Source organism: Castanea sativa, chromosome 11 (assembly GCF_040712315.1).
Source record: "Castanea sativa cultivar Marrone di Chiusa Pesio chromosome 11, ASM4071231v1".
NCBI lineage: Eukaryota > Viridiplantae > Streptophyta > Magnoliopsida > Fagales > Fagaceae > Castanea > Castanea sativa.
Window position 1 is genome coordinate 63,880,699 of NC_134023.1, and position 60,220 is coordinate 63,940,918.

Consider the following 60,220-nt stretch of genomic DNA (forward strand, 5'->3'; position numbering starts at 1 on the left):
GAGACAAATTGCCAAATCCCCTTTTGTGACAAGGATAAACAGAGCAAAGCTACCTCGTAGGTTTTCCCAACCCCTTTTTACTGTCTATAACGGGAGGACTGACCCTGTAGAGCACGTTAGTTATTTTTGTCAGAAGATGGCCGTTCATTCGAATAATGAGGCATTGATGTGTAGAGTTTTTCCCTCCAGTTTGGGGCCCGTGGCTATGAGGTGGTTTGATGCTTTGGCAGAGGGTTCCCTGAGGTCCTTTGAGGAATTGACTAGGGCATTTGGAGCAAGGTTCATAACTTGTACTAGGATTCCAAAACCTTTGGATGCTCTCTTGTCTATGTCTATGAGGGAAGGTGAAACACTCAAAACCTATTCGACCGATGCGGGAAACGTATAATGAAATCGATGGGGATGTGGAGGGTGTAGCTGTGAGAACTTTCAAGGTGGGTCTTCCCACGGAACATGGGTTAAGGAAGTCTTTGACAATGAAGGCCGCGGTAGACATGCGTCAGCTTATGGATCGGATAGATAAATATAAGCGGGTGGAAGAGGATCAGATGCAAAGCAAAGGCAAAATGAAAGGGTATCTAGAGAGGAAAGATCTTCGGGTGGAAGGGTTTCAAGGTATTCGGCCCAAACGCGACTTTACAAGCCATCCGAGGACCGCCGAGGCTCCTCTAGTTAACTCACTATTTAAGGAACCTGTGCATCACATACTGGAGAAAATTCGGCATGAGCCATATTTTAGGCCACCAAACAAAATGAGTGGAGATGCATCTACGAGGAACCAAAACCTCCACTGCCATTACCACCAGGACAAGGGACACACCACGGAGAAATGTCGGACGTTGCGTGACCATTTAAATCAATTGATTAGGGCCGGGAAGATCAATCACTTGTTGGCAAAGCCGAATGGGAATCAGGAACAACTAGATACTCGGAAATATTGGGGTCAGGCCCCTCAACCATCTTTAGGCACTATTAACGTTATCTTGACCCAGCCAAGAGGAGACTTTGGGAAATTTCCTCGGGTTATGACCGTTCAAAACAAATGTGGGACTGAAGACGTGGAAGAGAATCATCAAACAAACAAAAGACTCAGATCCTCGGTGGCGCTTACTTTGGGTTTTTCTGATAAGGATAAAGAGGGAACATTTCAACCCCATGATGATGCCTTGGTGGTCATGGTTCGTATTGGGGGATATGATGTGAAACGTGTATTGGTGGATGATGGAAGTGGTGCCGAGATTATGTATCCGGACCTATTCAATGGGTTAAAGTTGAAAGATGAGGACTTGGAAAAATACGACCATCCCTTGGTTGGTTTTGATGGAAACCAGGTGATCCCACGAGGAATGATTAGGCTGCCCGTGCAGGTGGAGGGTTCCGAGGTACAGGTAAACTTCATAGTTGTTATGGCATATTCTCCATACACGGCCATTTTGGCTAGACCCTGGTTGCATGCAATGGAGGCAGTTTCATCAACTTTACATGTGATGGTGAAGTACCCTACAGGGGGAAGCGTGGGAGTGTTACATGGCAGTCAAACGGTGGCTAGGCAATGTCTAATGTCTGCCACTATTCGCACAGGCCGGGGTTCGGTGGAGGCGGAAGTTCCTGAGACATCATAGCAATTAAAGGAGGCTGCTCGGGAAGTCGGCCCAGTTGAAGATGAAGGGTCTGCCGAGGAGCTAACCAAGGTAATTATTGGGGAAGATAAAGAGAAGTATTTTCAAGTCGGATCCAAGTTGCCAATACAGGAAAGAGAAGAGTTGATTCAATTCTTGCGAGATAACATTGATGTTTTTGCATGGACGACTTATGATGTGCCAGGAATTAATCCAGAAGTTATCTGCCACCATTTGAATGTTAACCCTCATGCGACGCCTAGACAGCAGCCTCCTCGGCGAGCATCTCTCGAGCACGCCGAGGCAGTTAAAGAGGAGGTTGGTAAGCTAAAGCAAGCTGGTGCGATCAAGGAGATCTTCTATCCTGAATGGCTGGCCAACACTGTCGTAGTGAAAAAGAAGAATGGAAAATGGAGAGTCTGTATTGACTTTACGGATCTAAATAGGGCATGTCCCAAGGATCCCTTTCCTATTCCTAGAATTGACCAATTGGTGGATGCAACTGTGGGACACCCCCGAATGAGCTTCTTGGACGCATTTCAAGGGTATCATCAAATCCCGTTGTCACTGAATGATCAGGAGAAGACAGCTTTTCGTGCCCCGAATGGTAATTACCATTACCGAGTAATGCCCTTCGGTCTAAAGAATGCAGGGTCCACTTATCAACGAATGGTGACCAGAATGTTCGATGCGTAGTTAGGACGTAACATGGAAGCTTATATCGATGATATGGTAATCAAAAGTAAGAAGACAGAAGACCATTTGACAGATTTGCAGGAGACCTTCTCGGTGTTAAGAAAGTATAAATTACGTTTGAATGCATCAAAGTGTTCTTTCGGAGTGGGCTCGGGAAAATTTTTGGGGTACATGATTACTCATCGGGGAATTGAAGTTAATCCTGACCAAATTAAGGCTGTCTTAGGGTTGTATCCTCCTCGGAGCCCTAAAGAGGTGCAGAGGTTAGCTGGCATGATTGCAGCCTTGAACAGGTTCATTTCGCGGTCGGCAGATCGGTGCCGCCCATTTTATCGCCTTTTGCACAGGTGGAAAGATTTCCAGTGGTCTAACGAGTGCAATTTGGCTTTTGAGGATTTAAAGCAATACCTATCTAGACCGCCGATACTATCAACGCCCGAGAAGGAAGAAGTGCTATATGCTTATCTAGCCGTCACAAATCACTCCGTAAGTCTTGTCTTAATACGGAATGATGATGGGGTCCAGAAACCAATATATTATGTCAGCAAGTCCTTGCAAGAAGTTGAACAGCGATACTTACCGCTGGAAAAAGCGCTTCTAGCCGTGGTGCATGCAACAAGGAAATTGCCTCATTACTTCCAAGCTCACACCGTGGTGATACTCACTCAGTTGCCTCTACAAGCTATCACACGGAAATCGGATTATACGGGTCGTGTAGCAAAGTGGGGAACCAAGCTGGGAGCTTATGATATCAAGTATATGCCCCGGACGGCTATCAAAGGGCAAATCCTTGCCGACTTCGTAGCCGAGTTCACGGACGGTCAGGCTTATCCCGAAGATGCCGTGATGTCAATAATGTCCATTGGAACGGAAAACATCACTCCATGGGAAGTCTACACGGATGGGGCATCAAATCGAAAGGGAGCCGGGGTTGGAGTTGTGTTAATATCCCCCGAGAAACTAGTCATTGAAAAGTCATTGAGATTGGGATTCCCAGCAACTAATAATGAGGCCGAGTACGAGGCTCTCTTAGTGGGCTCCCAGATGGTTAGACATTTGGGAGGAAAAGTAGTGAGGTTGTTCTGTGATTCCCGATTGGTGGTCGGGCAAGTTAATGGAGAGTTTGAGGCAAAAGATGAGCGGATGAAAAGCTATCTGAAACGAGTCCAAGGGGTGTTGGGTTTGTTTGACAGTTTCAAGGTACAGCAAGTCCCAAGGGGACATAACTCTCATGCTGATTCATTAGCAATGTTAGCCACTTCGTTGGGATCGAAGTTACCGCGTATGGTTATGGTGGAGGATTTGTTGTCTTCTAGCTCAACCAGCATCCCGGCAGTACGGGTTCACAGCATTCATGTAGGCCCAAGCTGGATGGACCCAATTATAGCTTTCTTACAGCACGGAATACTACCTGAGGATAGAAAGATGGCCGAGTCGATACGAAGAAGCGCACCCCGTTACTGGCTATCGGAGGAGAAAAAACTCTATAGGCGTTCCTATGCAGGTCCATACCTCCTTTGCGTACATCCTGAGGCCGTGGAACCTTTACTGGAAGAATTGCATGAGGGTGTGTGTGGGAGCCACACTGGAGGAAGATCATTAGCTCATAGAGCCATGACCCAAGGGTATTGGTGGCCAAGCATGCAGAGAACCTCTCAAGAGTATGCCAAGAAGTGTGATCAATGTCAAAGGTTTGCACCCAATGTACATCAACCAGGAGGTAACTTAAATCCGTTGTCCAGCCCATGGCCCTTTGCTAAGTGGGGTTTAGATATCGTCGGGCCGTTTCCTCGGGCAACAGGTAATAGGAGATGGCTCATTGTCGGTACGGATTACTTCACGAAATGGGTGGAGGCCGAGGCATTAGCCAACATTAGGGATGTGGATGCAAAAAGATTCATCTGGAAAAATATCATAACTCGCTTCGGGGTCCCACACACCTTGATATCTGATAATGGTCTTCAATTTGATAGTAAAGTTTTCCGGCGGTACTGCGCAGAAATGGGAATAAGAAATGGATATTCCACACCGTACTATCCCCAAGGAAATGGACAGGCCGAAGCAACAAATAAAGTCATCTTGGCAGGTTTGAAGAAACGATTGGATGACGCTAAAGGAAGCTGGGTAGAAGAATTACCTCATGTACTATGGGCTTATCGCACTACACCCCGAAGATCAACAGGCGAGACTCCCTTTTCAATGACGTATGGGATGGAAGCTATAATACCATTAGAGTCAGGTTTTCCCACCCTGAAGTCCGACCAGTATGACGACGCGAACAATCATGATCTGATGAATGATTGTTTGAATACAATTGAGGAGAGTAGAGAAATAGCCAATGTGAAGATGGGCAATTATCAACAAAAGCTCAAGCAGACGTATGACAAGGGAGTTAAGACCAGACCCTTGGTACCAGGAGATTTGGTACTAAGAAAGGTAGTGGGGGTAGCAAAGAACCCTGCCTGGGGAAAGTTGGGTCCTAACTGGGAGGGGCCATATAGAATTACCTCAGTAGCAGGTGTAGGGGCTTATCGTTTAGAGGATCTAGATGGGAGGGTGATTCCTCGTCCGTGGAATGTAAATAACTTACGACGATATTATTATTAAGAGAAGAATTTCCTTTTATATGAAGCTTCTGTTCGTTTCAATTCTGTACCTGCAACAAGCATAAGTGTTAAACTGACCTTAGTTCTTGTTCGGCTCCTCGGGCCACAAGTCTAAGGGAAATTAATCACTTGCAAAAAGCATAAGTGTTAAACTGACCTTAGTTCTTGTTCGGCTCCTCGGGCCACAAGTCTAAGGGAAATTAATCACTTGCAAAAAGCATAAGTGTTAAACTGACCTTAGTTCTTGTTCGGCTCCTCGGGCCACAAGTCTAAGGGAAATTAATCACTTGCAAAAAGCATAAGTGTTAAACTGACCTTAGTTCTTGTTCGGCTCCTCGGGCCACAAGTCTAAGGGAAATTAATCACTTGCAAAAAACATAAGTGTTAAACTGACCTTAGTTCTTGTTCGGCTCCTCGGGCCACAAGTCTAAGGGAAATTAATCACTTGCAAAAAGCATAAGTGTTAAAATTGACCTTAGCGCCTGTTAGGCTCCTCGGACTACAAGTCTAAGAGGAATTAAACGCTTACGAGAGCATAAGTGCTAAACTGATTTTTTGTTCTTTTTCGGGCTAAAGGATCCCAAGCATCTAAAGCGTTAGCACAAATGAATCAGAAAGCCTCGTCGCTCATTATCATGCCTGCTCTTTCAAATGTCAAAAAAGATTAAGTAGTGGAATTATGGTATCCAGGTTAAGTTTTTTTGTGTTTCTTCAAATCACAAGTATGATGAACAATTTAGAGTGGTATTATGATTTCTAAGGTAAGCTTATGAATTCATGAAAAGTGACAATCGGATGGTAGCATATTGTAGTAAGACTCGTATGTGAAACAAAAAGAGAAGAGCCAAATGTTAATTCCTTAATAAGTACTCATTACAAAATTGGGGCAATCATACAGCCCCTTACATCCGTATAAAAAAAAAAACAACAAAACAGCAACAACAAAAGAAGGAGACAACTATGATAGATTGATTATGCGACAGGTTGCTTGTCCTTCCTCTTCTCTGTTTCTTTGTCTTTCTTTTTCTTTTTTGGCTCTTCGGCCACATCACCCATGATTGGTTCTTCCACGGGATGTACTGTGGGAGAAGGGCCCTTTGAGGCTGCAGCATCAGAAGAATCAGGAACAGGAATAGGCTCAGCTGGTTCACTTGGTGGCATGGGGGGAGCAGGAGCAATCCGAAGTGCTGTGGGGTAGTAAACATTGTCTGGGGCTCGAAGTTCAGCGTCGGCAGCTACCCCAGCAGCGTCTAAGGCTTGACCCCATACCTCCAAGCAGAACGCCCTAGCAACCCCTTTGAGTTGGGCAGTCAGGCTATCCGAAGCCTTTTTTATTCCTGCATCGTACGCAGCTTGCTCCGCTACTGCCTGCTCCTGCTCCTTGGCGGCCAATTTCTCTTGCGTTTGCTTAAGCTCAACAACAGTTAGAGCGAGCCTACTTTGGGCTTGTTTTTGAGCTTCAAGAGCAAGGTTTGCTTGAGATTCGTAGCTTTTCAGGGCTGACTCAGCATTCTTGTGAGCCTTTTCTACCTCGGACAGGTGAGTGAGGGTCTCCTTCAAATTCAACTCAGCTTCTTTTTGAGCCCTCAATGCCGCCTCGGCATTCTGATCAGCTTTGCGGGCAAGATCCAATGAATGATCTACCCATTCCTCAGCCATAAATGAAGCTTGGACCGCCTATGATGTATTCAAGTACAAACAAAAGAGTTAGCCATAATAAAGAATTAAACTTATGTATAAATTGTGCAAAGGCTTAAAAATACCTTGGCCAAGTCCTGCTTCAAAGACAAGAAAACCTCCCTTTTACGGAAGGATCGTAACTCTGCCATATCCTCGGGAAGGCACAGAGCCTTCTCTAGACACTCGGCCACCAGGCTCGAGCTTCCCTTCTTCGGGTCCCTCAGGTTCGCGTCATCCATGACAGGGCTGCCCGAACTGAGAGTGAAGTTGGGTCGCCAGGCTGACGCCTTCTTTGTAGGCTCACTACTGAGGTCCTTAGACGAACCAGTAGGAACAACTTTCTTGGAAAGGACTTTTGTAGCCCTGGTATCTTTAACAGAGGGGTCAAGGTTTTCCCCCTCTTCGATATCTATAACGTGTTTGTTACTCTGACCCCTTTTGCGTTTTTTATCTGTTGCCTCCGAGGGGGGTGCCTGAGTGACAGCTGGAGTAACAGGGCGAGGAGGAACCGACACGGCTGGCGAGGAGCTGCCTGCATGTGCCTGTAGTAGGGCCAACAGGTCGGGCTCTTTCTCCTGGAAACCCATTTGACTGGTGGACGGTTGGGAACTGGAAGGAGCGTCTGGGCGATAGAACACCTCAAAGTCTTCCTCTGTCACCTCGAGGGAAGGGAGCTCGGGCGTGGCAGCTTTTTCTTCAACGTCCGGATTAGCAGCTTGTTCCGAAGGAGGATGGATCAGTTGGACGGCGAGTGAAGCAGGGAGTTGGGCGTCCTGAATTCCTGCAGGGGGAGGTACGGCTAATAAAAATCCCGGGGCGGCAACGTCAATTTGAGCTAGTCTTAAATCTCTTGCTCTTATCACGTTCTTCGGGCTTTGGAAGCGTTTAGTAGAGGGGTTGTATCCAAGGATGAGGTGGGCTGCTCGGAGCTGTCCGTCCCTATGAACGAATATCTCTGATCGAAGAATCCTATTCAAGTCAGCACGGTTCACGGCAGAAAGATTCGGGGCAGTATGGTAATCGTCTGCAATAAAAATGAAGTCATTTAAACAAATACGTAGTGTGGTGTAAAGCACAGAAAAGAGTATGGTTAGTCCTAAGTGCTAGGTTAGTCCTCGGGAACCCTACCTGGTACCCCTTCTCGGGTAGGGCAATGCAATCCGTCATGCCAATTGCCCGAGATGACGAGATAATCTTCATCCATCCCTTTGCTTGAATCGGGTAAACAGGAAATCAGCCTAACAGAAGGGATTCTACACTTCATATAGTACTTAGTCCTATCCCCTTTTTGGCAGTTATATACCCAATTTACATCCTGCCAAGTCAAGTTGGTTCTCAGTTTTTGATTAAGGGCATCCGCGCATCCTAAAATTCTAAGGACATTTGGGGAGCATTGCGAAGGGGTAAGTCTATAATTTATTAGAAAATCCCTAGTTACTCTACCCATAGGAATTTCCATACCCCCCTCAATAAATGCAATCATCGGAATCAAAACGGATTCAGGTGGCCGAGACACCAGTGGAATATCTTCTATCTCACAATACGTAATATCTACGTCATTGGGGATCCGATATCGGTCCTTAAAAGCGGCCTTCGCCTCATCCGTATTCACTAACTTAGCGTATCTACCCATTAACCCCCACTGCAAGAGGAGAAAAGTAAGCAAGGAGAGACAAAAGGAAAGGAAAATGAACACACCTCTGAAGATCGCTTAAGGATGGTCCTCGGGAGCTCACTTTTCTTTCAATCCTTCGAAATGGCAAAATGAGCTTTATCCAGCGTAAAAAGTTGCTTTTATAGGGATGGGGGAAGTGGAGGTAATGGGGTAAAAAAAAAAAAATAATAATAATAAGAGCGGTAACTTTCCCGCTCATAATTAAGAGCAGAATCTGAACCGTACATTTCTCATCCAACCGTAGAACGTGCGCGGAAAAAGAAGCGTCAGGCGCCATAAATGCCTCAACGTGGGATACGAGGCGCCAGATGCGGATCATGGGGCAGTGAAGAGACGTATGTACGTGTGAAAGCATAAAATGGGTAAGAAGCGTGTATAAGAAGTTAAAACTTAGTTATGAATACATGATTCATAACTCAAGTATTAAAGGGGCTGTTGTGAGGACCCGAGGACCTAAGCACCCGAAGACCCGAAGAAAGGAAGGCCAAAATTTAGAATGAAAGATGAGGTCTCTCCAGGTGTGCCCGAAGATGAGGTGGCGTGGACGATAACTAAACAAGGGGCATGTTACAAATATCTGGTTGTAATAGGCTGATTTGGAAGGTTGCATTAAATGCTGGGCAACAACCATTCTGGCCGCATTAATTAGCAAGCATCTCCTCTATCCGTCGCATTAATGTGGACATGACCTGAACAGTACGGGATGCAAAGTGGAATCTTGTTCCATTGCCGACGGACAAGTGTCACGGGAAAAGGACCGCAGATTGCAAGGTGTAAGGCTACGATGAAAGCAAAGAATAGTATAAATAGGAATCAAGAGATTACGAGAAGGGGGCTTTTTGTTGTTGAACCCTCTCTACCAAATGTATTGTATGAGGACTCTTAAGTGAATAGAGCAAGAATAACTTTTTAAAGATTGTTTTTATGAGCTTTTGGTCCTTACAAGAAGTACAATGAAATTTTTTTTTAAAATTTTTTTATACGAGATAGAATTTCTACAAGTGTATATGTGTATGAAGCTCCTTCCTAGAAACTTGAACCCCGACCTTTGCTCTCCCCACACCCCACAAACACTTATACTTGTGGAGTGACCACTATACCAAGGGTGCGCGGTGATTAAGTACAACGGAATTGATAATATAGAATAGGAAAACAAAATTTTCCATCTTTTTTTATTTTTTTTTTTTTTGTGAACAAGGAAGAATAGATTTAATTGAATAGAGAAAAAAAATTATTATTATCTATTAACTGTAATAAGGGCTTGAATTTTTTAGGGTAAACTACATATTTAGTCTCTAACCTTTACACCATATTTCAATTTGGTCCTTAATCTTTCAATTGTGTCAATTTGGTCCTTAACCTTTTAATGTCGTGTCAATTTAGTCTTTGCCATTATATATTAAATGAAAGTTGTTTACATAGCAAATAGCCAAAATAAAATTTTATTTTATTATCATATCAACAGAAGTTAATTTTTTATTTTGGTCATTAGACATGTCATTAATTTTCATCCAAAAAATAACTGTAAGGATTAAATTGACACGGTAAAGAAAGGTTAGGGACCAAATTGACACAATTAAAAGGTTAGGATCAAATTGAAATATGGTGTATAGGATAGGGACCAAATACGTAGTTTACCCAATTTTTTATGTAATAATTTTTTATTTTTTTTAATAAAAAGGTAGTGTATTGCAATACAATATGGAAATAATATAATATTTATAATTTCGTATTGATTTCATGTTATACTATAAGGTTTTAGGTGCACAATTAAATAATACTAGCCATGGTCCCGCACGATGCGCGGATAATACTTTAAACTATTATGTGAAAATCTTATATAGAATATCCAAAATATTTTAAAGTAATAACATGAAGTAATGTTACAATAACATGAAGAGATTTTTATTAAATTAATGATGTAATACAAAATTAAGGAGCTGAAGAACTTAAACTATAGAGAAAAAGTTACATAAATTAGAATTAGTTATTATGTGGTATAATATCTTATATATATATATATATATATATATATATATATATATATATATATATATATAAAAGGTGGCGTAATAAGTTGATTGGTTGTTTAATCATTTATTTTTTTGCTGAAATTTTTAATAATAATTTTTGTTTCTACATTGGCTTGGAGTTAGCATAAAAAATTTGTAATTTCATGTAAATGTTTAGTTTAGTTTAATTTTTTTTTTTTTTTTTGTGGAGAAAAATGTAAATTTTTAGTTGGCTTATGGAAATATCATCTAAAATTTATAATGTCATGTTTATGTTATTGAAGTATCATAGTAGTAAGTTAAATATTCAGTGAAAATAGTGACATTCTATTAATGAATTTTGTTATAATCCAAATATGTAAAGAAGTTGAAGTGTAAAGCTAAATGAAAAATTACTCTTACAAAGCGCCACATGACAGAATCGCATAGTCTCTCACGTGATGTGTTTTTCTTTCTTTTATATATATATATATATATATATATATATATATATATATATATATATATATATAATTAGTGCATACTTGTAGATAATTAATGTGTATTCACTTCATTGATACATTTAATGAATTATAAGTTTTACATAAATGAAAACTTTGATGAGGTGGAAGCTTAAATAAGAGAAGATCAATGAATGTGCCACTTGGCAGAACCTTATGCTCTCCCACATGAAGTCTCTGCTTTTATATATATATATATATATATATATATATATATATATATATATATATATTGATTTAATTGTTATATTTATAATTATTTTATGAGTTAAATAAAAGCTGATATAAGTTGTAATTAACATTTATTTAATTCTTTAAAAAAATCATTACTTGAGATATATAGATCGAATTTTGACAATAAAAAATATTACACGGCTTCTCAGTATATAGATAATCCCAATAAATAAACTCAATATAATGGGTATGTTATTTTTTATGAGTTATTTGAAATTCAAATACTAATTGCATAGGGTATCATTTTTTCAATGTACACATTCAAATATGTTTGATATAGTTTGAAATAAAAAAAATTAAAAAAAAAAAAGAACGAGAATTTGACAATTGCATCCGTTCATTTTGTTTTTATGATTTAAGAAAAAAGGGTAAAATGAAATTTTACATCTTTTAATGAACCTGTATTTTTTGGATTTTTTTTTTAAGAATACTAAGTATTTTAACACACACACGGAGAGAGGGAAGAAGATCTTAAAAAAATAACAGTCGTGTATATCCAAATTAGCCTAACTTTTAGATACACAATATAGACTTTAAACCTCTTGAAAAAAATTTTAGAAGTGAATGGAATATTTCTTTCTTTTAAAAGTATCTCCCAAATAATATGCCTCTCCCTTCGTTTCACTTCCAACCCCTCCAATTTTACCCATCCACACAGGTTGTAAGGCCACGGCTTATAAAAGAAAGCAATGGGAAGAAGAAAAAAAAACAATTAAATGTAGAATGGATAGAATAAAAATGATTGTTGATACAAGAAAGTAGACTAGATTATTTCACTTCTTGTTTATGAGACATCTTGAAAATCTAACAGACTGATAACATGGTAGATTGAAATTGGGACTTCTAATTTATGTCACATTCTTCAACAAATTCACCGTAGCATTCCACACTCTCCTTAACTCCTCTCCATTTTACCTCAACTTTCCCTCGTTTAACATAAACAATTAATGGCTATAAAAATACTAATGGATGTGTCCAGTGCACTAATACACTAGATACAAGCTTAACCCATGTTCTAAAACCAAAATCATTTCATTTTGTCCGTTATCAAAACCAAAATGATTGGAAGTCAGATTTTTAATTTTTCTTCTTGTTGTTTTAGAAATTGTGAACGAAAATGACTTCAGACCCGACCAAAATGAAAGCACGATCTATGGTAGTCAAATTCAAAGATACAAAAAGATTTTGTTGACTTTAATGTAATGTAATGGACCATTTGTTTCCGCAATAGGGAAGCTTCTAACAAGAGGGCATAAAGATTAAACACACGTTTGGAACAGTGATTCAAAGGACCAAACGTTACAAACGGGTGTGGTTAATGGGGATCGAGTTCGGTTTTGAACCAGCCAGGAGTCGGATTGAGTTTGGGCCAAATACTTTACTTGGTCTTTGAGGGATCAGGTCAACCCGTCAGACCGAAATTCTACCAAGTCAACACATGAGACAAAAGGCACAACTCCCTGATATGAAGGTAATTTTAAATTTTCTGCTTTATATAACATGGGCTGAATTGTTAGAATGACCCTTCTCTTAGATTGTGGTTATAACATGATAAAATGATGCATGAGACTGTTAATGTGATGAGACTAGAAGATGAACATGCATGGTGAAATTATCAATTATGTTCAATGTGATGATCCATGATTTTAGTATGAAAAGAATGGTCAAGATGAATATGCCAACTTGAATATGATTTTTGCTCATGAATGTTAGGGTTTCTTTAATAATGTTCTGTCGATTGTAGGCTTGTGTGATGATGACATGAAATAGATTGTTTGATCATAACATGATATCGTCATTACTCATTAGTTCCTAGAAGACCGACTTTCGTGTCAAGAAAGATGGATGCTTAACATTTTTCCCATCTCATAACCTGGCCTTGAACCTTATATCTTGGGTTTAAGATTAGTGACTTTTTCAATGTAAATTTCAGTCCTTAGAATGCAATTAGGAAAACAAGTCATGTCATTACTAAAGTAGCATTCCTTAAAATGTTATACCGAAATATTTCATTTCCAGTAGTAAAATATCATTAATGTTTCTAGTGTCCTAGTACCAAGAATAGCAGTAAAGAAACTTTTTGCAGTAGAATTGTAGAAAGGAGTTCCCCAAGAAGCACCAGGGGTCTTTAATTTTCTCTGGGTCTTGCTAGGGTGGCACAAAAACCTTAAGTGGGCATGACTTGCTGGCATATGTGACTTCTAAACATTAGGTCCACCAGTTCCATATTTGCACAAGTTATGAAATAGTTCTCAAACTTCCACCATATGAGCCCTAATATATAGGAGAGATTCAATAAAAGTGCACGACAACAGAAAGATTAATCTACCAAAAATTTAAATCCAAGTTTTAAAATCAAACCTGAAAATGACTGATAGTCAGAACAGCATACTAATTTTCAGACCAACATCGAGATCTGCAAATTAAAAGCAAACGCATGATCAAGATTTTATCATTTTTAAAATTGTACTTGCAGCAATCAGCTAACAGAATGAATAACAAAATGAAAAAGTTAAGGAAAAAAAAAAAAAAAAATCAAGGGCTTTGTTTTCATTTGGTTAGTCCAACTATATCCGCTAGCTCATAATTATACAATGCAGTTGCCACCCTATACCCTCTTATTATTATGTCTCAGCTCAACTAAATATTTCTAAAACTCATGTTTAAACAAATTTCATTGAATGTAGTTGGTGTGGACACAAGATATAGGCCCCCAATTATACACACGTATGGGAGGAAGAGCAAAAAGAAGACGGCCCAACCTGTGGCCTTATGGATGGAGCCTATTAGTTATTGGACTTGAGATTAAGCAAGCCCGAACATTTAATAATTAGGGTTTTGTGTTGTTAGCTATTTAATAATTAGGGTTTTGTGTTGTTAGCTATTTAAACACTTTTTCTGATTATTGTAAGACAGCTTTTGACAATTATAAAAAAACGTTTGTTCTCTTTTACACTGGTGCCGACTCTAGTTTGCTTGGTGCTGACTCCAAGCAGTCCTTAGGTGCTGACTCCTAGAGTTTATCCTATCATTTTTCTGCTCTATTATACTATTGTGGTTGTCCTACGTCAGTTTTTGGTATCAGAGCAGACTTCCGGTCCATTCAACACAACCGTAGACAACCACGTCAAAGCAAAGCCATCAAAAACAAAAGAGCAAGCCAACAATGACAGTACCTTTCAAGTTTTTGCCCCATGAGATTTTAAACAAGCCCAAGCCAGCCCCTGCAATCTGTGTATTCCCCCAAGCCCCACATGAATTTCTCACCCCCAAACCAACAGAGAAGCCAGCAGCGCCTCCCAAGCCGGTGACCACCATCCGTGCCCGCCTCTGATCTCAGAACCCACGGCCCACAAAAAAAAAAAAAAAAGAGAGAGAGAAGAAGAAGCAGAGACCCACGGACCCAACCGCCAACACCCACCAGCCACCGCGAAGCCCAACAGCCACCACAGCCACGAACCGCCGCGAAGTCCAACCGTCACCAGCCACCAGCCGCCGCGAAACCTAGCACTTCACCAATCGCCGCGAAGCCCAACCGTCACCGCTGTTGAGGACTTCGACCACCGCCGATGCCAAGGCCGAGACGAACAGCCTCCAGCTCCGTCGATGACTCCGGCGACTCCAGCTGCTGCCTCCGTCGATGGCTCCAGCCGATGACTCCACCGTTTCTTTTCTTTCTCTTTTAGTTTCTTTTGTTTCTAGTAGCTTCTTTAGTTCAGTGTTATGTTTTGGGAGTTGGGTTAGCAGATTCTTGTTTTAAGCTATAGTCTTTTATTGTATTTCACAAAAAAAAAAAGGACACTGTTGTTATGACAGCCCATTGCTTGTATTGGGCCTTAATTGTTTTCACAGGTTCCTCAATCCAAGTCAATTCACTACTTGAAGAGCAGACCGTGGCTGCCTAATGCAATACGTGGAGCCACTGACTAGGGTACAATTCTGACTCTATATTTTTGGTGGATTCAATTTTATCTCATTAAAAAAAATATTATATTTATGTTTTTTTATGTGTATATCCCACCATACTCTATTATCCTATCCAATTTGTGCTCAAATTAATCGTTTTACTGTTTGTGTCCTCTTTTAGTACCCACTCTAAAATTCCAAAAAAAAAAAAAAACAATTTCTTTGAAATATCTGATTCTTATTATTAATTGTGGAGCTTATTGGAATTTGACGTTTATTTGAGCTATCCCTTAATATTGTGAACACTGTCACTATTTTTCTGCAATTCCTTCCTTTGATTCATCGATCTAGTCTCTACATGCATTTTTGCTTGACCTTTAATTTTACATTGAGAATTGATTACTTGAATTTTTGGGAATCTCAACTACATTTATAAATATTGTGTTGCATGCATCTACGTAGTGGTCGCGTCATGTCAAACCCTGAACATCAATCCACGTCCGAATCTAGGCCCTCTTTAGAGCAAACCATAGGAGACCTAGCTAAGAGTGTCCGTGATTTCCTAGATAGGGTAGAGCGAATTGAAACATCTCAAAGAGAGACCACTAACCATGAAGGAGATAACATGCATGGGCAAAATAACAATGGTCACTTTAATAGGGCTCCACACTTCGAATATGATCACTATAATCACTATGGTCCTAGGGATTATGATGATAGGATGTCTAAGGAAAGGATAGAAGCACCCACCTTTGATGGCTGCCTAGATCCATGGGTTTTCACTGATTGGTTACGTCAAATGGGGAAATTCTTTGACTATTACCATTGGGCTGAGAATAGGAAAGTGAGGTATGCTAGGATGAAGTTAATTGGGAGAGCTGATCTTTTCTGGGAGGACCTTGAGGAAACCCTTAGGCAACGACGTGAGCCCTCCATTATTGATTGGATGGAGATGAAGGACGCCCTCTCGAGGAATTATCTTCCTCCAACTTATAGGAGCTCCCTCCTTGAGGAATGGGATCACCTAAGACAAGGCACTGCTCCTGTGACCGAATACATAGAGAAATTCAAGGAATTCCATAGGCGAATTCGAATAGTTGAGGAAGAGGTTGTCACACTCAATAGGTTCAAGAAAGGTTTAAATGCTAACCTACTAGGCGAGATTATCACCCGATGAGTCACCACCTTAAGAGAAGCCTATGACCTTGCTAGGAATTGTGAGTTAGCATCCAAATCTATCTTTTGGCGACGTTCTGAGCTTCGAAGCATTCCTCCCAACCCTCAACCTTTTGGTAGCAAACCTAAACTTGCCTTACCCCCTAAGGTCAACCCCAATAGCATCCCGATACAAAAAGAGGACAAGGGAAAAGGTGTGATCAATGAGCCCTCAAGATTAGGCTCTCGCCTCCAATGCTTCAAATGCAATGGGATTGGACATGTCGCAGCTAGATGTCCCTCTAGGACCCTTGTCTTTCAAGAGGATGATGAAAAGGTAGAAAATGTTGAAGAGCTAGTGTATGACCCAAATGCTGAAGAAGTCCAAGATGTTGAGGCCGAATGGGAAGATGATCCCAGCTACCTCACGTGCATTAGAGCCATCTCCCCTCAAGTTGATGACTCCCAGGCTATTTTTGGTGTCCCTAGAGTGAATGTGGTAAGGTGTGCTTTGACTGAATAAAGGGAAACTGATGATTGGCGAAGAAGTGCCATCTTCCAGACTTACACTAAGTGTGGAGACAAAACGTGTAAGGTTATTATAGATAATGGGAGTTGCATTAATGCGGTGTCCTCTAACGTTGTTTCCCGCCTAGGCTTGAAATTGATCCCACACCCTAACCCATATAAAGTTTCTTGGGTGGATACTTCCTCCATAGCCATAAAAGAAAGATGTGTTGTCCCACTTCAATTCCTCACCTACAAGGCAGAAATATGGTGTGACGTAATTCCCATGGATGTAGGGCATATTATCTTAGGTAGACCTTGGCTTTATGATTTGGATGTCACCCTTCATGGGCGATCCAATTCTTGCTCATTTATGTTTGGAGGCAAGAAGATTGTGCTTAATCCTTTGAAACCCAAGCCAATCGACATGAGCAAGAAGCCAGAAGTGCCGAAGGCGAAAGGTCTGAACATCATAAGCCCAAAGGCATTTGAAAGGGTAGCAGTTCAAGAATCCATTGTGTTTGTCTTGGTTGCTAGGGAACTTCATGGAGAGACCTGTGAGGAGCAACCTGAAGAAGTGAGGTCCGTGCTCTAGGAATTTAAGGATATTTTCCCTGAGGAACTCCCCGATCATTTACCGCCCATGCGTGATATCCAACACGCCAGAGATTTTGTGCCTGGAGTGACCCTACCTAACTTGCCTCATTATAGGATGAGCCCTGCAGAACATGCCGAGTTGCAAAGACAAGTAGAAGAACTACTTAGAAAGGGTTTCGTTCGTGAGAGCATGAGCCCTTGTGCAGTCCCTGCACTCTTAACTCCAAAGAAAGATGGGACTTGGAGGATGTGTGTTGATAGTCGTGCCATCAACAAGATCACTATGAAGTATCATTTTCCTATCCCTCGGTTGGATGACATGTTGGATATGATGGATGGAGCAACGATCTTCTCCCAAATAGACTTAAAAAGTGGCTATCATCAAATTAGGGTTCGTCATGGTGATGAGTGGAAAACTACCTTCAAGACGAAAGATGGTTTATATGAGTGGATGGTTATGCCTTTTGGATTGTCCAATGCTCCTAGTACCTTTATGAGAGTGATGACTCAAGTGCTTAAGTCTTTTATGGGAAAATTCCTGGTTGTGTATTTTGATGATATCCTCATTTATAGTAAGTCTAGGGAGCAACACTTAGACCACCTAACTCAAGTTTGTACAACCCTTAGGAAGGAGAGTTTATATGGTAACCTCAAGAAGTGCTCTTTCTTTACAGATAAAGTTGTTTTCCTAGGTTTCATAGTGTCATCTGAAGGAGTTTCTGCCGACCCCTAGAAGGTTTAAGCCATTATGGATTGGCCCGAGCCCAAAACTATACATAAGATTCGAAGCTTTCATGGGCTCGCTTCCTTTTATCGCCGATTCATCAAAGGATTTAGTACCATTATGTCCCCCATCACTGATTGCTTGAAACATGGGGAGTTTATTTGGACAAAAGCTGCTACTAAGGCCTTCAAGCAGGTGAAACAGAAGATGACTGAGGCACTTGTCATACGTCTCCCTGATTTCACCAAGCCTTTTGAAGTGGAATGTGATGCCTCAGGTATTGGCATAGGGGGAGTACTTAGTCAAGAGCGCCACCCAATTGCCTATTTCAGTGAGAAGTTGAATGATGCTAAGCAAAAGTACTCCACATATGACAAAGAATTTTATGCCATTGTACGAGCTCTTTGGCATTGGCGCCATTACTTGTTGTCTCGAGAGTTTATTATCTACTCTGATCATGAAGCTTTGCGCTATCTCAATTCCCAAAAGAAGCTAAATTTTAGGCACGGTAGTTGGGTTGAATTTCTGCAACGCTACTACTTTGTGGTGAAACATAGGGCGGGAGTTGAGAATAAGGCTGTTGATGCACTGAGTCGAAGAGTGTATTTGCTATCAGTCATGAGTGTTAAGGTCACTGGGTTTGAACGACTTAAGGATGACTATCAGTCATGCCAAGATTTTGGGGAGCTCTACACTAGCCTAAGTAATGCTTCATACCCCGTCTTGGATGATTATACCCTTCAGGATAGTTACTTGTTCAAAGCCAACAAGTTGTGTATCCCTCGGTCGTCAGTGAGAGATTTTCTAGTTTGGGAGATACATGCAGGAGGCCTTGCAGGTCATTTTGGCCGAGATAAGACAATTGAGGAAGTGGAACGTCAATTCTATTGGCCTGGTCTTAAGAGGGGCGTTGCTAAGATAGTTGGTCAGTGTCGTACATGTCAACTAGCCAAACATCGCAAGCAAAACACTGGTCTGTACACGCCTTTAGCTGTGCTAGATCGCCCGTGGCAGGACGTGAGTATGGACTTTGTGCTAGGTTTGCCCCGCACCTTTAGGAAGCATGATTCTATCCTAGTAGTTGTTGATCGCTTCTCTAAGATGGCTCATTTCCTACCATGTTCTAAGACTTCTGATGCTTCTAAAATTGCAAAGCTTTACTTTGATGAGATTGTCAAGCTTTATGGTCTCCCCAAAACCATAGTGTCTGATAGGGATGTTCGCTTCATGAGTTATTTTTGGAAGACCTTGTGGCATTTAGTAGGCACCAAATTGGAATTTTCCACGGCATTTCATCCTCAAACTGATGGTCAAACTAAGGTGGTTAATCGTAGCCTAGGGAACCTCCTTCGGTGTCTAGTGGGTGAAGCCAATCGAAATTGGGATTCAATTCTTCCTATAGCTCAACTTGCATATAATAGCTCTGTCAACAGGTCTACAGGCGTTAGTCCTTTTGAGGTTGTGCATGGATATACACCTAGGAAGCCCTTAGATCTTTTGCCCATGTCCCCACATGTTAGGATTTCTGAATCTGCTGAGGCATTCGCATGACATGTTCATGGTTTGCATATTGAGATTCATAAAAAAATTCAGGTAAGTAATTCTCAATATAAAATTCATGCTGATACTCATCGGCGTCATGCAGAGTTTCAGGTAGGAGATTATGTCATGATTCGGATCCGACCTGAACAGTTTCCCTCTGGGACCGTTAAGAAATTGCAGGCTCGTAGTGCCGGTCCGTTCAAGGTATTGAAACGAATTGGCCCAAATGCATATGTCATTGACCTTCCTCATGATTATGGTATTAGCTCCTCCTTTAATATTGAGGATCTAGTTGCTTATAAAAGCCCTACAGCTATTCCTGATACTCCTTTTGATGAGCCTTTGCTTAATCCTATTGATGCCCCTATGCCTACCCCTTTACTCTTAAATTTGCCCTATGCACATAAAGAATCTATTGATGCTATTTTAGATGAGCCAATTGTTTCTACCAGGGATAGAGGAGTTCACCGTTTCCTAGTTTGGTGGCGCGGGCGACCAGATTCTGATTGCACATAGATTACTAGAGATGAGCTATAGCGACTGGATCCTGACTTACTAGAGTACTATCAGAGCTCTTCAGCTTTCCACTCGACGGGGTCGAGTTCCTCTCACCCGGGGGGAGTTGGTGTGGACACAAGATATAGGCCCCCAATTATACACACGTATGGGAGGAAGAGCAAAAAGAAGACGGCCCAACCTGTGGCCTTATGGATGGAGCCTATTAGTTATTGGGCTTGAGATTAAGCAAGCCCGAACATTTAATAATTAGGGTTTTGTGTTGTTAGCTATTTAATAATTAGGGTTTTGTGTTGTTAGCTATTTAAACACTTTTTCTGATTATTGTAAGACAGCTTTTGACAATTATAAAAAAACGTTTGTTCTCTTTTACATTGGTGCCGACTCCAGTTTGCTTGGTGCTGACTCCAAGCAGCCCTTAGGTGCTGACTCCTAGGGTTTATCCTATCATTTTTCTGCTCTATTATACTATTGTGGTTGTCCTATGTCAGTAGTCAGATAATGGATTGAAATTGGTAAGATAGATTCCTCAAACCCAAAGCCTTAGGATATATATAAAATAGTGCAAACCATTTAAGATAGCCAAATGTAGGAAATTTTCAGTGCTAGGTTTTCACTGATATGTTGCTGGAGAAAGATTAACATGGGTTTCACATTCCTTATTGATCTGTTGTAATGTTGCTATGTTCAATTTTCAGTTGGTACAAGTCACTAATAATTTAAAAATCATCGAGTGTTTACACACACAAATAGGAAACCATTCCCCCAAAATAAAAATAGTAAATGCTTCTATTACCTGCCATATCAACTAAAGATCAGAATCACCCAATGAAATTTTACCTTCGTGCCTATCCCAAGTCTTAACTGAAAATAAGAAGTAATATCAAACAGAATTAGTTAGCGGCTTGGCAGAGTAGTTTGGGTATAGGAGTGGGATTGCAAGGTGTGTTAGTATTTGATGATTTTGTGATTGCAAACATTCCAAGAGATCCTCTCTTGAAGACTTGTTTTTCATTGTATTTTCAGTTCAATTCAGATTATCAATTTCAGTTCTTCATTTGTTCTTGAATTAGTTTCCTTCATCACTTATACTATGAAACCTAAGTTAATTATTGATTCAAGAATTGTTCTTGATGTGAGTTGGTTCACTCCACCGTTAGCACTCCAACTAGATGATCAAACAAGAGAACCTGTGCAAAGTGAAGAGAGTATGAAATCCAGTTAACAGTAAACAAAGCATACGGGTTAAAAGTCCACCAGTAAAATCAAGATCTCAGAACACTAGAAAATATAAAAATCTGTTACAGTGATGAGCTTTAAGAGTTTCTTGGGAAATAGTATGAGTTTAGGTACATGGATGCAAAAATGAGTTTAATTGGTAGGACGCAATCACTTTGGAATTGACACAAATTAAATAAATCATGTAATCGACAATCAGAACTGTGGGCTATATTGACAACTAAAACCTAGTCAAAAGCATCAAATTAGGAGAGCAGTATGTGATTGGAACACTGAAGAAATAGTTAAGAATTATTCAAAAATTGAGAGGAGGTAGAAGTGGTACATACCAAGTACCAAGAACACAACTCTACTGAATAATTTAGCAGAACTGCAAAGCGTCTTTGCATTAAAAGCTTATCAAAAAGGCAAGAGGAATTCTGCAAGTAGTAGTTGAGGAATAAAGGTGCAAGCATTTTCTTTCTTCCATTTAACCTTAAGGAATATAAGGCATGGTATTCTGTAACTGCGATTTTGCGCAGCCTGAGGGCCGTTCAATTGACAGTGCTTTCCACAATATTCCAAAAACACTCCACATAGCCAGAGCCTTCTTCTGATATTAAGTCAAAAGCTGCAGACATTCAATCATGACAAGTGTTGTTAGAAGCAGACAGTTGGGATGGCTTTAGGAAAAAAGAGAAAAAATGAAGTGTTTATTTGCTAGTTCATACATTAGGGTGGTACTTTTTGTATACCTTTGGACACTGGGGATCACTGCAACTAAGATATTTGTTGGAGCCTCAAACAAGTAAAGAGAATATAGATCAACATCCTGAGAAAGATTTACAAGAAACATAGGAATAAAATGAGAGAGGTGTCCACAGTACTATACACCAAAACCGATACTAAACTGAAGAGCGTCAAGCTTAAAGAAAACAATTCATTGACTTTCTTTAGACCAGACAAAGCACTGGCACTGCTTCTCCTGGTTATGCAAAGACCACTAAAAAAGCATTGGTTGAAGTAGATAATTAAGGTCAATAAAAAAAAGAATCACCGGATCATAGCAAATTAAGTTAAACAAATAGCACCATGTATGACGTATGACGTAGAATGAGTACCTGAGAAGAAGTTGGATATATTGAAGAGCTGGGGTTCCAGTAGAAATTAAGCTCATCATATTCAGATCACTTTTTCATCAATTTTTATGATGGGTATATGAGCTATCTTGGACCAGTCTTTCCCTTTCTCTCTAAGCCACCGAGTTTTCAGCAATGGACATTTCTTGACACTTAGAAAAGATAACGATTTTGGCAGACCCTCTTCTGGCATGGACTGCAGATTTGGGCAGCAGCCAATTCCCAGTTTTTTAAGTGTGGTAAAATGTTGAAGCTCATTGCTGTCCAGCGATTTCAAATGGGGAATATTTCAGATTTCAAGGGATGTAAGGGAAGAGAGCAGCAGCGCCCTCTCTGGAAAGGACTCTACATTTACAGATCTACCCCTGATACAGAAGCTTCTAAGAGAAAGAAGTCGAACAAAATTTTTAAATAACTATAAAATGTAAACAATATTATTAGTTGGGCAACGTTTCAAACTAATTTGGTTTCTAACAAATCGAGTTCATTGAACTCGATTTTGGGCTTATAAATCGAGTACGATGTACTCGATTTCTCCGTCGCGGCACCGGCTGATGTGGACAAAATGTCCACGTAGATTTAAAAATCGAGTCTAGTAAACTCGTTTTAAGAACTCGAGTCTAAGAGACTCGATTTGTGTTCAGTGTCCCATATCTCTCCTACACTCAGTCTCGCTCTCACTCTCACCAAAACACTCTCAAACACCTCACACACTCAGTCTCTCGCTCTCACTCTCAAAGCCACAGATCACACTCATCTCTCACTCTCAAAATCACAAAAATTCAAACACTCACTCTCTCTCTCATAGTCTCTCACTCTCAAACACCCAAACGCTCAACTCATCGGCGGCTCTCCCTCTCTCTGTCATTCAAACGCTCAACTCATCGGCGGCTCTCCCTCTCTCTGTCATTCTCCTCTCAACTCATCGGCGGCTCGGGCTCATCGGTGGCTGGTTCTATCGTCGGTGGCTCCTCTCAACTCATCGGTGGCTGGTTCTGTCGTCGGTGGCTCCTCTCCTCGTCGGACTGTGACCATCTCTCTGACCCACCGTCTCTCTCTCACTCTCAGGTAATTGATTCTTAAATTCCTTGCTTTAAGAGGTTTCTGTTTCTTCTTTTCCTTGATTTAAGACTGATTGTGTACAACTATGCAGTGAAACATGCGCAATTGTATATAACAATTATTTAAATTAATTAAACATTTATAAAATTATAACAAATATATAGCTATCCTAGCAATTATTTCAGAGAGAGAGAAAGAGAAAACAAAAAAAGGATTTTATTTTTGGTTCCCTACTCATAAAAAATCCCCTGGTGCTTATTTTATTTTTACTCTTTTTCAAGTTTGAAAAAATAGTGGAATTTTCATCTTGATGTGCTGTTGTCCATTGTCTATTCTAACTGGATATGTTGTAGCAAAGAGCTGCAAAATTTTATCTTGGTGTGCAGTAGTCTATTAAATGGATAAATCACACATCAGTTATCACTGTTAGTTGTTGGCTAGTTGCCGAGTTTAAACATCATTAAAGCATGAAGAATTACTGTTTAGAAATGGAACCACGCAATTAGTGTCTTTTGCTAGAATTGAATTTCATCTGATTTGGAAAGTCTTATTATTCTAGCGAACTTTACCATTTCAAGTTAGTTAATTGAAGTATACCGACTGATTTAGGAAGTGAATTTCCATGTTGCCAAGTTCTGATGTGCCATGCATAGGTTTAATAATAGGGAAATAGCCTTCTCCAGCTCCAACTGATTGACATTATCACATGGTAGGGAACACCCACTTAGCTTGCAAGTGCAGTATCTTAAGATCATGACTGACATGAAATTACTTGGTAGCCTAGTTGCATGTCACTCAAAAAGCTAGGAAAGTTATTTATTTAACTGTCTGCTTATTTGGGTAAGACAGAAATTTTCTGTTTTGCACATATGGAAGTATTTTTTTTAGAAATCTGAAGAGAATTTTTCTTTTAGTTGTTGAGCGTGAAACAAGCACAAGTACTTCCTTTGTTCCCAACATATATGAGATAATACACAAACTTTGTCTTGTGTCAGCGTTTCCATGTGTTGGAAATGCTGATTGCCTAAGTATTGGAGTATCAGATGGCTTATTTCATAAGTTGAATCAAAGAGTTCTGCAACATTGCAAATGTTACATGGACGTTTATTTTTGGATGGAGTTTTGCATGTACTGTTTGTTGTTGTTATTGTGGTCAGCTGTATAAAAAGTATACTGAAAGTGAGTGTTATGTGATAGCATATACATGTAACTAAGTGACCCCAATGCTCTTCTCAAAAAAAAGAAAAAAAAAGAAAAGTGATCCCAATGCATACTTGTAGCCATAGGCAGGTGAAGCTTAGGTGGGAGACATGTTTTATTGGTGCTGAGCATGGCCAATTGAACAACATTTTTATTTTAGAATGAAACACACACACACACATACACAAGGGAGATGGAATGAGGATTTAACACAAAGACAGGTTCTGCTTCTTCTGTCTAGTACGCATACTAAAAAACCTATGCACGTTTGTTTTCTGCAATTCTTGCATCACAATTAAGTTTTACAGGTGTTCTTCAAACATTTAGCCATCACATAGGATTTTCCATAAGCCCCAATTTGAATATCATACGACTGTATGCCTACTTGACATGTGTTTTTTCTTTTAATTTCTTAGTGAAGTTTTCCGGTTCAGGAAAAAAAAAAAAAAAAAAAAAAAAAAAAAAAAAGCCAGGTAGTTGAAAAACGTTTCCTAGTGCAAAAAATTTAAAACAAGAAGATTTGGAGTTAAAGAATCTTGTGGTTCATTGACATTCTCTAAATTACATTTCAGTTAAACATGTTGTTTCTCAATACTTGCCAATAAACCAAGCTAGATTCTGGTTGGTGGGGTTAAGAATCTTAACACTAACTGTTTGCCTATTTGACATGTATTTTTCGTTTGTTAGTGAAGTTTTCTTTAATAAAAAACTACCGCTGCACTGATATTAAAGGGTCTCTTCGTGGCATATGTGAGAAAATGTTGGAAAAGGCTAAAAAGCGCATTTGCATTTGTTTAATTTGAAACATTCATATGTTGAGCACCTCATTTATAAATTCATTTAAAGAAAAAGTTAATCCTTCTATTTATGGTGATTTCTCTGCCATTTGAGGGCTATCATGAGTTTCTTAACGATGATGTCAAATTTCTACATGCAGAGTTTGATGCATTAACAGGAAGCAAGATCTCTTCTATTGACATTGGTGCACCTGTTGTCCGCATGTCTTATAGTCCTACAAGTGGGCATGCTGTGATTGCCATCCTTGAGGTTTGTCTCCAAATAGCCTCCTGTTTAGGATGTTTGAATTGTGTTGAATACTCAAACACTTCAGGTGTCTGATGGTTAAATTTTTTTTAATGATTATTGTTTTATCGGAAGCACTAGAACTGTGTTGGGTTAGCTGTTTTCTTGGTCTAAAGTCATTTTCTTGGAATTGAAAATTATATCTTCCTACTCTTTAGGGCAATGCATGGAAACATATGACAAAGCTTGTGTTTATGCATGTTATATACTTGCAATGTGTTCTGTTCAGTCCCCAAATATTGACTGTACTGAAAAAACAAAGCAGGAAAGACAGAAGAAAAGAATTCCATCTCCCCCCCCCCCCTAGCGGATAAGCAATGTAAATTTTATTCAACTAAGAAAAAAAAAGTCATCCAATTAAGTACACAAATTACATCCTGTATACAACTGGGGACCAATACAATCAAGTACACAAATTACAAGCATCCATCAAAGCATAAACTGAGAAAAGAGAATGATTTCCTACAACTAAAATCTATTCCGATAACGTTTTATAGAGGAAAAGAATTCCAGCTTTACTTGCCAACTTTATTGCAATCATAAACTTTGGGTTGGTTCTATCTTCTATTCAAAAAAATAAAAATAAAAGAACAAACTATGGGCTGAATTAATCATGCCATTTTGGAAGGGTAGGCATAATTTAATGGGACACGTTTTAGATCTTTAGAAACAGCAGAATACTACCAACAAATTTGGTCATGCCAAAAAAATATCCTGGTAATATCTGCTAGAAATTCCTTGTATGTATTTGTTTGTGGGAAATGAGACTTGGGGACGGATTTACTTTAAAGAAATCATGCTAACTTCAAAGATATAAAGCTTTAGGCAATTGATGCATTTTCTTCTAATTTAATATGTAGTATGGCTGCCGTTGCTGGGGTGGATGATGAGTTCGGTCCTGGTCCCAGGGTTCCTTCGGTGTTAAGGTTTCTAACAGAACATCGATCATCTGCTGTTTGGGAAGGCCAGGTAAAATTAAAATCGACGACCTGCTAAATTTCTATATTCTTTTCTTATCCTTTCACATTATGTTGATTTTTTTTTTTTCATTTCTAAAATCCTAAGTTTGTCAATGGTATCACTAGCTTTGAATGCATAGTAATGCTCTTGCAAAATGGTCTCTAAATAATTATCTACCTCTTATCATTTTCATTTTAGGTTATACTCCTGATTTTGTTGATGTAATTCTTCTTGAGCATAACCTTAATCTTGATATATAGCTTTTGTATTTTTGGTTTTTGTATAAAAAAAATAAGAAGACTACAAACCCTTCATTAAATAAGTTGTCATAAACTCATGGAAATTCCAATTGAAGAACTTATAGTCTATTTTCCCAACAATAGCTACAATCATTTATACAAAGGTTATGGCATATTACATCTCATCACCATGGTTCTATCATGTGTAGGATCCGGGGGTATTGAAATGTCGTGGTCGTAATGAGGAGTTTCGAAAACGAAGCCCGATGGTGGATGATCGCGTCCTCGACATTGTCAAGAGAATTGGATTAGAGGGGCTGTATAGGACTCCATTTAGAGAGCTTGACCATAATTTGATAACGGCCTTTGTTGAGCGATGGCGGCCTGAAACCCACACCTTCCACCTTCCACATGGTGAGGCAATTGTTGGAACTTGTGCCTTGAAATGGGTTGTTGAATGTCAAGAAATGCTTGGAATTGTTACTAATTCCGTGGTACTTAAAGGACAGAGGATCCAAATCAAGAAGCTACTTGAAAAAATTGACCAAGGGTTGCCCGATGGTGCAGAAGAGGTTGTTGTGCATCAGTATGCACGGTGTTATATTCTAGCACTCCTGGGGGACACAATTTTCGCTGACAAGTCTGGCGATAGGGTGCATACGATGTGGTTGCAGATGTTGAGGGACCTTCACAATCCACCTCGGTACAGTTGGGGGAGCGCTTGCCTTGCATGGTTGTACAGAGAGTTATGCAGGGCAACCGACAAAAACGCTAGTCAGATTGGTGGGGCCTTAATACTCGTTCAATATTGGGCATGGACCAGATTCCCTTTTTTGTGCCCAAGGATGGACCTCCCACCAGATGGTGCATATGGCCCACCATTACCATCTTCGCCATTGTCTATTAAGTAAGTCTCTTCCTTGACCGATTCTCTCTATTTTTTTTGGATCCATCATTTTAAACGATATGACACATTGAACTTAGCATTATTCAACATACATATCCTTTTTCTTTTTTATTACATTGCATATTTGGTAGATATTGATTTCCTCTTTCTTCATTGTAGGTTGGTTTGGGTCGTGAGCACGAAGAATAGCCCCGCCGAAATCTGTTTGGTTCGGTACCGTCAGCTTCTAGATTCTATGTATCCCAACCAGGTATCCAAATTGTGTTTCTTGTAATGTTATCTTAGTCTATACTGTTATAACTGTAAAATATGTCAATTCAAAATAATGGAATATTGCATAATGTGCTGCGCTTTTTTTTTACTACAACAGGTGGTGTGGCAACCATATGAAGCCGAATTAGGCCACCTGCCTGCGTTCTGTGTAGCAGGACGGGACATGTGGACGGCGAGGGTGCCGCTTGTATGTTTCTGGCTAGTAGAGAAACATACACCGGATCGTGTTCTTCGTCAATTTGGGATGGTGCAAGAAATTCCCGAAGATGTTGATACTGACGATGCCCTTCATAAGATAGACTTGAGGGGGTAGATTGAAGTGGATTGGAGGGTCAGACATTTTAGCCACATCCAAGTATGGAATACGAGAGCACAGAAACTATGTCATGGAGCACGACTAGAGGGTGCTATGTCGAGTGTTCATCCATACTTCGGCTGGTATGGTAAAGTCACATGGAGGTTTGTCGACCACACTAGCGCCTCTCTCCTTATTACGGTAATCGCTTTGACCTTTCTTTCCAAATTTTGTTGCGTATTACCATTTTTGCGTTAGGTGTACTAATTGTATTACAAAAATTGCAGGTCGCCATGCACAAGCAGATGTTGATGCGTTATGTAGTAGACAGTCCTGAGCACAAGCTGATTACAGCTATGCTGAAGGAAGTGGATCGCCTTCACCGTCTAGCTGCCCATCTTCCCTTGGAAGATGCGGATACAGCAAATCCAGAACTGCCAGAACATAATGCACGACCAAGCACGAGCTCAACTCCTGCCAGCCATAGCCATGGCCAGTGTGTTGCACCCCATCAAGGCCAAAATCAACCCCCTCCACCCCCACATGCTTATCCTGCCCCAGAGTTCCCTCCACCCCCACATGCATCACCTGCCCCAGAGTTCCCTCCACCCCCACATGCATCTCCTTCCCCAGAGATCCCTCCTCGTACTACTCCCGCATTTCCTGACCTACAGATCCCTGTACCCACTGCACATGCATCTTCTCACCCCGAGATCCCTTCACCCACCCTATGTACATTTTCTGACCCCGCGCATCTATCCCTTACTCCACCATCCTTTGATCTCGGCATTGATTTCAATGACACCCCTCAGGTCATGCACACTCAATCTCCCTCGTACAGCATTGGTCATATACACCATGTACCACCCCATAGTGACTCCATGTCATTCTTACTTTTTTTTCCTTACTTTTTTTTTTTTTCCTTTCTTTTGCTTACATTTTTTTTTCCCATTTTCTTTCTTACCTTTTTTTTTTCCTACATTTTTCCATTTTTTTTCTTACTTTTTTTTTTTCCTTTCTTTTGCTTACTAATTTTTCTTACCTTTTTTTTCCCATTTTTTTTCTTACCTTTTTTTTCCATTTTTTTTCTTACCTTTTTTTTTTCCGTTTTTTTGCTTACTTTTTTTTCCGTTTTTTTTTCTTATTTTTTTTTCCTTTTTTTTCTTATAGTCTCAACAAGAAGCACCAACACAGATGAGTATAACAGCTAATAGAAATAATTAACAACTAATTGAAAGATAAAATTAACCATTCATAATATCACAATATAGAAACAGGTACATTGGATACAGAATACTTCGATTACAAGTGCATTCAGTGATAAAAGAAAATAATAATTGTGCCGATACAACCCAGTAGTAAGTTCAAATACACAATAAGGAGAACCACAATTTACATCTAGAATGGCATTCCAAAATCGAGTATCTGCATACCTGAGAAAAATTGAAATATTGTCGTTAGGTACCAACAGCCAAAACAACGGTACTAATCTATGTAACTTGGATAATTGATACAATCATGAAATTTTATATAAAAGCATCACTTACCTAGGTTGGGTCAGTATTGCTTGTCGAAGCCCCACGAGAAAGCGGACATTTTCTACGGTTATGCCCATGTTGATAACACAGTCCACAGCTCTGCTTTTGTTGAATCTCCCTCAAGTCAGAATCTGGCCTTCGGCTTCCCGGTTTTCGCCGGACCCCATCCATCTCATTCCGTATCCTAGACTTCACAGGTCGGCCTTTGGCCCGCAACAGGTCTGGGTCAGGCACCCACTTTGGACCTTCCACATCCCTCCACAATGACTCTGACTTTGGCACCACAAATTGGTGTGAGTAGGTGCGAATGGCGTTGTCCAAACTATAACATGGGTCAATATATGCAGTTCCATCTTGCCCCAAGTACTGAAGAACTGTAATCGCATGTGAACAAGGGATCTTTCGATTTTGCCACTTTCCACAACCACATGTTCTGGCCAATATGTTTACTTCATGACTATGTTGTCCCCCTCCAGAGCTATGGATGTTGTACGCAGTCGTTACTTGATATACACCATGGACCTTATTAAACGGCCTTACTTGGTGTGTTTTAGATTTTTTCAAATTTACATCAAAGATTTCTAAGGCATATTTACTCCACACCTTGCCCTCCAAGAGATCATGAGTAATTTTTTTGTGTCGATCATGGAAATACGCAACAAGTTTGCTCCAAGTGAATTCAACCAGTGCAGCAATGGGCAGGCCACGGGCACCTTTGAGTACTCCATTGAAGCACTCTGAGACATTGGTTGTGATAGCCCCATAACGGTATCCACCATCACGTAGCTGGGTCCACTTCTCTATATCCTCTTTCATTAGATATGTGTATGGCATGATGGATGGGTCAGGTTCACTTACCTGTTGTTCAGTGGCTGATTTCTTCCTAAGGGCCTCGATCTCGGCTTCCTTGATAGGTTGCATGTACAACTCAAATTTAGCTTCCTGAGTAGCATACCCCGCTTTCAAGGCCAATGACTTTAAAGTGGCGTCCTGAAAATGCGTGTTGAAGTTGCTAGCAACATGTCGAAGGCAATATCTGTGGTATACTCGTACTCGTCCATGATCATCTCTAGGCCAGTTTGCAATTGCGTTTCGAATACCCTTATGTCGGTCAGAAATTATGCATATGTCCTTATTTGCTATCACATCCCCCAGTGCAAACCTGACGCAATCTAAAAACCACCTCCAACTAGGCCTTGACTCTTTGTCCACAACAACAAAGGCGAGAGGCAAAACCTTGTTGTTGGCATCGGTGGCCATTGCAATCATCAACACCCCTCGATATTTACCATACAAATGGGTCCCATCAATACTGATTACTGGTTTACAATGTCTGAATCCTTCAATGCAAGGAGCGAAAGTCCAAAATACATATTGCAATATTGTAACACCTTCCTCCCTCGGTTCAGTGAGATACCAGTACCGGGTGCCAGCTTCTTGATCCAAGTATGCCAACAACAACTTTTTCAGCCTTTCGTAAGACTCTTCCCAATCGCCGAATATCTTTGCAATAGCCCTTTGTTTCGCATCCCATATCTTATAGTAAGAAAGCTTATGTTCATAATACTTTCCTTTGATGTAATCTCTAAGCTGTTGAATTGTTGCCGTGTGATTTTCTCGCAACATTGGAACAAATTCTGCTGCAAGAAAATTACAATCCATCATTCTACCATCAAGAGCCATGCCAAGGGTCATACAACTGTGAGGACCCCCATAAGATGTGACCATCCATGTTCCCTGTTTAGGCTTCATGACTGCTCCAACGTACCACTTGCATGACTCATCCATGCATTTCACATACAGTCTACTTTTGGTCGACCTACTAGTCAGAAAGTTTCTGTTATGCTTTGCGGCATAAATTGTTAATGCACGTTTTACCGCTTCTTTATTCGCAAAAATCAACCCCGTACAAAAATTCATGTCCGCATTCCAAGAAGAAGCAAATGCTTGCTCACCAACTTCAGGATCAACCATATTTTCCCAAGTATTTTCATAAAATGATAAGGCGGGAGGTTCATAAATGGGGGTTGCATTTGTAACATGCTGAACTCTAACAGTAGGGTTTGCATCATCTTCATCACATTCATCCATATCATCAATATTAGGATTGAGAGTAATTTCATGGTCATCAACACCCCTATCAAAGTCACCTCGCTCAATCCTCTCTTCGTACTCATCTCTATCGTCAAGATCTTCCCCAACACAGTGTTCGTCTTCATCTTCAACTACTGGAACTGTAGAGGATTCACCTCGATGTGTACAAAATTGATCTTCATATCTATTGGCAGGTTCGCTCTCAACTGTTCTTGGTGTCTCTTGAAAAGGGGGTGTATAGCCTCCCAACGTGGTGCACTGATCATCTAGGACTGCAAACTGTAGAGATGTAGTTGTTTGTACAATATCCTCTATGCCGACTTCTGCACGCGGCTCCAAAGTGACGTACAACTCAAAATTTGCTACTTGTTCCCATTGACGCATCTTGTGAAACATGAACTTCACATGTTTGTCTTCTGTTATCGCCATATATCTGTAATTAATGCATTGATTGAGGACTTCATGGGGAGAACGGAAAGTAATATATATGTCATGCAAAGCAGGGTTCAGTTGTAGCTCTTCCATAATTTTTATCTTCAAATCACTTAAGGTCTTTAACTTATGGCGTATCATCATATAACAGCACTGGATACCCGAACCTTGAAATGGAAATCCGTCATAAGGGTTGGCATTGCTAAGGGATCCACCGTAGTATATATTTATATAGATCATTATCAACCTATAGATCATCAAGTGCAATTGTGTTAGTGACAAATTTATAACTCTCAATCAACATCAATCACAAAACTTTGGGTATGACATGCCAACAATACTAACCTCAACCAAATTTGCATATACTCACATCCAAATCATTCTAGAGGCATGACTTTCAAAACCCATTCAAATAAGATATGATGAACAAAAATATTATAGCAACTAGTTACCCATTGAAATCTTTGTTACAAATCTGAAACAACTATATCTTGAAATAATTTATACTAAAAAGACTGTAATGGGTGTCTTAGGTATCAAACTCATAATCCATTTCATACCAATGACAAAAACCTAAAAGTACTAAATATTCCTAACAATTGATCACAATATTTAGTACTAAATATTCCCAATATTAATTTTGAATAAAAACCTAGCATAATCACAATATTTGGTACTAAATATTTCCCCAATACTAAATATTCCCAATAATTAATCACAATATTAATTTTTTTTAAAAACCTACAAAATAATTTAATCACAATATTAATTTTTTTTTAAAACCTACAAAATAATTTAATCACAATATTTACACTAACAAAAAATAAGCAAATATTCCCAATATGTTGTAATAACATAATTAATCACAATATTTGGTACTAAAAATTCCCAATTTACAATCACAATATTAATTTCCTAAAAAAAACTTAGCAAATAATTTAATCACAATATTTACACTAACAAAAAATAAGCAAATATTCCCAATATGTTGTAATAACATAATTAATCACAATATTTGGTACTAAATGTGGGGAGTAAAAGGACCCAAGTGGGCATATGGGCCTTTGGGCTGTAACAGGGAGGGCCGACCTGCTCCAGGATTAAACTCTATGAGTTGGCCCATACGCCGAGGGTCCGAGGATACAGCCGAGGAAGAGTTTCATCTCGGATGGATCCAAGAGAACTCAAGATTTCATTATAAAGGTCAAGGCACAACTCTGGAAAGACTAGTGGTTAAAAGGAGACATCCTGAATCTTCTAGATGCACTAGTATTAAAGAAAATATCAAGGGTAAAGGCTGCCACCTCCGCATTAAAGGCTCTGCACCTACCTCCCTGGCCGCATTAATGGGGAGGTGACCCCTGAACAGTGAGGTGGAAACTTCTAGTCACTGTTCAAAAAGTATCAAGGAAGGAAGTATAAAAGGGGGGTAAATGCCAAAGAATGGGGGGCGGTAGCTAAGAGAGAAGTGAAGAAATTGTAATCTTTAAGGATACAAAAGAAGTGGTCCTCGGCTCGAGTCCGAGGAGATTCATTGCAATTATTGTTTGTTATTTACCTATATTAATTTGTTTATAAAAGTCTGTTATTGAATTCCCAGTACTTCTAACCTAGGTTTCAAGCCCACACTCTACAAATTTTATTGTTTAAGGCTCATTGGGCTTGAGCCCGTGATTGTCTTTGGGTCCAGGTGCAATAGTGCACTTACACTAAAAATTCCCAATTTACAATCACAATATTAATTTCCTAAAAAAAACTTAGCAAATAATTTAATCACAATATTTACACTAACAAAAAAAAAATCCCAAATATGTTGTAATAACATTAATCACAATATTTAGTACTAAGTATTTCCAATAATTAATCATAATAATAATTAAAAAAAACTAACAAATAATCACAATATACTAACAAACTACCCACAAACAAACAAACTAATCACAATATTTACACTAACAAACTACCCACAAACAAACTAACTAATCACAATATTTACACTAACAAACAAAAAAACAAAAATTTTCCTAATATGTTCTAATTGTTTCTTAAAAAAAATAACCTAGCAAATAACCACTATATTTAACTAACAAAAAATATTATCAATATTGTAAAAAACATTACCTGAGAGTTGATGAAAGTTGATGAAAGTTGAGTGTGATTGTTGTGTGAGTGATGAGGGTTGTGTGAGTGATGAGGGTTGTGTGAGTGATGAGGGTTGTGTGAGTGGTGCTGCTGTGAGAGTAGAAGAGAAATGAGAGCATAAGTGAGCCGGGTAAGGGGGAAAAAGGTCCCAGTTGGGACCCACATGACACGTGGATGGGTTGGGGACCATTCACAGAAATCGAGTTCAGGAGACTCGATTTTTAGAAGCAAATAAATCGAGCCTCCTTGACTCGAGTTACATCCACGTGCCCGAAAACCATGGTGCCCAAAAATCGAGTCCAGTAGACTCGATTTACCTTAAGTGATCACGTGACCAAAAACCGAGTTCACTGGACTCGATTTACTAAAGTGATCACGTGCGCCCCCGTGAGTGTGGAAAATAGAAATCAAGTTCATTGAACTCGATTTTCTTGACCAAAAATCGAGTTCGTTGAACTCGATTTTTGTGCCTACGTGGCCTCCCTGTCCAGCTCAGCCAGTGCCGCGATGGAGAAATATAAACCGAAAATCGAGTCCAATAGACTCGAATTGTTAGAAACCAAATATGTTTCAAACATTTGCTTACTAATGATATAGTTTGAGTTTTGTAGTTAGTTCTGTAAAAATGCCAAAGAAGTCCTTGCAAACCCCACTCCGTGCGGCTGGAGAAAAGTTTATCACAAAAAAAGATTTCAAGTGCATATAAACTGGTTGGCAACCCCCCATCTGGAAATGACTCAAGTTCTGTACAAAGCTGAATACTCAAAGTCTGAAGGGATGGGAGCAAGGTATGCATCTGGTCAGGCAGTGCCTTCAAATTATTACAGTTATCAATACTGAACCTGGTAAGGTTGGGTGCAGGTAGTCATTCTTCGGGAAAGGATGCAAAATTGGAACAGTTACTGATTTCTAAGCTTCTGAGAGATTCAAGATACTGAAGGGGCCCTTGATTTAAAACAGAAAGGGACCGAAGATTATGACATCCATGGATATCAAGATGATTCATCTTTGGAAATAAATCTAATGGAAAGGACATGAGAGAATCGCAACTACTTCTTATGCACACACTCTCAAGGGAAGCATAACAGTGGTGCATCGGGAACAGTAATTTCCCACAGTTCTTGACACCAAGTGATTTTAGTGTATCAGCAATATCACTACTAGGGAGCAACATGAGAGATGGGACAATCAGAGATATCTAGCTCTTCAAGACAGTTGTTGTTGTCCTTAGGTAAGGAATCCAAGTTGCCATAGCCACTAATTTTGAGCTTTAGCACTGGAGGTGGTAATCCATTCAACACCACCTTATGACAATATTGTAACCTCACTTGACGGATGGCTGGAGCACTTGAAAGTGAAGCGACAAGCTGCTGGCACTTATCAATCACAAGTGCTTTCAAAGAAAAATGCCATTGGGAAGACCCATGCTCAGTTTAGGACAGTTTTGTATACAAAGCTGTTGGAGACGAGGGAAAGCTATTGCACCTCCATTGTCATCCGTGAAAGGAAGCCACTCTTGCAGTTCTGACATGTTTTTAAAGCGCAAATTTTCTAGCGATCCAAATGGCCTGCTCCCAGAAGCACCAGTCCCATAAAACTCTGTACCAATATTCACTACTCCATCTAATCCCAAAATAGAGGTTCTTCAGAGAGGGCAGTTTACCAAATGTTGGCAAGGAGAGGCAATACTTACAATTATGAATTTGGATTGACACAATATTGTAGGCTGCATGTCCTAACCATTCTGAAAATACTGTGCCACCATAATTTTCAAATGGTAAGCTTTGTCAGGTCTACATGAGGGTGCAATTGGTCTAGTACATCTGTATCCTTTTTGGAGTCATCTGTATCCCCGCCCCATTTTAACACCAATTCATTAAGTTGCAATTTATCCCTTAAATTGGCCTCTAAAGCATCTCTAGCATCAACAACATTTTCCAACTTCAAAATAGAAAGGCTTCCCTTAAGTTTCCGAAGCTCCCTCAACTCTTTGAGACCAGAGCCACCCTTATTTCCCAAAATAAAAGAAGTTAATGTTTGGAGACTTTTCAATCTATCCAGTAGCAGTGGCATTTCTATCAAGTTTGTTCCACTAATATCAAGATGACGCAAGTTAATTAGCCATCCCATGTTGCTTGGCAATTCAGTGAGGAAACAACAACATGACAACAGCAAAGTTTGCAAATTGTATATAGTACACACTGAATCAAGTAATACTTTGATTGCAGTGTGAGAAATGTCCAAATATCTTAACTGTTTCAAATTGCAAATCGAGTCTGGCAATACTGTCAAATTCCTGTAGTGAGATAGAGATAGTACTCTTAAGCTTCTCAATTCTGGTAGTAAGTGGAGTATAACTTTAGTACTTAAGCATCCAGACCGCACTGACACATTTGATGGCAGAAAGCTTCGCAAACCCTTGGCTCCATGAAAGGCTTCAAATTTCTCATAGGCATCAAACATCATTCTAGAATATGAAAAATAAGGTGTCCTTTCCAATAGAACATATGAATTGTTTGTCTCCATTCTAGAACAAAATTCTCCAGAGACAAACTAAGCTAAATCATTCAAAAGGTCATGCATAACATAGCATGAATTCTTACCACTGACCTCTAAAAGAATGACCTAGATGCTAGATCATAGAAGTACTCAATACCTACTTCTTCCAAATTCTCTCTTTTAGGGTGCAGCAAAAAATCTTCTGCCATCCACAAGAGCACTAATTCCTCCTTTTTAAATTTCAAATTTTTAGGAGATATTGAACAATAACCAAAGCATGGCTTTAGGTGTTAAGGCAAGAAATGGTAACTCAATAAAAGAGCCAGTAGAATATTACTTTCACGGTCTGAGAAATTCCATATATTGCTCTCCAATATCTTTACCCATTCCATAGGATCGAACTTCATGCGTAAGAGACCGCCAAGTGTTTTTGCAGCTAAAGGCAAGCCATTACACTTTCTCACTATTTTCTTACCAATTAGTCCCATCTCTGGATATCCTCCAAATTCTCTATTTCCAAATGCATGTTTTGCAAATAATATCCAGCAATCTTCGTCTGTCAAATGCTTTAGATGATAAGTTGGAACTGTGCATGCAATTTATGCTACATTTTCGTTACATGTTGTTAAGATTAGCCTACTTCCGTCTGCCCCAGATTTCAAAGGAGTTTGTAATATATCCCAATCCAAGTAGTTTTCATTCCAAACATCATCTAATGCAATCAGAAATTTCCTTCCCACAAGACTCTTGTTCAAACTATCTTGGAGTAGATCTAGGTCGTCAGTATCACCAGTTGAGGAAGTCACTGCTTGAAGAATAGTTTTAGTGATCCTAAGTATATCAAATTCTTGTGAAACAGAAATCCATGCTCTGACATCAAAATGCTCCATCACCAATATAAAGACTAATAAATTGCAATATATTTTCATATTGACCAATAAACATAAATTTCAAAATAATTAAATTCAGTCTAATTATATGTTTGAATCTGATTGAAAATTTTTATTATAGTTTTTAATTTTGTCATTTTTATTATAGTTCTTAATGCACTAGACTTCTATATGGCCTTGGTTAAGTTGTTGTGGGCTCCCTTGGTTGGCAATTGATCTCTTTATTAGATTTGGTAAAACAAGCTATAATAAAAATGAAAAAATTAAAAACTATGATAAAAATGACAGAATTATCACTACTATTTGGAGAACATGTCCCTAAATTTGAAGTGGTGTTAATTGAATTCAGTCTAGTTTTTCCTACCTTGATTATATTGAAGATATCATTGCCGAAGGGTCAGCTGGAGCTTATTGAATTACCAAAACGAGTAATAAAGACATCAAACTCGTGGTGGCTTCCTTGCACTATTCAAGCAAGCCATCTTACAAGTGAACCACTTCAACTTCTTCTAAAAATATAACCAAACTACAGAATAGTTAAACCATAAAAAAAACTATTACATTACAGTGTCTATTACAGTCTATCAAACATACTTTAAAAAAATGCAAATACTCTCAAATGTTTTAGTAAATTAATATTGCAAAGTACATTCCTTTCAAAGCTATTTTCCAACTACCACCAACCATCAATAGACTGATACACATGAATACTAAGTACGAACATTTTTGAGTTAATAAATTTCAGGCACTTTTTTATTTTTAGTTTTGTTTTCTCCTAATCTAATATATTCTAGTTTTCCTCTGTATCTCTCAATTCCCCTGTCATTTGTTTACATAATAGTCTTTAATTCCCCTGTTATTTGATTTTCAAATTGTGTATCATCTGTTACTAATTTCTTGGAACATACTACAATTGATGTTTAGCCCATACTAATGGTATTAGGAGCTTTGCATATCTTAACAAAACCTATAAACTCAAAAGACTCAGCCAAAATCTTTGGCGCAAAAGGCGCTTTCCAAATCCCTATCTTGCACCTTCTTAGAAGATGTATCATAATGATGACTTGCTCACAAATTATAATAATATTATGAGCTTTGCATTATTTAAATGACCTTGATTCAACAAAGGCCAAAGACTTGGTGCCATTTTTGTGCTTTCTCAACTTGTGAGTGCTTTCTTGGAAAGTGCTTCATAGTGAACAATGAACACTAATCCATATCACTGTCATTATGAACTTTGCATTATTTAAGAACACCTAGACCACGACAGTCAAAATTGCAAATCCATGTGTGTTTCCATTCACCACCATCAGAACTTTATAAATACTAATATTTTTATATAAAAGTTTGAAGAAGATAATTCCTTTTGTTTCAATCAATAAAGAACTTCATTAAGTAATGAATAAAGATTCAAAGGCCTAGCCTATATGCTTTCACCAAAGTGATAAAAGTGCTATGAATATATGAGATAAGGATAGGCCTTTGAGATGAAACCATATTGGCTCAACAAGATCATGAGGAAATTTCAAGTCACTTTCCAAAGTGGATTGTGTAAAAATGATGTGGGATCCATATATTATAAAACCATTAGCCCATAATTTATCCTTCATACTCAAAATGCATCAAACAATATATATAAAAGGTTAGAACAAAATCCCACAATATAAATACTAATAAATTGCAATATATTGTCATATTGACCAATAAACATAAATTTCAAAATAATTAATTTCAATCTAATTATATGTTTGAATCTGATAGATAATTTTAATATATCACACTTGTAAAACTGTAACTAAATTTTACCAAATCTAATAGAGAAATCAATTGCCAACCATGGGAGCCCACAATCACTTAACCAAGGCCATATAGAAGCCTAGTGCATTAAAAACTATAATAAAAATTAAAAATTAAAACTATAATAAAAATTAAAAAATTAAAAACTATGATAAAAATGACAAAATTATAACTACTATTTGGAGAACATGTCCCTAAATTTGAAGCGGTGTTAATTGAATTTAATCTAGTTTTTCCTACCTTGATTTTATTGGAGACATCATTGCCGAAGGGTCAGCTGGAGCTTATTGAATTACCAAAACTAGTAATAAAGGCATCAAACTTGTGGTGGCTTCCTTGCACTATTCAAGCAAGCCATCTTACAAGCGAACCACTTCAACCTCTTCTAAAAATATAACCAAACTATAGAATAGCTAAACCACAGAAAAAACTGTTACATTAGAGTGTCTATTACAGTCTATCAAACATGCTATAAAAAAACGCAAATACTCTCAAATATTTTAGTAAATTAATATTACAAAGTACGTTCCTTTTAAATCTATTTTCCAACTATCACTGATCATCAATAGACTGATACACATGAATACTAAGTACGAACATTATTGAGTTGATAAATTTCGGACACTTTTTTATTTCTAGTTTTGCTTTCTCCTAATCTAATATATTCAAGTTTTCCTCTGTATATCTCAATTCCCATGTTATTTGTTCATATAATAGTCTTCAATTCCCCTGTTATTTTCTTTTCAAATTGTGTATCATCTGTTACTAATTTCTTGGAACATGCTACAATTAATTGATGTCTAGCCCATACTAATGGTATTAGGAGCTTTGCATTATTTAACAAAACCTATAAACTCAAAAAGACTCGGCCAAAATCTTTGGCGAAAATGGCGCTTTTCAAATCCCTATCTTGCACCTTCTTAGAAGATGTATCATAATGATGACTAGCTCACAAATTCTAATAATATTATGAGCTTTGCATTATTTAAATGACCTTGATTCAACAAAGGCCAAAGACTTGGTGCCATTTTTGTGCTTTCTCAACTTGTGAGTGCTATCTTGGAAAGTGCTTCATAGTGAACAATGAACACTAATCCATATCACTGCCATTATGAACTTTGCATTATTTAAGAACACCTAGACCACGACAGTCAAAACTGCACATCCATGTGTCTTTCCACTCACCACCATCAGAACTTTATAAATACTAATATTTTTATATAAAAGTTTGAAGAAGATAATTCCTTTTGTTTCCATCAATAAAGAATTTCATTAAGCAATGAATAAAGATTCAAAGGCCTAGCCTATATGCTTTCGCCAAAGTGATAAAAGTATTATGAATATATGAGATAGGGATAGGCCTTCGAGATGAAACCATATTGGCTCAACAGGATCATGAGGAAATTTCGAGTCACTTTCCAAAGTGGATTGTGTAAAAATGATGTGGGATCCATATATTTTAAAACCTTTAGCCCATAATTTGTCCTTCATACTCAAAATTCATCAAACAATATATATATATAAAAGGTTAGAACAAAATCCCAAAATATAAATACTAATAAATTGCAATATATTGTCATATTGACCAATAAACATAAATTTCAAAATAATTAATTTCAGTCTAATTATATGTTTGAATCTGATAGATAATTTTAATATATCACACTTGTAAAACTGTAACTAAATTTTACCAAATCTAATAGAGAAATCAATTGCCAACCATGGGAGCCCAGAATCACTTAACCAAGGCCATATAGAAGCCTAGTGCATTAAAAACTATAATAAAAATTAAAAATTAAAACTATAATAAAAATTAAAAAATTAAAAACTATGATAAAAATGACAAAATTATAACTACTATTTGGAGAACATGTCCCTAAATTTGAAGCGGTGTTAATTGAATTTAATCTAGTTTTTCCTACCTTGATTTTATTGGAGACATCATTGCCAAAGTGTCAGCTGGAGCTTATTGAATTGCCAAAACTAGTAATAAAGACATCAAACTCGTGGTGGCTTCCCTGCACTGTTCAAGCACGCCATCTTACAAGTGAACCACTTCAACCTCTTCTAAAAATATAACCAAACTATAGAATAGCTAAACCTTAGAAAAAACTGTTACATTACAGTGTCTATTACAGTCTATCAAACATGCTATAAAAAAATGCAAATACTCTCACATGTTTTAGTAAATTAATATTGCAAAGTACGCTCCTTTTAAATCTATTTTCCAACTATCACCGATCATCAATAGACTGATACACATGAATACTAAGTACGAACATTATTGAGTTGATAAATTTCGGACACTTTTTTATTTCTAGTTTTGCTTTCTCCTAATCTAATATATTCAAGTTTTCCTCTGTATCTCTCAATTCCCCTGTTATTTGTTTATATAATAGTCTTCAATTCCCCTGTTATTTTCTTTTCAAATTGTGTATCATCTGTTACTAATTTCTTGGAACATGCTATAATTAATTGATGTCTAGCCCATACTAATGGTATTAGGAGCTTTGCATTTTTTAACAAAACCTATAAACTCAAAAAGACTCGGCCAAAATCTTTGGCGCAAATGGTGCTTTCCAAATCCCTATCTTGCACCTTCTTAGAAGATGTATCATAATGATGACTAGCTCACAAATTCTAATAATATTATGAGCTTTGCATTATTTAAATGACCTTGATTCAACAAAGGCCAAAGACTTGGTGCCATTTTTGTGCTTTCTCAACTTGTGAGTGCTATCTTGGAAAGTGCTTCATAGTGAACAATGAACACTAATCCATATCACTGTCATTATGAACTTTGCATTATTTAAGAATACCTAGACCACGACAGTCAAAACTGCACATCCATGTGTCTTTCCACTCACCACCATCAGAACTTTATAAATACTAATATTTTTATATAAAAGTTTGAAGAAGATAATTCCTTTTGTTTTCATCAATAAAGAATTTCATTAAGCAATGAATAAAGATTCAAAGGCCTAGCCTATATGCTTTCACCAAAGTGATAAAAGTATTATGAATATATGAGATAGGGATAGGCCTTCGAGATGAAACCATATTGGCTCAACAGGATCATGAGGAAATTTCGAGTCACTTTCCAAAGTGGATTGTGTAAAAATGATGTGGGATCCATATATTTTAAAACCAGCCCATAATTTATCCTTCATACTCAAAATTCATCAAACAATATATATATATAAAAGGTTAGAACAAAATCCCAAAATATAAATACTAATAAATTGCAATATATTGTCATATTGACCAATAAACATAAATTTTAAAATAATTAGTTTTAGTCTAATTATATATTTGAATTTGATTGATAATTTTAATATATCACACTTGTAAAACTGTAACTAAATTTTACCAAATCTAATAGAGAAATCAATTGCCAACCACGGGAGCCCACAATCACTTAACCAAGGCCATATAGAAGTCTAGTGCATTAAAAACTACGATAAAAATGAAAAATTATGAGGGCCATCCATTCAACAGTGCTTTCCGCAATATTCCAACTGCACTTCACATAGCCAGATCCTATCTGATGTTAAGTCAAAAGCTGCAGACATTCAATAAACACAATTATTGCTAGTTGGTTTTATCCTAAAATGAAAAATAAATGAAGTTAGTTCATTAGGCCCTACATTAACCCTGGACTTTTTGTATACAGAGCTTTCAATATCACTGCAACAAGAATCATCATTGGGGCTTCAAACTTGTACAGAAGATATGAGTCAGTTTCCTGCGAAGGGTTGACAAGAAATGTAGGCATAAATGAGACAGGGCAAAGCTCAAGCATTTCCTGTATACAATGATGGCTCATTGACCTTTATGAACAGACAAAGCACTAGCATTGCTGCTACCAGTTATGCAATGATCACTAAAAGACATAATTTGAAGTTAATAATTTAGAAATTTTTTTTATTTAAATTGTTTATTGAGGCAATATAACAAACTACAAAGCAATAAAAGAATGAAATCCTATTTGACCATGGTAGAGAGAATGAGAAGTGAATTGGAGGGCTTCTCGGATTTTGAGCGATAGAGTTGGATTTGAGCAACTCTATCTCCGTAACAGCATTCTTGAAATCCTGAATTAAGATTATTAACAATTACTACTACTGCTGCTGGTGCTATTTTTTTATATAATATATTACACCATACGGTTACCGACTCCATTTCTTCCTCATTGCCGCTTCCCTCCATTTTTCTATTCTCTCAGTTGAGAAAGAGAGAGAGAGAGAGGAAAACAATATGTTAATTTTAAATATATTCTAATTTCACACCAAGTGCCATTTTTTTTTTTTTTTGAGAACACATTTTATTAATTTTAAATATACTCTAATTTCACATCAAGTGTCATTTCTCTTTATATATATATATATATATATATATATATATATATATATATATATATATTTTTTTTTTTTTTTTTTTTTTTTTTTTTTTTGGTTGAGAATTTTAACCTTTGACGTCTGCTTTTGATGATAACTCTTTATTATCAAACCAAGATACTAATTAGTTGTTGGTGTAGGCAGGGATTGAACTCCAAATTTCTTATTTAATTATCAGAGATTTTATCAATTGAGCAAACTAAAACCAACCATTTCAATTATACTTTAGTTTTATATCAATTTTTATTTATTTATTTTTTAGAAAAATTGTATATCAATTATGATTACATGCAAATTCATGTATTTAAGCTTAGAAAATACCCAAAAAAAAAAAATATTATTATATTTTAATTTTATTATTATTATTTGATAATCAATTAAAATTTGTTATACTTCTATATAGTACTATAAATATGTATAGTCTTTTATTTATTGGGTAGAAATGTTATTTGTATAATATATACCTTTGAGGTAGCATAGGGGCAGAAGAGGTCAACATCTGGGCAAGCTTAACAGCATCTTCATGTCAATTAATAACGTGTTGTTAATATTATTTTACTTCCAATCCAAGTAATTCTCATTCCAAATATCATCTAACACAATCAGAAATTTCTTTCCCACAAGACTCTTGTTCAACCTAACTTGGAGTAGGTCTAGGTCGTTAGCATCACCTCTCGAGGAAGTCACTGCCTCAAGAATAGTTGTAGTGATCCTAAGAGCATCCACAGCAAATGTTGCAAAAAAAAAAATGTCATTTTGCAACACCAAAACCTTATTTTATTATTTTACCACATCATTTTTCAACATCCCATTTATCAAATGTTGTAAAATTCATTTCTATACATTAAATTAATATTTACTACACAATAAAATAATATATTATCTCTACCTATTATCATCAACGACGACAACTACATCAACGCTAATCAACAACAGCAACAATAGCAACAAACCAACAACATCAACAGCAACAACAGCAACAACACCAGCAAATTCCAAATCCAAAAACCTCAAAAAAAGAGGGAAAAAAAAACTCAAAAAGACCCAAACTCAAACAACGATCGGCCTAAACTCAAACAGACCCAAACTCAAACAACGATCTGAAGGTCGGCGGTGAGGGCTGTGGATGTCGGTGGCGAGCGCTGGAGCATGAGGTGGCAAGATCGGCGGCGAGCTGTGGAGAATGAGGTGGCGAGATCAACAACGAGGACTAGCGAGATCAGTGGCGAGGACTGGAAAGTGAGGCGGCGAGATCGAGATTGGCAAGGAGGAGCTGACGAGGCGAGATCGGCAAGGATCGAGACCAAGATCAGCGAGATCGAGACCGAGATCAACGAGATCGAGATCGGCAAGGAAGATTTTTGGGTTTGATTTGAGGTGCAAAGAGGGAGACAGATTTTTGGGTTTGATTTGATTTGAAGAGGGAGAGAGAGACCGGTTGGGAGAGAGAGAGTGAGAGATAGATTGTGAGAAGAGAGAAAAAAAATCAATTAAAAAAATGAGAGGAGAGAGAAAACTCGAATAAAAAAAATAATAAACACATTTGCCACATCCGTCCGTACCGTGGCAAATATACAACATTACTGTTCACTGTTGCATAAATATGGCACATTTGACAATCTGATAATGCTCCGTTTTTGTGTTTGGTGTGTCAAATGTGCCAAATATTTGGCATTTGGCACATTTACAACGTCTGCTACGAATGCTCTAAGTACATCAAATTCTTGTGGAACACAAACCCATGTTCTGACAACAAAACTCTCCGTCACCAACTACTTGTTGTATACAAGCTGAGCAAGGGTGGTCTTGCCTACACCACCCATTCTCACTATGGGAATAACACTTATGTTATCACCACTGCCATAGACAGTTTATGTAATAGACCGTTTAATAAATAAATAAATAATTTAATTAAAAGTTAATGAAGAATTTTTTTTAATTTATTTAATTTTTTCCTTTTTGTCTTGTTTCAATGTTTCATAGCCAACCAATTAAATACCACCTTTCAATCATTCCATTGGAATTTTCTTGCATGGTGACTCTGACATTGCGGAATAAGCGGCAGACAAAAAAATAAATAAATAAATAAGTAGAAGTGCAATAGAAAGACGACTATCAACACAATTTTCTGTGTAATAATTTTTGTGACCACTCTAATGTAATTGACTATAAGTGATAGATCTATTTAAAAATAATAGTTTATTGCTCAAAATCAATTATATTAAAATTGTGGTAAAAATTATGGGAAAAAATAGGCATTTGCCCCTAATCTACAAACTATGCAGTAAAATGCTTATGTTTTGAAACCATTTAGTAAAATACCTATATTTTTTAAACAAGTTATAGGTGAAACTCGACATTAGCAATGTCAAGTTCTATACATATTTTGCCACATATTTTTTTGAAAATTTAAGTGGAACTCGATGTTGCTAACGTCGAGTTTCACTTAAAAATATACATAAAACTTGATTTTGAAGATAATAAGTTTTACACAAAACTTGATTTTGTTAAAATTGAGTTTTAAAAGCAGAGGCATTTTGTTAAATAATTTCAAAATGGGAACATTTTGCTGCATAGTTTGTAAATTAGGGGCAATTGCCCATTTTTCCCAAAAATTGTGGCATAAAGTTGTTGGGCTTGAAGAACTGTAGGGAAAAAAAAAAAAAAAAAAAGTGAAATTGAAACAAAATAGTTACACGGATGTTGGACTTTGATAAAAGTTGTAGAGTGGGTCTGAGTCCTAAGTTCTAACACCGTTCTAATTGTTCTTCCATCTCATTGAGCTCAAGCTTGGTTCCATTCCATGTATCAAAATTCCAAAGAAATAAGGGAAATGAAGAAAATGAGCAATGTTGAGTGGTTACCTTCGTCATATACTAGTCTAGATTGTAAAATTTTCTTCATTAACTTGCTTGTCAAAGCTTCCCGACAGAGTAATACAAATTTAGATACCAAGATTGTCTAATTTAACTGTGCCAAGACAAGCAGGTCCTCAAAGTTGATATCTAGTGACAGCGACTACTTTGCAAATCTGCCATTACTGCATTCAAGCCATCTGTACTGCATCGTTGGCTTGTGATGACAGTGACTTTTTCGTTTTTTGGTGGAAAGTATACACCAAAATGATTTCAGACACGACAATGGAGAAAGCGTGATACACACAGACCGAAAGTCTTTCATTGAGACATTGATGTAATGGATAGTTTATTTTTTCATAATTGAAAACTTCTAATAGACTTACAGACTTTGATTTAAAGCAGCATTTGTTGACGCAATAGGGAGCTTTCCGAGAAGGACATAATTATTACATGAAGACCAATTGTATTCGGTGGAAAGTAAAAGTGAGATAAAAAGAACAAAGATACTTTTGAGTAAAAGAGTGGAAGGAAACAGAGGTGATGGTTCTTTTTCTTTTCTTCTTTCTTTTTTCTTTTTTTTCTAAAGCCATAATGTTCACCAATTTTGGTAGCAATCATTAAGCAGATGCTGATGTATTTTGTTAACCATGGTTTGCTTGCAAAATTCCCAAACCGAGTCAAGGTTTTTCCTGGATCACCTTATTGCGACTTTCTTTGATTATGATGTTTTTGTTGGTTTTGAGTTGAACTCAGTTAAATTAATTAAATACCCAAGTTGATTAATTACATTAATTATGCACAGATCTAATTAAAATGTGATGACATAACCATTTTACAAAATTTAAGTGCAACCGAAAATAAACAAATTTTGACATGACGAAATGGTTATGATAGGACAAACCCTGGTGAGAAGTCTTTGCATTGTTGAAGTAGACCTAGATTGAGATTTGGCATCCAAGGCGTCTTTCCACCCACTAACATGAAGATCTTTTTATATTTTACGAATAGTATAAAATAAAAAAATTAGAAGAAGATCATTCATTTTGTTTGATAAATAAAAGAACTTTTAATTAATTAACTCTTATAATTTTCCTTCTTTCTCAACTTTTGCAATTAGGTCCTACTTAAGGGTTGCTGGTGCTTTTCAAATTGCGTACCATCTGTTACTAATTTCTTGGAACATGCTATAACTGATGTCTAGCCCATACTAAAAATATTATGAGCTTTGCATTATTTAACAAAATCTATAAACTCAAAAAGACTCCGCCAAAATGTTTGGCGTAAATGGTGCTTTCCTAATCCCTATCTTGCACCTTCTTAGAAGATGTTTCATAATGATGACTAGCTCACAAATTCTAATAATATTATGAGCTTTGCATTATTTAAATGACCTTGATTCAACAAAGGGCAAAGACTTGGTGCCATTTTTGTGCTTTCTCAACTTGTAAGTGCTTTCTTGGAAAGTGCTTGATAGTAAACAATGAACACTAATCCATATCACTGTCATTATGAACTTTGCATTATTTATGAACACCTAGACCACAACAGTCAAAACTTCACATCCATGTATCTTTCCACTCACCACCAATAGAACTTTTTTGATAAAAATATTTTTATATAAAAAGTTTGAAGAAGATAATTCATTTTGTTTCTTTTTTTTTTATATGATAATTCCTTTTGTTTCAATCAATTAAGAATTTCATTGAGGAATGAAAAAAGATACAAAGGCCTAGCCTATATGCTTTCACCATAGTGATAAAAGTGCTATGAACATATGAAACAGGGATAGGCCTTCGAGATGAAACCATTATTTAAGAACACCTAGACCATGACAATCAAAACTTCACATTCATGTGTCTTTCCACTCACCACCAATAGAACTTTTTTAATAAAATATTCCTTTATAAAAAGTTAGAAGAAGATAATTCCTTTTGTTTTGTTTTTTTTTTTTTTTTTTGATATGATAATTCCTTTTGTTTCAATCAATTAAGAATTTCATTAAGGAATGAAAAAAGATACAAAGGCCTAGCCTATATGCTTTCACCACAGTGATAAAAGTGCTATGAATATATGAGATAGTGATAGGCCTTCGAGATGAAACCATATTGGCCCAACAGGATCTTGAGGAAATTTCGAGTGTCTTTCCGAAGAGGATTGTGTAAAAATGATGTGGGATCCATATATTTTAAAACCATTGGCCCATAATTTATCCCTCATACTCAAAATGCATCAAACAATATTTATGAAAGGTTAGAACAAAATCCACCATTGCAATATATTGTCATATTGACCAATAAACATAAATTTCAAAATAATTAATTTCAATCTAATTATATGTTTGAATCTTATTGAAAATTTTAATATATCGCACTGGTAAAACTATAACTAAATTTTACCAAATTTAATAAAGAAATCAATTGCTAACCATGGGAGCCCACAACAACTTAACCAAGGCCATACAAAAGTCTAGTGAATTAAAAAGTATAATAAAAATGACACAATTTGGTTACAACTCTCACTAAAAAAATTAATATAACTATAATTTTGAAAATTTGACCACAAAATTGCATGTTCTGTTTTTAACACCTTCCACCTATAGACAGGTTGTCACAATTTTAAAATTTTATGGAAAGTGCTTGTTCCGTGCAAAAGAAAAGGTAAACATGTACTGTGATTTCTTTTCAAGAAAATTTTGGAAAGGATTATATACATTTGATATGAAAACAACTGCAACTTTACAAGAATGACGTTCTTCATTTCATTAGCCCATGATTTTGAAGAAATAGTATAAGGTCTACATCATCTGATTGAAAATCTAGATTTTACATTACAGTCATATACTAGTCTAGATTGTAAAATTTTCACATTAACCTGCTTGTCAAAGCTTCCTGACAGAGTAATACAAATTCAGATACCATCTCTCAAGCCATCTTCTGAGCAAGAAAGTTTCCTTCTGAGGATCTCGTTCTCCTTCTGTAGTTTCATAATCTTCAGTTCAAGTGTTTCAACAAGCCAACTTGAAACCATATCTCTTTGCTGTTCAACCAACTTTGTTCTGCTAATCAGCACTGCATTGTAACCGAGATTAATGCATCGGTAGATAAAAGGGCTATTGTAGCATCATTTATCGCACTGTGTGGTAGAGCATATTCGTTTTGTGCATTTACTTAGGACCCCTCAATCCTTAAATCAGATTTAAGCCTAGGCAAACCCTAACATGTAATAAGAAAACACACAGCATTTAACCAGAGATGACATGAGATTTCTAGAATAATATGGAATGAGCAGGCTAGGATTTCATGTATTCAGTACAATATCAGTTGTAGTTTCTGGTCACATCCGGTCTTGGACTGTTTCAAACGTTGGTATTCAGCATTTAGTCACTATAAAAGTGCTTTTTGATCAAACTGTTTTTCAATAAGTTGATCAAACATATATTTGGAGTGAGTATATTAATCAACTATTTAATCAATCTAAAGCAAGAAAAAAAAAAAGAATGCACAAACAAGCACCATTCAAAGACGAGCGAAACTATGAACAAAGAAAATGAAAGCAATCACACACTCACATTCCTTCTCCAGTTCTTGGATTTTCCTACTCAACTCATTTTTCTCTTCCTGTTCAATCATAAGACAGTCCTTCAGATCCTGAATCTCAAGATCATCTGTCAACAACAAAAATCAGTGACATTATTCATGAATGCCTTATATTTCAACAAAATCTGGAATGGAACTCCTAACATTCACATAACCTCACATTTAGATTCTGCGTCGAAATGAACACAGTCCAACCTCTTTGCAAGAGACTGAATATGAGTTTTATGTGCTGTCAAATCCTGACGGAGGAGATTAATGGTTGCTTCATTTGTTGCCTTTTCAAGCAGAAGGCCCCTACTTGGTGCATGACAACATCATTAGATGACTGAAGAAGCAATAAAACACATTTGAGCAAAAATATTTGACTCACTGGATTTGAGCCTCTAAGTCGCCAACTTTGTCATGTAATCTCGCTTAAGCAAATCGATAGACTTCCTGTGTTCCTGCTCACACACATATATATATACATATATATTCACAAGGATGCAACTGTAATGACTATTATTTGATCAGACATTTTCGATTACACACCCAGTAGAAATAACGATCAGAGCTTACATATTCTTGATGGAGACGTTCATCACTCACTCTCTTAAGTTCTTCTTTCAAGCTCTGGCATTTTGTGCGCCATTCAAGCTGTATTTCAAATAATAATTAATGTAAGCAAAGGAAAAAGATATTTATTATGAATTAGGGTCTATTTGGTTAGGCATTTTGGGAGTTTAAAAGAGCATTTTTAAAACCCAAAACTCTGATTTGCAGCCGTAACTCCTCGTAACTTTTTTTTTACCCTCATTTTAAATTCAAAACATAGTTTTCCAACAGCTTATACAAATACACCCTTAATTAAGGTCATCTTTATTTGCTCATTTCATGTCGAGGGATGAAAAGGAAATTGAAAAAAAGACAGAACCTGTCAGCAAGATTATGTAGAGATTCTGATTGCAGTTTGCTTCTCATTCTCTGCAATATATATATATATATATATATATATATATATATATATATATATATATATATATATAGCATAGTGCTTCAATTGACTTGAGAAGAGTTTTTTATTTAATAGTTTACTGAGGCAATATAACAAACACAAAGCAGTAAAAGAATGAAATCCAAGGTTAAAATTTATTATAGTTAGTTGACCTTGGTAGAGAGAATGAGAAGTGAATTGGAGGGCTTCTCGGATTTTAAGCTCAGCACTAGAGTTGGATTTGAGCAACTCTATCTCAGTAATGGCATTCTTGAAATCTAACAGAATCTCAGCAAGAAATGAGAGAAAAATCTAGAATCTGGATTTTTCATTAATTAAGCTTTACACTCATTTGCTCTGTTTATATACACGCTAATGCCAGAAACAAACAAGCTAACTCGACTAAATCAGTTATAGCACCTGTGAACACAAGCCACGTGAATGTACAAGTGTGAAAATAAATTCTCTTACTAAACTACTTGTAGCTTTATTCCTGCTGCTTCCCGCCATTTGGTGAGAGAGAGAGAGGAAGGACCAACGAAGTGAAAGGAATAGGAAGCTTCAACCTTAAAGAAAAAAATTCATCGACTTTCTACTGACCATACAAAGCACTAGCACGGCTTCTCCTGGTTATTCAAAGATCACAAAAAAGTATTAGTTGAGGTCAATTTAAAAAATAAAAAATAAAATCACCGGATCAGAGTAAATTAAGTTAACAAATAGCAGAGTACCTGAGAAGAAGTTGGATATTGAAGAGCTCATCATATTCAGATAACTTTGTCATCAATTCTTATGATGGGTATATGAGCTATCTTGGGCCAGTCTACCCCATTCTCCCTTAGGCACCGTTTTGTCAGCAATGGACATTCCTTGACACTTAGAAACAATAGGGATGTTGGCAGGCCCTCTTTGGGCATGGAATGAAGATTTGGGCAGCGGCCAATTCCCAATTTTTTGAGTGCAATAAGATGATGAAGCTCATCACCATTCAGGGATTTCAAAAGCGGATTATTCCAAATTTCAAGGGATATAAGACACGAGGGCAGCAATGCCCTCTCTGGAAAGGGTTCTGGACTTCTAACTCTACCATTGACATAGAATCTTCTAAGAGAAGGCAGTGCTTGCAAACCCCACCCCAAGCGGCTGGCAATTAGTCTTTCACAACTAAAGATTTCGAGTGAATTTAAACTGGACGGCAACCCCCCATCTGGAAGTAACTCAAGTTCTCGACAAATACGTATAGTCAAAGTCCGAAGAGATGGGAGCAGGGTGTGCATCTGGTCAGGCAGTGCCTTCAAATTATTACAGTTACGAACTTGGAACCAGGTCAGGTTGGGTGCAGGCAGTCCCTCTTCAGGAAAGGATACAAAATTAGAACAGTTACTGATTTCTAATCTTCTGAGAGATACAAGATGTTGGAGCGGCCCTTGACATGAAAATGAAAGGGACTGAAGATTATTGCATCCATGGATACCAAGATGATTGAGCTTTGGAAATAAGTCTAATGGAAAGGACAATAGAGAATCACAACTGCTTCTTATGCACAAACTCTCAAGGGATGCATAACATTGGTGCATTGGAAACATTAATTTCCCACAGTTCTTGACACCAAGGGATTTAAGTGTATCACCTATACTAGGAAGCAACATGAGAGATGGACAGTCAGAGATATCTAACTTATTAAGACAGTGGTTGTTAACAATAGGTAAGGACACCAAATTGTCATATCCACTGATTTTGAGATTTAACACTTGAGGTGGTAATTCATTCAACAACACCTTATGACAATATTGTAAGTTCAATTGACAGATGGCTGGAGCTCTTGGAAGAGAAGAATCAAGCTGCTGGCAATTATTAATCACAAGTTCTTTCAAGGAAAAAAGGCCATTGGGAAGACCCGTGGTCAATTTAGGACAATTTTGTATACAAAGCTGTAGGAGACGAGGGAAAGCTACTGCACGTCCATTGTCATCAGTGAAAGGAAGCCACTCCTGCAGTTCTGACATGTTTTTGAAGCGCAAATTTTCTAGCGATCCAAATGGCCCGCTCCTAGAAGCACCAGTCCCATAAAACTCTGTACCAATATTCACTACTCCATCTAATCCCACAATAGAGAGGTTCTTCAGAGAGGGCAGTTGACCAAATGGTGGCAAGAAGAGGCAATACTTACAATTATGAATTTGGACTGATACGATATTGTAGGATGCATGTCCTAACCAGTCTGAAAATATTGTGCCACCAAAATTTTCAATTGTAAGCTTTGTCAGGTTTGCATGAGGTTGCAATTTGTCAAGTAGTTCTCCATCTTTTTTGGAGTCATTTGTATCCCCACCCCACTTTAGTACCAATTCATTAAGTTGCAACTTATCCCTCAAATTGGCCTCTAAAGCATCTCTAACATAGACAACATTTTCCAACTTCAAAACAGAAAGGCTTCCCTTAAGTTGTCGGAGCTCCCTCAACTCTTTGATGCTAGAGCCACCCTTTTTGCCCAAAATAAAAGAAGTTAATGTTTGTAGACTTTTCAATTTACCCATTAGCAGTGGCATTTCTATCAAGTTTGTTCCACTAATATCAAGATGACGCAAGTTAATTAGCCATCCCATGTTGGCAGGCAACTCAGTGAGAAAACGACAACATGACAACAACATAGTTTGTAAATTGTATAGAGTACACACAGATTCAGGTAATACTTCAATTGCAGTGTGAGAAATGTCCAAATATCTTAACTGTTTCAAATTGCAAATCGAGTCTGGCAATACTGTCAAATTCCAGTAATGAGATAGAGATAATACCCTTAAGCTTCTCAGTTCAGGTAATAAGTGGAGAACAATTTTAGTACTTAAGCATCCATACCGCACTGACACATTTGATGGTAGAAAGCTTCGCAAACCCTTGGCTCGAAGACAGGCTTCAAATTTCTCATAGGCATCAAACTTCAATCTAGAATATGAAAAATAACGAGTCTTTTCTGACAAACAATTTGAATTGTTCGAATCCATTCTAAAACAAAATTCTCCAGAGACAAATAGAGCTAAATCATTCAAAAGGTCATGCATAACATAGTACGAATTTTTACCACCTGACCGCTGAAAGAATGACCTAGATACTAGATCATTGAAGTACTCAACACCTACTTCTTCTAAATTCTCTCTCTTAGGATGCAGTAAAAAATCTTCTGCCATCCATAAGAGCACTAATTGCTCCTTTTGAAATTTGAAATTTTTAGGAAATATTGAACAATATGCAAAGCATGGCTTTAGATGTGAAGGTAAATAATGGTAACTCAACCTGAGAGCTGGGAGAATATTGCTTTCACAGTCTGAGAAATTCCATATATTGCTCTCCAATATCTTAACCCATTCCTTAGGATCCAACTTCAACCGTAAGAGACTACCAAGAGTTTTTGCCGCTAAAGGCAAGCCATTGCACTTTTTCACTATATCCTTCCCAATTAGTACCAAGTTCGGATACGCCGTAGATTCTCTGTTGCCAAATGCATGTTTTGCAAATAATAACCAACAATCTTCATCCGTTAAAGGCTTTAGATGATAAGCTCTAACTGTGCGTGCAATTGTCGCAACAGTTTCATTACGTGTTGTCAATATTACCTTACTTCCATTAGCCCCAGATTTGAATGGGATTCGTAAGACCTCCCAATCCAAGTAATTCTCATTCCAAACATCATCTAACACAATCAGAAACTTCTTTCCCGCAAGACTCTTCTTCAACCTAACTTGGAGTAGATCTAGGTCGTCAGTATCACCAGTCGAGGAAGTCACTGCCTCAAGAACAGTTTTAGTGATCCTAAGTATATCAAATTCTTGTGAAACACAAACCCATGCTCTGACATCAAAACTCTCCACCACCAACTTCTTGTTGTATACAAGCTGAGCAAGTGTAGTCTTGCCGACACCCCCCATGCCCACTATGGGAATCACACTTATGTTATAACCACTGCCATCATCTACTAGCAACAATTCAGTTATGGCCTCCGAATCTCCATCTCTACCGTATACACCAGATTCTTCTACCAAAGACGTCGTCCGCCTTTTTTGTGATGGTTTCTCACAACCACCACCTTCTTCGAGACCAAGGAGGTCTCTTTCTTTTGCAAGATATTCCAGTCTACCTAGAGTATCTTCTATCTTAAGTTCTATTCCCTTGTAAGAAGAACTACGAGAAGTCAAGTTGAAGCTTCGTACCTTACTTGTGCTAATTTTCATTTCAGCTTTTAACTTGTAGACTGCAGCATCAGTAGCAATCTCATCCAGCAAGTCTTGAGCATCATAGGCAGCATCTTTTAGCTTGTTAACCCACTCTTTGACAACTGGGTTTTTTATCTGCTTCTCTTCTGCTTCATTGAGGACTGCATTGATAACTGATAGAGTTGTCTTCAACTCCCTCAGCAGTTCACTATTAAGATTCCATCGGCTGAAGAACTCCTGTACCTCGTGTGAAACCATCCCGTCAAACAAAACCTGGAGGAAGGCAAGAGAGAAATGCTCCTCCAACTAGAGCCTCAGTTTTTTTTTTTTTTTTTTTGCAGTGGAAAGAATTGAAGGAAAAAATAGGAAGTGATTGAGAACAATAGGAAGTGCTTGAGATCAATCTTTGATAAGAAAAGGAAAGAGAAAGGAAGAGATAGTATTTCCTCTGTTTGGTTGCTTTGATAGAAAGGAAATGGTATAAAAGTGAAAGGAAATTAAATCATCCGGCGCCACATTTTTCTATCCGGCGCCAGCAGCCAATTTTGACTCTCAATAGTTTCAGAAATGTCAGTTTTACCATTAACTTTTTATTCCTCCCTTCCTACTTCATAAGGGTATAAAAGTAAAAACAAAATTATTCTTGTCTTTCCATTTATTTTCCCTTCCCTTTCTCTATCATTTCCTTTCCATTATTCTTTTCTTTTCCCTCTTCCTAGGTGCAACCAAACACAGGGCAAAACTTTGAGGAATGCCCACATTAATATTTCTTTTATCATTCCATTTATGCAATAGACAGTTTAATAAATAAATAAATTAGCTAATGTTGTGTTTGTTTTGGGTGTAACTAAAATTGAGAAAATATTTTACATCCTGACGTGTGTTTGAATGTACATGTAAAACAAGATCAAACTGAAAACTATTGACTGTAAAATTTTGCCCCTTCACCTATAAAATCATTTACACTCTCAATTTACCTTCAAACCCATTTCTACGGACTAAAAACCTGGAGAGAGAGAGAGAGAGAGAGAGAGAATGAGCTAGGAACCCAACCAAGCTTTAGACCAGCCTAGATCGTGCCACCCACCACTTAGATCCCACTGCCCAGATCACGCCGCCCCACCAAATCAACCAAGCTTCTTTTCTTTTCTCTCTTCTTCCTAATCTCTTCTTCTCTTCCATTTTTGACCTTTGCTCCTCCATCTCTATCAAACCCAAGCCCAAATCCTCCACACATCAATCTCACCGCCCTAACCCATCCTCCACCCACGCTGTTGCTGCCTTCTTTGGTTTTTTATTTTTCATTTATAGTAAAATAACATTTGTTCTTGTGTTTGGAAGATCGGTGGTGGGTTGATTCGTGTGTTTGTGGGTTTTGATGATGGTCGATTGGGGGTGGTGGATAGGTGGCTGGGATGGTTTGTGGGTTTCAATGGTGGTGGGTTGTGGGTTTTGGTAAATGGGTTTTGATATTGATTTTGAAATTAATGGGTTTTGATTTTAATTATGATTTTGATTTTTTCAAGTTAATTATGTGGGTTTGTAGTGACTGGTGGTGGTTGGGTTTATATTGGTGACTATGGTGGCTAAGTTTTCTGAAAATAGGTTTATACATGCATTACCAAATACTAAAAATACTTTTCTGGCAAATTTTCCAAAATACAAACAAACAACCGAAAATATTTTCAACTGAAAATATTTTACACTCTGAAAACATTTTATATATTGCCAAACGCAACCTAAAAGTCAATGAAGAATTCCTTTTAATTTTTTTTTCTTCTTTTGTCTTGACTTGCTTTCTTCTTAGCCGACCATCCAAACAATTACAGCTAAAACCCAAATACCACCGCCCACAAAATACAACGCTACCAACTTTCAATCATTCCTTTTGAATTTTCTTGCATAGTGACACTGACACTGCAAATAGCAAAAAGGACCCCAAAAAAAAATATTACTAGAGTAGAAGATGCAAACTTGAATATAACCGATAACTAATTGACCTTAAAGAGTGGTAGCCCCCAAAAAAAAAAAAAAAAAAAAATATATATATATATATATATATATATATATATATATATATATATTGAAACAAAACAGTTACATGGATATTGGGGCCAAAATGGTTAAATACCACTTGAAAGGACTACAGATTTGGCAGCTCAAGTCCACTTAGAATAATAATGCCTTATACTTCAACCCAAGTCCAAACAATAGAATTTTTATATGTAGAGGTGGAAAGACAATTACGATATAGTTGCAAGCTAAGCTTAAGTCTAAGGAAGTGGTACCCAAGCAAGAAAGAACGAATCAAGTAGTTGGTGAGAAAGAAAGTTCTCCTCGATCAATTCCGAGGAAGAGTTCTTATATATGACTAACTCTGGTTTTTGTCAAGCAATACACTGTTCACTTTTCTACTTCTTATTCTCTTTCTCTCAAAAATCCCTCCCCTTTATTGTGGAGCTCCTTCCCTCTTATATATCCCCCTTCTTTGCATCCTAACATTCCACTTGTATGCCCTAAGGCTCTTTCCAGGATACTTGTCCCATCAGGGCTCTGTTAAAGGTGGTAGAAAGGGTTGCTAGCTGTGAAAATACTGTTTAGGGGTCACTTCCTCATTAATGTAGCTGATAAGGTTGTTACAAAACATTTAATATGGGGGTGGAATGTATACCCTTTCAAGATGCTTCCTTCCACGGTGCTGATCCTCTCCTAAAGCTTCATTTCTCCCAATCGAGCGCTCATAAGATGCTATGTCTCTTCTCCATCCTCTTCTCGGGTAGACTAGCTCTTCAGGTCAGATGCGCTTTTATAAATGAGTTGGTGCATGATACCCCACCTCTTATTCTTCTCGGTTCTCGAACACCCCACACCACTGTTTATCGAAATATATATCAATCTACCACTGTTTTAAAAATATATATGCATCTACCATTTTTTGGGTACTTGAGTTTTTCATGGTACTCGAGTTCTTTGAAAAAATAGCCTTCAAATTTGTTGGAAATTTTTTGATGGAACTTGAGTACCATAAAAAATTTTCAAAATTTTTCCATGGAACTCGAGTACCATGAGATACTCGAGTTCGCCAAACTCAAGTACCCAAAAAGTGGTAGATTTCAACATATTTCAAAACAGTTGTAGATTGATATATATTTTGGTAAACAGTGCTATTGTGTCCTTTTGGCCCAAATGTTGGACTTTGATAAAAGTTGTAAAATGGGTCTGAGTCCTAAGTGCTAACACTGTTCTAAGTGTTCTTCCATCTCATTGAGCTCAAGCTAGGTTCCATTCCATGTATCAAAATTACAAAGAGGTAAGGGAAATGAAAAAAATGAGCAATGCTGTGGAGGATTGGAAGAAGAAGAAGAAGATAATAAAGAAAAAAAATTTTAATTATTTTAAAAATCAAACAAAAACAAAAATTAAAAGTAGAGATTAAAACCCACTACCAATTGGCCGTGTATATTTAAAACAAAAGGACATGTCTAATTTAAAAAGTAATGGAGAAAAACCAAACCCATTGTAATGCCACAGCTTTTAAAAGCAAGTAATGAGAAGAGGATAAAAAACAATTAAAGTAAAATGGATAAAATTAAAATGATTGTCCATACAAGGAAGTAGATAGACTATTCCACTTATTGTTTATGAGATGCCTCAAATATCTTATGGACCGATAACATGGTAAATTGAAGTTAAGACTTCCAGATTCACATTATATTCTAAAACAAATTCATTGTCTGTGTGCCTTAGTGGTGGCGGGGGGGGGGGGGGGGATTTTTCGTGTGTTTTGAAATTTTTTAAAAGTTTTATTATAATTAAGGGAACTAAAAATGTATATTAGTTTTCTTCAATAACAAGGGGATAAAGTGTTTTGCATTGCATTCCACACACCCTCCTTAACTCCACTCCATTTTACCTCAACTTTCCCTCGTTTAACATGAACTATAAATGGATAAAAAAATATTATTTGACACGACTTGTGTTGAGTGCACTAATACGCTAGATACAAGTTTAACTAGTTTTCTAGAACCAAAATCATTTCATTTTGTTTGTTATCAAGACCAAAATGACTGGAAGTCAGATTTTTTTTTTTTTACCTACTCTTTTTGTAGAAACTGTGAACGAAAATGACTTCAGAGTTCAGACCCGACCAAAATGAAAGCATGATCTAAGGTAATCAAATTCACAGATACAAAAAGATTTTGTTGACTTTAATGTAATGGACCATTTGTTTCTGCAATAGGGAAGCTTCTAACAAGAGGACATAAAGACTAAACACATTTTTGGAACAATGATTCAAAGGACTAAACGTTACAAGTGGGTATGGTTGTTGCGGATCGAGTTCGGTTTTGAAACAGCCGGGTCGAGTTGGATTGAGTTTGGGCCAGATACTTTATTGGGTTAATATATGTTGTTATACTTTACTCGGTCTTTGGGGTGTCAGGTCAACCTGA

General features: G+C 37.6%; 2 protein-coding genes and 1 pseudogene across 2 annotated transcripts; 1 reads left to right on the forward strand and 2 right to left on the reverse strand.

Moving 5' to 3' along the window:
• Positions 1 to 22,369: 22,369 nt before the first annotated feature.
• Positions 22,370 to 37,940, reverse strand: LOC142616934 (putative disease resistance protein At3g14460; annotated as a pseudogene).
• On the forward strand, positions 27,460 to 29,556 carry LOC142615342 (uncharacterized). Its single transcript, XM_075788091.1, has 5 exons — positions 27,460 to 27,777; positions 27,937 to 28,027; positions 28,148 to 28,546; positions 28,633 to 29,218; positions 29,516 to 29,556. Exons 3-5 carry the CDS (start codon positions 28,460 to 28,462, stop codon positions 29,554 to 29,556), a joined length of 714 nt encoding a protein of 237 aa, XP_075644206.1. The 5' UTR covers positions 27,460 to 27,777; positions 27,937 to 28,027; positions 28,148 to 28,459.
• A 13,929-nt stretch (positions 37,941 to 51,869) lies between the features above and the next one.
• Positions 51,870 to 56,165, reverse strand: LOC142616267 (putative disease resistance RPP13-like protein 1). The gene is made up of 2 exons (XM_075789149.1): positions 52,293 to 56,165; positions 51,870 to 52,187 (listed from the first exon to the last, which is right to left on the reverse strand). Exon 1 carries the CDS (start codon positions 56,025 to 56,027, stop codon positions 52,329 to 52,331), a length of 3,699 nt encoding a protein of 1,232 aa, XP_075645264.1. The 5' UTR covers positions 56,028 to 56,165; the 3' UTR covers positions 51,870 to 52,187; positions 52,293 to 52,328.
• Positions 56,166 to 60,220: the final 4,055 nt, after the last annotated feature.

What these genes read in the sequence shown, in the direction of transcription:
- LOC142615342 (XM_075788091.1), top strand. Translation starts at nt 28,460, where the DNA reads ATGTCGAGTGTTCATCCATACTTCGGCTGGTATGGTAAAGTCACATGG. An exon ending in GCGCCTCTCTCCTTATTACG is followed by an intron (nt 28,547 to 28,632) that starts GTAATCGCTTTG and finishes CAAAAATTGCAG; the next exon opens with GTCGCCATGCACAAGCAGAT. An exon ending in ACACCATGTACCACCCCATA is followed by an intron (nt 29,219 to 29,515) that starts GTGACTCCATGT and finishes TTTTTCTTATAG; the next exon opens with TCTCAACAAGAAGCACCAAC.
- LOC142616267 (XM_075789149.1), bottom strand. Translation starts at nt 56,027, where the DNA reads ATGGTTTCACACGAGGTACAGGAGTTCTTCAGCCGATGGAATCTTAAT.